The sequence below is a fragment of the Hyalella azteca genome, unplaced genomic scaffold (assembly GCF_000764305.2).
Source record: "Hyalella azteca isolate HAZT.00-mixed unplaced genomic scaffold, Hazt_2.0.2 contig9828, whole genome shotgun sequence".
NCBI lineage: Eukaryota > Metazoa > Arthropoda > Malacostraca > Amphipoda > Hyalellidae > Hyalella > Hyalella azteca.
This window is the reverse complement of record NW_025939888.1, coordinates 144,511-216,599: the sequence shown is the minus strand read 5'-3', so window position 1 is coordinate 216,599 and position 72,089 is coordinate 144,511. Positions and strand designations below refer to the sequence as shown.

The following is a 72,089-nucleotide window of genomic DNA, read 5'->3' as shown; positions in this document are numbered from 1 at the left end:
TAGCTCTTTACTTTAGAACTATTCGTGAAGCTAGCCCTTTATTTTAGAACTATTCGTAAAGCTAGCCCTTTATTTCAGAACTATTCGTGAAGCTAGCCCTTTATTTTAGAACTATTCGTGAAGCTAGCCCTTTATTTTACAAAATTTGACGCATTACGAGTTACGAAGGTTCCATGTCTGAGGGACCGGAGGAGTTCAAATCTAGACTGTTGACGAAGACAGTTGTATTTCAGTAGTAAGCTGTAGTTTACTGTGCTTCAATATTGCTGATAGTCGTCCAAATTCCAATAGTAGCAAAAAATGTATCAGTAGGTACTCACTGCAGTGAGTGAAAGAGCGCGCATTTTCTCGTTGCCGAGTATCATGGATACTTGGCAACGCGAAGTCACAGACAGACAGTCGGACGGACGGACATGACGGGCACAATAGCGCCTTTTTCATAAATGAGAAAATGCGCTAAAAACAGGTACTGTAAAATATACTTGAAATAACCATCGTAAATAATTGCGTGCAAATTTTCGAGCTGTATTACGTTTAAAATAGAAAAAAAAACATATCATTAATCAGGTACATATAACGTTTTTCATAGTATAAATATATCGTAAATAAGAGAGACATTCCCCGACGCAAATATATCGCGATCAGCTAGAACAACATAGGTCATTATAATATAACATAGGTTATAGAGCAAATAAACTTTCAAGATAGGTAGTGCCAAGTGAAAGATAGTAACAAAGCTTGAATAGCAGAGCATTGTAGAGCAACGATTGAACAGCTGTAGCGCCTTAGATCACTAAAAGATTTCCATGCTCGTCTTAAGAAGAATCCCGAAATTGTATCTCGATCGCAAACCCGATCGTTCTGATGACATCAAAACACAAACGTATAATTTTCAGCTGTAAAATTCTGTCAAAATTGCATTCGAAAATTATCGGCCTAAATCCAATGCATACAATTTAAAATACTAAAATCCAGAGTACGTACGGATTTTCATCTCAGCGAACTTACAAAAGTAAGATTTTTATAAGAGTTGAACAAATTCTTGTCGCCATATCAAGCGCGTGCTGGGTATTCAACGCGTCGAAATTGCACGTTAGCGCCACATCAAAAGCACCCACCGAAGTGCAAGAATTAGAGAGTGTAAAGTTCTTTATTACTTGTAGTAATAAATTAAGTTTTTCCCTGCTTCTAGCAATGAGTTGTTAGCATTATTCATTATCTCAGTGCTTGGCACATACGTTTTTGCCGTGGTAACCTTTTCCAGCACCGCAAAAAAATGCGGTCACCTTAACGCCTCCGAGCGTTAACCAGCCTGCAAGTAATAAACCGAAAGGCCCTATTTTTTCACTTGCAAGACAAAAACTGGCGTCAACGAATTAGGGTTCGACTAATTAGTTGGTGCGAGCAACGAATTTATAGCATCGTGTGGTGACGAACAGCATTGGTCATAATATTCATATTGAAATTCGTCGAGCTCTTTGTGTTGTAAAAATAATAAGGCACTTCAAATTATATAATTATGTAGTCAATGATGATGTACTAAATATTAAATACATGAGTATTATATTTTCTCCAATGTTGACAAATCTTTTCACGTGGCCACGGAGTTAATTAATTAGTTTGTTTAAGAAGTAGAATCGAAGAAATCCAGTGACAACTCTCATTAAATAAGCCATAAAAATAGCTCTCAATTGAACAAACAAATTAACATTTTTCATCTTGTTTTCTGGTACATTAATGTGATGGAGGATAAAAGTTAGGCAGAAACATGAAGTAACAGAAACAGTGATCATCCTGGATCAAAAAATGCAGGATAATTACCGATTGCGCATTCAAGTTCATGAAACACGTAATTTCGTTGAAATTAATTATTATCGTAAAAAGAATTTTTTTGACAATTCTCATATATTATAAAATTTTAGGATAACCCACGAGTATACTTATATAGGGTGTGCGTTACGAATTCAAAACAGCCGTAGCAATAATATTGCTTGAAGGCTGATGAAACATCTCTTCATAATACCATGAAAGAGAAATTATCCGAAATATTACCTTCTAAAGGCAACACTTTCAAGTACAAGGGAAAATTGCCTTATTTATCTGTCATCTGTGGACGTATTTCAATGTTTTGCATCATCCAAGCACTTATTCGGAAGGCTTAATAAAATATAATAACTATCGTGCAATAGCTCATTATTCTCATGGCTGCCTCCAGCTGCCCTCAGGGAGCGATAATTAAGCCAGCAATTACATGGTTTGCAATGTCCAAGCAGCAATCATACATTGCATACCTCATCATTACATAACAAAAGAGCTTAATTAGAGTTTCATCATACAAATCCGTTCGTCTTTAATTGCTGGTGATGATGGTTTTAAAGTATAGTGTTTTGCATCAAAAGTTAAATTTTATTGCTCTAACTATCACATAATCTCGTTAAACTGACCGAAATCTGATCAAGCACGAATTTTAGATGACAAAAAATTGGCGAAAATTTGAGAAATTTGTTAAAGTGCAAATGACATTTGATAACGAGCGCTAAATGCAAAAACTGCGCTAAGATAATTTGGTTGCTGCTCAATGGATTAATTTATCAGTAACACAATTCTTCGAAATAAATAGCATCGAAGAAAGAACGTCCTAAAACGACGTACAAAATGAAGTAAAAAAACATTTTCATCGATCTGCTAGTTATTTAAAATACGCATCCATAAACGAGGGGCGCATCAGCTCGCCAATGATCCAGAAGTTTACTGAACAGTTTCCAGGCAATCGAGAATAGATTTCTGAATCCTAATTTCGTATTGAAAGTAGCTGTGATTACTGGTTTGTGGGGTAATTGCAGCGATGGGAATAATAGCTTCAGCAAATCTGACACTTCGAGGCCGTTTTCATGATGGAAGTGATGAAAAAGTAGCGGCATGACATCGGGGAATGCAATGGGGCTGAGCTCGCAGCAGAGCAGGTTCTCCTGGGGCTCCACGTGGCCAACGAGCTAATAAGAGGAGAGCAATTCGACGAGTCTCGAGTTGGGGAAAAGCAGTCGTTAGCTACGTTGAACCTTCGTTAAAAGTACTGGTGAAAAAAACATGCACAAGAGCACTCTAATCAGCAGCCAAGCCAGCGCCTAAGGTTGTGTTCCTAGCTCCACAAACTGGCTCATGAAGCAGCTTTCCACTTTTTTTATAAAGCAAGGCAGTTTTTCAGGACATTGACTTGGAGAGCAGAATTTTTTACTCCACCTCACTGCCAAATGAGAGGCCTGGACCCACGAGAGAAATTCCCAAGTGTTGCTCCGCAGCGCCGCTGGCTGCAATAACCCCAAGGAAGGAGCTTTTCGACGAGCGTCCTAAGCCACTATATTGCGGGTATCTGGGATCCTATGGCGTAATGTCTTACAATTTATGAGATGTAATTGATTTTTGTGGAATTGGAAAATATTCTCCCTCATTAATCCCCACCATCATTTCAATGTAATTTCATTACTGAGTTTGTTTTGATTATCCTGGGTCAATTTTGCAGGAAGCCATAAAGTCGATATTGTATAGCAAATGAATTAATAAAATTAAGTTCAAAATGTGCTTTTAAATATAATAATGATGTTTGGTGACTAAAATTATTTCGATAAATAATTTTATTCAAGATTTGCACTTGAAAAGCAAAGAAGAAAGAATATTCAAGCTCTTAGCAGTTCTGTAAACTGCTAAATTTTCAAGTGGCAAGCCTAATGCGGTTTCAACAAAAACCCGGAGCACGAAGCTGGTCCGGTGCTTCTGAACGCAAAAAGGGTTTCAGTTATCGGCCACCTCCTGCAACGGCGGAGTCATGCTGTGCGCTTGACATGAATATGGGTGAAGTCTTCAAGGAATAATAGCTTGTTTTAGTTGAGACTTGGTCAATGTTAGCATGACCGCCTGACAGAGTGCGATGTAGAACGAGAGCAACACGCCTCTAGATGAAAGTTTTTATGAAACACGAAGAGGGACGCGCGACATACTGGGTACCTTTAATTTATTGTTGTGAATAAAGGTATATTTTTAGACTTTGTTTGGTCGCGGTTCTTATTTCTAAACCATTCGAATTGATTTCGAGGAAACCAGGTGTGGAAATTTCATTTATACAAAAAATTATTTCACAATTGCATCCATAACACACAATGAAAAACTTTTCGAGATTTTCTCTCAGAAAGTCAAACTTCAGTAAGTGGTAAGTTGAATTGTAAATGCAAAACTGAATTGGAAAATGCACATCGAAAAACTAAAAACTATACACCAGCAAAAATTTCGACTTGAAAACTCATATGAAATTTGGCTTGCACATTTTTCTAGGATTATATTACCAAATACCATCTCCCTCACAAATCGTCATAATTATAACGAAGCAGACTTACTTCAGGCCATTCGTCTAGCAAGCCAAGAGTTTTTTGATGAGGTCTGCTCAAGTTTGGGAGGATGAACCCCAAAAGTTTGTTCTTAATTCGTGGCTGAGCAAAATAATTGCAGGAATCTCGAAAAAAGTGCTACCTACTCTGGTTTTTGCGACAGGAAGAAGTAGCGGTTAATCCAAAATACAGGCACTCGCATCCAGTCCCCAAAATAAAAGATATCGAGAAAAACCAGTCTCAAGTGAGAATCGCAACTGTAAAATAATCAGGAGTTTTTGATGAACTGTTATAAAAAAATATTAGCAATTAAAACTAACCCTCACACTGTGCGAAGCATAGTAACAGAATCATGCGTGAATTGCGTTACTATGTATGGCCAGAAATACAAACTTTTCTTACCGGTAGTTATGTTCCTAACAAGTTCAGCCTTGATACTCACGTTTAAAAACTGAGACAAAATTTCACAAGGCCGCTCTCTAACAAAATAACGTTTTTCTTTTTCTGTAGACATAGGGAACAGAATAAAACTAAACAACCGAATTGAATTACTGTTGAAGTCTCTACAAATCTAACTAATTGTAATGATTAGACGACCAAATAAAACTAGGTGATCCGTGATTACCAATTCAATTAAACTGAATTCCACAAAAAAATGTACACACAACATGTATGGCACAAAGATAACTCAGCCAAATTAAAACTACCGGTTAATTTTCAACAGGTTCCGGGCCTCCGGATCCCGCAACGGAACTGCAGGTGACCTCCGCACTGCGATACCGGACCGTCCGCGCGCCAGGGAGAGATTCAGGGTACAACTTTTTACGTCCGTGGCCTACTTGATTTGGTCATTCCCGTTCGGCGGCGAGGTTCCGCTATAACCTCAAGCTTGGCTACAGTTTACTTACTCTTCATCAACCGATTTATGAGGTGCGGACAGCTATTTACGGGGAATATCTAGGTAATTAACAGTTAACATTCATATTTAGGTGTTGTTAACATGCATATGAACTGACAGTGATTTACGGGGAATATCTAGGTAATTAACCGTTAAAATGCATATTTACGTGTTGTTAACATATGAGATAATAGTAATGGCGGACTTGCCTATAATACGTTCGCGAAATTCAAGATGAGGTGCAAGCACTGAGCAAGTCGTGCAAATTACAATTCATGAAGAAATTGACTGAAGTATAAATCCCAAATTAATTTAATCATGAATCTGTCAATATTTTCACCCCGTAAATTCGTCAATANCAGGAATGGCGGTGATGATTGAAGAGCCAGCGCCCGGCCTGCGAGCTGCAGGAATGGCGGTGATGATTGAAGAGCCAGCGCCCGGCCTGCGAGCTGCAGGAATGGCGGTGATGATTGAAGAGCCAGCGCCCGGCCTGCGAGCTGCAGGAATGGCGGTGATGATTGAAGAGCCAGCGCCCGGCCTGCGAGCTGCAGGAATGGCGGTGATGATTGAAGAGCCAGCGCCCGGCCTGCGAGCTGCAGGAATGGCGGTGATGATTGAAGAGCCAGCGCCCGGCCTGCGAGCTGCAGGAATGGCGGTGATGATTGAAGAGCCAGCGCCCGGCCTGCGAGCTGCAGGAATGGCGGTGATGATTGAAGAGCCAGCGCCCGGCCTGCGAGCTGCAGGAATGGCGGTGATGATTGAAGAGCCAGCGCCCGGCCTGCGAGCTGCAGGAATGGCGGTGATGATTGAAGAGCCAGCGCCCGGCCTGCGAGCTGCAGGAGTGGCGGTGATGATTGAAGAGCCAGCGCCCGGCCTGCGCCTCCTGCAGCGGAGGCGAGACGACCACTTTTTAGGCGCATGTTTTTTAGTCGCGCCTCCCAGCGCCTAATTGAACTCCTTTCCAATCGGACGGCATGCGTGGGTCTGTTCCCGAATGCTGCCCTCGTCTCTGCTTTGACCCACCTCGTGTCCAGCTCTGACTCACCCTTGTCACTTAAACCAACACAGAGACAATCTGCTAAGCGATTATATGCGAATGAAACTCGATAAATCTGGCTTAAACCATCGACAGTACGAATTTCACCCAAGAAATGGTGGAATGTTCGCTCGTTTTCAAAAATGTGACAGGAGTAGGATGCTTGCAAGAGGTGACGGTTTGATTGCCCATTGAGCCCCAGGCCAGGCATCCAATCAAAACTCAACAGTGTATAAATGTACAGGTGGAATTACCATAAACAGGGACTGCAACCATACGCAAGGGTGTGACCTCGAACCATAAACAGGGACTGCAACCATACGCAAGGGTGTGACCTCGAACCATAAACAGGGACTGCAACCATACGCAAGGGTGTGACCTTTAACCATAAACAGGGACTGCAACCATACGCAAGGGTGTGACCTCCAGCCATAAACAGGGACTGCAACCATACGCAAGGGTGTGACCTCCAACCATAAACAGTAGCGGGCTCAGCACCTCTCACCTTACGTGTTCTTCAATGGTTTACCCAGCGGCCTCCATGCACAGCATCAAACTCCCCTCGGTAAACTCTGAAATCCAAACATTATTGATGATCCATTCACAAACTCGTTATTACCATGATACAAATACCAATGTCAAATTATATAAAACTGATTTCGTACAATCTGCAGTGTAAATTAGATCTCATTTTCAATGCCCCAGAAAAAAACTAGTTTTGTTATTCTGGAAGCCTAAGTGCGCGGCTCGCAACATTGCAAGCCTCCGGAGCATGTCAATAAAGTGAATTGCGGCGTCGCCTGGATACTAACTTATCCTTTTTATTTCTCACTTTCAATGCAAGCAAGAACCTGACTGCATGCATGCACTCTGCCCAGATAAGCTAAATTACATTCAATTAAAGTAACAAGAAAGCTATGAGGTCTGTGGTAGTCGTGGGTCTCATAAAAGCGACTGTATAAAGTAAGAAGATTTTTAAAATGAGCCTCCATTAATGAAAATGAGGTACAATTGACTCAAAATGACTCGAATTTCTTTGCGTAGACCACAGAACAGTCATGGTTTTAGTTCCAATATTAACGTTATTTTATTAAATATCGACAATAATACACTCAGAGAAATGAGTGAGACCTTTTCCAAATCGCGATGCTCTTCTAGCCTTCGTGTGGGTTATCCTGCCTGTTTGTCCCGGGCGTATCAGGGCTGGTCGCACAAGGTGGACCATTTGACCCAGCCACCAGCACATTCGTTACCAAAAAACGGGGTAACTAAAGCTAACATGAGTATAAAATATGTTAAAGCTTGTATGCAGGTGTACATTGAGAGGAGGGCCATGCCATGAACTCGGTAAATGAGTGGGTCATGTTGTCCCTATATAGTGACACGCTGTCTGCATGTATTACTGAAACGTTGTTTTGCCGCGCCAAAGAGAGCCATGATGACCCAAAGAGTGGCAAAAAGTACGTCGCTGTTTAGATACAGTCTCACTCATTTTACAGAGCGTTGTGGCCCAGATAGTCGAGAGCTAAGACCTTTCTCACTGATGTCCGCCCGATCGTGCGCGCAAAAACAGAGAAAGCGCCTCAATGTCAGCGCAACGGCAGCCGCCCTCCATGGCTTCCCCAAAACTAGAATTGAAAAGTCGCGAAGTGGAAGCGGGGAAGCGGTCAAGCCAGCCAGGGCGGGAGAGGATTTTGAAAACATTAGAGTAATCATTTATTCAATATAAATTTTGTCTGTATAAATTTCATCAGTTGCAGCGGGTTCTTATTTTTACACCCTGAAGTGCTCGACTTATTTCAATGTGAATATTTTTTCTTTCGCAGCTAGAATTATACCGCGACTGACGCGTTGTCTCGGCCGGCAACGATGAAAGACGCGCAACAAAAACTACCCCTGCAAGACTGGCCCAGATTTAGGCAAGAGGAATGCCACTGGAAAGCACATAGAGAAATTATTTGTAAAGTGTTAACTTATTTCTTACGGTACTTTGCGTGGAGATAGTAATTATAAACGATTGGTAAAGTGTTTTTTTTTTGTTTGAAAATATATTTCTGTCAAAGTAAATTTGCATGAGGCAAAATTTTCACAGAAATATTATTTCGGTCTAACTGAACTTGAATTTTGAACTGGAAGTTCATTTTAAATTTTTGAATTATTTAATCAAAGGTTTAGTCTAACTCCGAGTCAATGTAAAGAGGAAGGTGGCTCTTTACAAATAGGGCAGTTCGAGCCTTGCAACGTGGCGAGTTTTTACCACGTAAGCAATGGCTTTCCTATTAGGTCGAGCGAAAGCTTCAACAAAAAGTGGACATTGTCTAATATTGCAGTGCGATCACCCAGGGGCGTCGGCTGGCCACACCGCCTCAACCGCAGCCAGCAGCACTCAGACTGCCGCTACAACATACGAAAACGAAACCAACTTATCAACATATTAACGTAGACGGCTGCAACATATTTAAGTAGACGGCTCCAAAATATTTACGAAGACGGATCCAACATATTTAAGTAGACGGATCCAACATATTTACGAACGGATACAACATATTCACGAAGACGGCTCCAACATTTTTACAGAGACGGCTGCAACATATTTACGTAGACGATTAAAACTCATTTACGAAGAAGGCTCCAACATACTTACGTAGACTGCTCCAACATATTTACGAAGACAGCTTCAATATATTAACGAAGACGGGAACAGCATATATACGGAGACGGTTCCAGCATATTTTCTAACATGGCTCCAACATACCAAAATATGAACTAAGACAATACCAAAATAAGAACAATAAGGCATTTGTCTCATGATCTTAAGGCAATGCTCACTACTGAAAAAGGTAAATATTCCAAATATTTAGATCATGACTCTAAACACTTACTTTTGCAAAATATTTCGTCAACGTTGATCACTTGTGTGGGAGCTTATGACTTCAAACAAACCTTATCTGCACCTATCTCACATCGTGAAATTCATGGGCGATCAAACACCTGCCCAACCATTTACTTTGTGCTAACAGTGAGAGAAATAATCTCCTTTCACACAGACTTCGTCATCACAATTCAGTACACAGCCAAAGCCTGGCACCAATTAACCTACCCTAACACCCAGGGTTAGCCCGCAGCTAACGGCACAGGAATGCTCCGAAGGAACTCTTGCCAGAGGAAAGCTTTAAAAAATAATTGAAAGTGGCGACGAGTTTGGCCCGAGCTCGGCAGGTTTCCCGGTCCATTTAATATCCTCTCGTCCGTTCCGCGTCCAGTTTTTGCATTAATGCTATTCCGCCCTGCAAGCTTTCACTGATCAAGGCACTTCGTTTTGTGTGCGGAATTTGACGGACAAGCGTAGACATGCAGGAAAAGTGAGCGTATAAATTACAGCATTTGAGCTGACCATAATAATATAACTTATAAAAACCCACAACTCCGTTGACCTTTATTGACAAGTGATTATTAAAATTTAACTAATATTAAACTTTCTTACATCGTGTTGTCGGTTTCCCCATAACATTCCATTACCTACTGAAGAACGCGAAAGGGGAAAAAAGTTCCGAATTATTGCTATGGGTCGAACCATCTCACTTCTAGACGTAGAATGCAAAACATCTGTACAATTGATCTGTTCAATTCATTTATGCAATTGATTTGTGCAATCCAACGGAAGTGTGAAAGCGTCTCAGTTGAAAGGCTGTCGCTAGTGCCACCTGAGGCGGTTATCAAATTCTGAAGGGAATCATGTTACGTGCCGTGGATTCTTTTCATTTTCCATCATACAAAAATGTAAAATATCCTACTAGCAAACTTTATCCATGGCATTCAAGAATATCTGAATTTAATTATTCATAAGTCCCATGTATTCTGGAATAACATCATCGAAGCTGAGCCTCATGGCTCAGAATAAAATATTATCATCAGGATAGTAATTAATATTGCTGGTAAACGATTACCTGTGTCGTTGATGATTAAGTGCGTATGAACCTTAACCAGTAACTGCGCATACAAGTTGGCCCTGCAGTCTGGTCCAGTTTTTCAGTAAGAAAGGTCAATCAAGGCCCGAAAAGGAGGCAACTAAGCCGCGCTACCGACGTGCGAGGTGAACAACTCGGGGTGGGGCGCGCGCTACCACACTCTCTACCTCAAAGATTTAATGGTAATAGTTAGTAACAGTAGAATTATTAACAAAAATAATAATTCTATTAATAATTATAATAAAATATTATACTTAGTTTATAATATAATAATGATATATTATTAATAATATAATAAAACATAATAATAACTTATCTCTAACTTTCTCAGACTTGACTACGGTAAATTTGTGACTTGTAACAGCAGTGAAAATGAAATTCTCGTAAGCTATTAACATTAAACATTTTGGATCACGTAATCATATTGATAAGAGCTAGATTAACAGAATGAATGCTTCTAATTCGGAACACAAATCTAGAATTAAATCTAATTCACACTCTCCCATCGCCATTAAATTTGCTCTCCCCACACACACACGTCACACTCTGGGTTGCCGTCTCTTCACTTTAGTGTCTTAAATAAATTAAAGACCACACCCGTAAAAATGAAACTTTATTGAAATAGCGATGCACTTTTCGAGCTGTCTGGGTAATTATGACCCACACAATGTGAGCATGTCCGCTCTCAGCTCGTGTAGTGGGTAAGAAAGTGTGTCTCTATTCAGACAATACAACTCGTTGATTTTCATGAGTGCAGCCGGCGCGACTGGTCGTGCGGCGCGTGCTGGCGTCGCGACTGGAAAATCGACTTCAATGATCGTCTTGAATTATTAAAGGACGATTTACGGGCGATCGGCTCCTGGAGTGAGCACCTGAAACGATGCGGAATAGACTCGGTTAGTTTTATTTTAAAATAACGAGCAAGAAATACTCTGAATTGTGGTACAAAATAATGCAATTCACACCTAAATTTTGATACCAAAAATATGCGAGGATGACCTTTAATTACGATACAAAATATTGGACAAGGATCATATATAAATGTAGTGCAAAATAATGAACAAGGATAATTCTCAATAGTGATACGAAATATTACAGTGCGCACGTCCAATTGTGATACCAAATACCAAGGAAGGATCACCTTTACATGTGATACGAAATAAGTTAAGCGTGCTACTGAAATTGCGTTACACATCATCCAGAACGAGTGAGTTTAAGATAAGATAATCTGATAAATACGAGAAACGGAGAAGGATAGGCGAGGAGGGGTACATTATATTCATATACAATTGAGAGTCTATTCAATGAGTCTATTCAATGACAGTGTGTGATAGATTGTTCAATCAATCGATTTGAAATGTACAAAATGAGAATACCGCGAGAAGTTAATATATCCCACGCTGGGAGGATACGCAAAACTCTCTCTTTCGCATCATTCTCTATCTTCCTTCTCTCATCTCTTCTTCGCTCTGTATCCCTCTAATCTTTTCCCCCCATATACGATATCCCTCTTTAATTTCTGTCCCTGCATCTGCTTTTCGACTCTCCAAATCCCTCCTATTTTGCAGTCTGTCTCTCGGTCTCTCTCACCTCCGTTCTCTCCTATAGCCTCACATACCCTCACTCAATCTCGGCTTGACCTCTCCACTCAATGTCTTACTTTATAATTCATAATATGAGAGATGGATGATATAAGCCATCGGGGGCATGAATGAGAACCATAATGAACATTAGTCAGTCTAGGAATCCAGAGCTTTATTTATCGCCCGCTGACCCAGAAAAGATGGAAACAGGTAATTAACATTTGGCAAGTAACCAAACGTTACAGCAGCATTCACTGCCGTAACGATAGTGACCAAAAAAAGCCGCTACGCCAGTCAGTGAATGTTATAAAAGTGATCAAAAAAAGCCGCTACGCCAGTCAGTGAATGTTTTAAAAGTGACCAAAAAGGGCCACTACGCCAGTCAGCGAATGTTATAAAAATGACCAAAAAAGGCCGCAACGGCAGTAAATACTCAGGACAAATGCGACCGCTGACCCCTAGCGTCCGGGGTTAAGGAGCCACTCAAGCAGGCGTGACATGGGCCCCGTCATAGCAAGCTTGTACTACCACCGCCTTGTGCACCACCAACAGACCGTGCAGGGCAGGTGCTGCGCGTGGACCAAACATTGAGCGAAGCTCCAAAAATATTAGTAATAGTAAATAAATGTCAGTAATAGTAATAGTGAAACTAAAGTGAATGAAATGGTGTAATCCGCCGGCAGCGTGGATTTTTTAACTATTACGTGGAATATATATTACCTTGATTATTTACATCATCAGCTGACGTATTTTCATTAGTAAAACCGTTGAGTACTTGAATTAAACGTGTGAGGCATTAAAAGTATGATAAGAAATGTAGAGTTTAGCGTTATGATGACAAAACACGAGCACACAATGGAGCGTCATCCGAACCTAAGAGAAAATATGCAGACTAGGACCTCAAGTGGTGAATAATTGCACGTAATTGAGTACCAATATCATTACTAGTTGAGTACCATCACTAGTTGAGTACCATCACTAGTTGAGTACCGTCACTAGTCGAGTACCATCACTATATAGTTGAGAACCGTCACTAGTTGAGTACCGTCACTATTTGAGAACCATCACTAGTTGAGTACCATCACTGTTGAGTACCATCACTAGTTGAGAACTATCACCAGTTGAGAACCATTACAAGTTAAACACATTACAAACACTAGTTAAGAACATTACTAACCATAGCTAGTTGAGAAACATCACTATTTGAGAACCATCACTATTTGAGAACCATTCACAGCCATTACTAGTTAAGAGCCATTATTAACCATTACTTGTCGATGAGATTCTCAGAGAAAACTCGGTAGGTTAAGTAAGTATGAGACAATAATATTTTATAGTTTTTGAAGCATTAAAACAGGCAGCGTACCGATAACATTTTTTATGTTTTTAGAACATTTCAAGCGTTAAAAAAAGCAATCAAACTACGAAGCTTTCGTACGCTCGGAATTCTTTAGGTATTAGAACAAGCGAAAACATTATGTGCATGAATTGCATTTTACCAAGCAACATTTTTTGTACTTTTTCAGCAGATGTGAACAAATAATAGTTTCGAAAGTATTTAATTTCATGTCAGCTCATAATATACACATAGGACTGACGATTTAAAAATCTGTAAGTCATTTGTTCGAGATTACAAGGGCGCAATTCTAGGGGCCTCTTTTGGATAGTCATATAAATCATATATGTAACAAATTCCAATTAAGCCGCGTAATTTGAGTTCATTACCACGTTGAGTGCGGCCCAAACCACCGGTGGGTTGCAGGGTCTTTTTTCCGGACAAATTCCGCAATTTAGTTTTTTTCAATTACGTCTGTGGACAAAATTTATGATGCCAGGATTACCTCATGCAATTTAAAAATTAATGATAAAAGAGAAAATTTAGTTTGTGCACCGGAACCTACAAATTTACTAGTATATTTTGAATTATAGGCCTTTTTCAAATTTTAAAAATTATGGATAAAAGGAAAATTTAATATTTGCACCGGAACCTATAAACTTACTGGTATAATTTAAATTATAGGCCTTTTTATCCGCGGACTTGGCCGTTTTTAGGCCATCTTCCAGCGCTGGTTGGTAGTGACGCACTCAACGTGTTAATGAACAAGTATCAGCGGCTCATTCTTCCTTATTTGCAGGAATCCTGCGAACATCAAACAATAAATTTTGTTCTGGTACAAAATCAGTCGTCGTGAAAGAAAAATTCTCGCGTATGCTTGCACCTATTAAGACTTCAGCAATGGTGCTCTGAAATTCTGAAAGAGGCGAAATCTTAAATACAATTAGTGTTCTTAGGGCTAAATCTGAAAGATAATTTTAGCTGGTTGGTTAAAGGCATAGTGCATAAGATTATTTTTTAAAAGAATGCTTATGAAAGAGAGGACATAAGTTTTAGGAAAAATCAACAGGAACATAAATATTCGACACTTAAACTAAATTTAATGAGAGTATTGAATGCTTATGAAAGAGAGGACATAAGTTTTAGGAAAAATCGACAGGAACATAATTCGATACTTAAACTAAATTTGCTGAGAGTATCAGAGTATTTAAATGAGAGCAGAGCCTGATGACTACATAGTCACATAGTCATTGATATTACTTTTTTACCCGTACAGAAATGCGTCACTTCATTGGATCCGAATTTTTTCAGATAAAGCGTTGATGTATTTATGAATGCTAAGCAGCCTTGGAGTATGAATGTTGAGGGAGTTCGAAGATAAAGTGAAGAAATGTCGCTACCAGCCGATAAGAATCAAGGCATGCGAAGAATGCTTTTTATAAGTGAATGTGTTTGGCCTAAATCGGGCAAAGCTGTGGCATGGACGAATGGTCCACACATGTTGATGTTGATAATTAAACATGCAACATTTAAATCAAGCTTTAAATTTTTTAATTGTCTATTATTATTGTATAAAAAAAAATTTCCGCGCAGCACCGGACCCAAATAAATTTTTGAATATTGCTATATTCCGATTAAGCTCAAACTAATTTCAAAGTAGACGAAAAAAATTTCGTTGAGCAATCGTGTACTTCTTCATTTTTCATTTCTCAATATCCCGACGATTAAAAACATGCACAAACTGACCTTTGTAATGATAACTCTTGGAATTTGGACCAACATTAGAGTTCCTCAGTCCCAAACGATGCTGATTGGAGCAGCAAGTGAACATTTTCTGTAGTCACTAGGATCACTTGATAACAGAGCTTGGGTGCCGAGCTAAATGCACATGGTTGACCGCTAGTGATAGTGACTGAAAGTATAGGCCTAAAAAGCCTATTGTTACGCAAAACTGGTCTTACAGCGCCGCGATAATGCAAGTGTTTGGTTACCAGATTGTATGTGCCGGCTTTGTATAGATGGCCTAGCTGAACTAAATGCTTGCTTAATGCAGTACATAGGAATAATACTGCCCGTTGTCATTTTTGTTGAGCAATGTAAAGTTATTTTGAGCCGACATAGCTGTGCGTGTAGAGGCACCAAACTCTAACATCAATACTTAAATCTCGAATACCAATACATTATTGTTGAACACGTCATTTACTCGAATATCAATACATTATTCTATATACATTCATGTGATCTGTGTAGATTTTCCTTCACAAATCCAAATATGCACCTAATTTATTTACTTGCAAAGCACACATCAGTCGTAAATGGTCACGCTGCTAACAACCCATAAACATTAAACAGGTCACGAATCCCTCAGATCCCTCAATAATTTGTTTAGCCCTACGTAAAAGCAATCCTAAGTTAAAGTCTTTTGCTTATGGGTTAATTCACGTTGTCCCTCCTTTTCAAATCTCACGAGATGTTTCTGTCGAAAACTTAACCATCACGAGCCGAACGACGCGCATCAACTATATCAATTCATGATAATAACTAATCATGAAATAAGTTACTAAGTAATAACTAATAATTATAATAATAAGTAAGAATAAGTAATAAGTTAATAAGTAATAATTGGCAATTCTAGAACCATAAAAACGAACTTAGTTTCATTATTGGTGATATAGTAACAGCGCAGTAACAAAGCATCGTATTGTTTCAATGATGTTTATCAATCATGAATATAAACTACTTCACGCCGGAACAAGATAATCCCTGCTAAGATAACGAGCCACATAAAGGCCTGATGATTCTTTATACTGAAGATAACTTGGTGATTCTCGCGTAGTTTCCACATTGCGCTTATCGCGCCGATGATTTGGTGGTGCAGGCTGGAAGGCCTAAGAAGAAGGAACTGTCATTCATGCGTGCGATAACGGCAGCGGTGATAGCGTGTCACATGCACACGTAGCAGCTGCGGCCTCCACGTAGCAGTGCGTGCGGTCAAAGTTCATCTTCAATCTCAGTAATTAATGCAGCAAAGGTCTTTTGATGAATAAAACCAAGCTTATGTTAATTAAACTGACGCTACGAAGGCAAAGAGAATGTAAAAATATCTCTTTTACGAAAGCATCGACTGAAATGTAACAAAGGTCCTATGATGAATCAAATCATGCACGGTAATGCATTTGTTAGACTCATGCAATGAATGCGAGATGAATAACAAAGCGCCTAACGACAGTATTGACCGTAATGCAGCAAAGGTGAATAGTGTTTTGATGACATAAATCACGAGAACTACTACTATCATAAATAGTAGTAGAACTACCAAATCATGAGAACTACTACTTTTCAAATTCAAGTAATCGAGCCCAGCTGAATGATGAAGTAACTCTCATAAGAAAGCATTGATTTACGCTAAATTGGTCTTATATCAATGTACTTTACTGAAACGAAATAATTTCGGCGTACAGAAACTTCTGTACCTCTCGTACTCGTCCATTAGACTTGCACATGCCTGCGTATACATTTTGCAAACCAAAACAACATAGACGATAAAAAAATGAGTAAATACTTTAAAAAAATCACCATGTAATTAACCCAGCTGACAATCAAATCAAGTTCATATGAAACCTTCAAACGAAAACGGGAAAAAAATATTGAAGAAATCCAGTCAATTTTCATGCACTGAACTTTGTCTAAAATCAGTCCTGCTAAGTCCCAGGAATGTACAGGAATATCATTTCTTACGCAAGACGTTGTTTTGAACTCCATGGAAGGACTTAGGTAAGAGTGGCAGATAGGATCTTTGGGAGAGTGGCATCAAAACAGGCAAAAAATGACCACAAAATAGGGTATTGGCCACAGAAGCTGCATGGCAACCGGAAAATTTATTTATGGTTCTTCGACGTCGTGTACATGAGAGGCGCTCGTCTAGAAAGCATTCGGCCGCGAAGGCTGACAGAAACGGTACATGAGATAAAATGTACGACAATGAATTTCTCAGCCTACATTAATAATATAAGTGTTATTTGAAAAGTTATTTCAAAATATAATACCATGCTAGAAAATATTCTCAATTCTAAAAGGCTTCTAGCTGCATGCTCTAGCAATACTTAGTAAATTCATGTAGACAAATTATAGTCTATGGACTTCATCGTAACTACTGCAGCAAGGACTGTTGACAGTGCAAAAAAACACCGAATTTCAAAAATTAGAGCATTGCAAAGTTGTTGTTTAGAAATATCAACAATAATTTAAAGAAGAAAAGTTCAAAGAGTAGATTTTGCAGCGCAACATTTCCAAGGAGCAACGCTCATCATCAATATGGCACAATTTCTACCAACCACATCGCTTCAGCCCAGCGTCCCGTATGTGGACGTGGCGAACAATATCAAGCCACGGCGCTAAACTGTGCTTGCTGTAGGCATGCAGTTGAAGCTTCCCAGACGCAATTGTGTATAGGCCTGCAAACCGTCAGTGCTGCACGCCAATCAATAGGCCTACCAGGCCTCCCTTCTGGCTAGGCTCTTTTCAACAATGGGCTTCTTTGAAAGGCCTGCATACCCTCTATAATATTATACGCTCCTTCTGTGCACAGGCAACGTTTAGACTCTATGTCGCTATAGCAATACGTAAAGGGCGACCTTATACGCGACCTCCTATACCATTTATGGCATGGGAGACTATAGCACCCACGTTCAACCATGCTTACATGAGCATGTATCAAACTACCGCATCCAAGTTCAACCATGTCTGCGTGAACATGTTTGAAACTACCGCATCCAAGTTCAACCATATATACGTGAGCATGTTAGAAACATTCTCAGCAAGACCTATTCGGAAAAATCGTCTCGGCTTTCATTTGTTGAAAAAGAATGCAGCAATTGAATGCGTGCGCTTGAGAACGAACGGAAACAATGTAGGAAAAACAAAATTTGCTTCATTACAACATCAAAGCTAAAAACGGTAAAAAATAATTATTTACATCTAATCGATCGAACATAGAATATTTGTATAAATATTATCCGACGATTTAAAATGTCTCACAGATCTGAAATTTCATTTTTTGAAGACTACATAAACCAAAAAAATTTCATATCAAAATAAATTAATCCCCTACTCCTCATGAGCACAAAAGAAACTAATCAAAACTCCCCACAGCTAAAAAATAAACGACTTTTTTATGGAAAGGTTACTGAACTTTTCAGTTCCGGGTTGCTATTGCAATGAACAGATAAGCTCCGTGCTGTTCAGCAACAAGAATCACAATAGCTAACAAGATCGTTTATCAAGGCAGCGAAAATCCGAAGCTATATGCAATATATTTTTCTGCACTCAGCTGAGTATCGAGCATTGGGAGCTCTGATTATAACAGAACCTTACGTCAACACATTTCTCTACGAGTGATATATGAAGAGTATAATCGAGTATGTAAGTCATGTTCAATTTACCGTACCAGGGGGGCTATCAGATCTTGTATGTAATGTGACATGAATAAAACTCGGTTCGGTCCTCCATGCATCATTGTTCAACTTCACACCAAAAAGCTGTGGCTTTAAATATATCTATAAATAAAGTAGGTAAAGCATAAATTTTGGACGTGGTTAGAGTTTTAACTTTAAAGTAACATCCGGGCGTTAAAATTCAAGTATGCGAGAGACTTTAAAAAAAGTGTTCTATTTTACAAAATTCCTACCTCGAAATAAACCTCAATCAAATAATTGAACCTTTCTATGTGAGAACTGCAAGCGATTAACTAAATTTCTCAGCATTCATTTCAATTCAGTTCATTTCAATTTCACTTTCATGCGCAATGAGAATAAATTCATACTACGTGAGATGAAATTTTTTCTATACTCCAAATAGAATAAACAACATAGAAGAAAAATCTTATTTCCATGATATTTCTATAAAGCTTAACATAAACGGTATATTTAACTTGAGTTCAGAAACACTTACTTGGTAATATCCTACTTATATTTAGTATAATTTTTCAGTCACTTCACTTGTATGTACTGATGCTGTACTTCTGTCATCTGGTAATATTTCATAACTACCATTAGATAACGGAGCGTGCTAAACATTTTACATAACACAGCTGTTAATTTTTATGTCTTTGACGATTATCCGATTGACATTATATTGATTGAAGCTCTTTAAGGGATTCTTCACTTTATTCACACTTCAATTGGGTGTTCAATCTGTGTTGTCAGTGAATTTCGTTATTCGCAATTCAGATAAACGTGGAAATGGATTCAGAATCATGCAATTCGACAATATACTCATTTATCACGTAAGGTCTAACCTACGGAATTAATACAATTCGACACATTTTTATTCAGGGTTACATCTAATCTATAAAGTATTGAGCTAGTCTAGCATCTGACTAATCACTTCAGAAACTATTACTATTGACTTCAGAAAACAGAAAAAGTCACTTCATCGTACAGTCACACCGACAGAAGGGAATACAATTTTGGAATTTTAAAATTTTCAAAATCCCCCCATTCATAATTAAATTTTCTTTCTACAGTTTATAAAAAGCTTTGAAGTCGATTTTGGATATTTGGTCTCTATTCATGATACGCCATTGCTTCTATGGGCAAGATTAAAATTATTTCAGCATAAGAAAATTTTTACGAAAGGACTAACTATTAAATAAATTAGTGTTCACAGAATTTCAAGCTCAGCTGAGACCGGAAAAATTGTTTGAAATAGATGACATTCTTTTAAAATACCAACACTGCGTAAGTAGACTGTACCCACAAAACGGTTCAAGGGCTCGTCGGAAATGCAGATGTTGGGAGTGACCCGACCTGAGGGCGAACACTGCACGGCGCTTCCTGTTTGTCCCAACGAGGATAGGCATTGTCAGGCTAGCATGCCATGCCTTTGCCAGGCTAGCATGCCATGCCTTTGCCAGGCTAGCATGCCATGCCTTTGCCAGGATAGCATGCCATGCCTTTGCCAGGATAGCATGTCAACCGCCGCTGCTCTTGCCAGGCTAGCATGCCAACCGCCGCTGCTCTTGCCAGGATAGCATGCCATGCCTTAAATTGTCTGCAGCGGCTTCAACCCTAAATTGTCTGCAGCGGCTTCAACCCTAAATTGTCTGCAGCGGCTTCAACCCAAATGTATCTGAATCTCGACTCTAGCATGCAACGGAGGATTATTTGGATTGCAACATGTAATCCATGTAATCAGCTCAAAATTAATAGAAAAGTTGAAATGAAATAGATCAGAGAGCCGGAATTGTTTTCTGCTTAAGTTCATTCCGCAAAACATCCTATCGCGTACACCATTTACTATTTTATTGAAAATGTTTTTTTTGTACATACCTTTTTTGCAAAATGGTCAAACAGGGATTTCATTGAAAACGTATGTAAATGAGATCAATCCAAAGCGACAATGATAATTAAAAAATACGCATAGGCGGGGTATTTTCTTTGTACAATTGCAGAAAAGGACAAAATAAAGGATAAGTAAAACATGAGTCACCGAAATGCGCAGATTTAAATGGAAACACGTGATGGAAATGGAAACACCGAAATGGAAACACGTGGAATATTCAACCGTATTTCTTTATCAAGGAATTATCTTATTTGTTTTATTTATTCGCTCGAATTGCAAACTAATTCATTTATACCTAAATAAAATGCTAAGGTAAATGGTATATTTTCGTCGAATACTAAAAAATACGTTCACCTGTTAGAGCTTGCTGGATTAAACCATAAACCACGTGGTGTTGACGAAATGCATGCGCTTGAATGGAACCGAAAACCTAACTAAAAAATAAGGACGCGGACTTACCTGCTAGACCGGCATGAATGCAGCGTCAACCTCAAAAGCTTTGTTTTTCCCTACCCGGGGAGCTGCTGCACTCGATCAGGCCTAACCTTGGCAGACGGTCCGCTGTAGCATTTCCAGCCTGGAATTTTGGACGGGCATTTCCGAGTGATAACCATTCTAAAAAATCGAATAAATTACATTTTCTAGAGGCGTCATCTTGAGAGTTCCTCAAAATATGTTTTTAACAGAATATGAATATATACTACGTACGTTGTTCGAGATGCCATCATCACATGTTGTAAGCCTATCAATGACAAATTCTATCTCTTGAAGTTCAAACAATAATAAATGAATAATAAATTGCAGGTATGCTTCTAAATATAGTAGTTAACACAAGGCATTGTTTTATCGTTTTATGGCTTACAAATTATTCCACAAAGTAATTATCAGATGTGAGGAAGATTTTGATAAGGTATTTCATCCTATGTATGGCCATTCTTTGTTCAGTTATCTGCAGAAACAATTTAGAAGTAGAAACATTATGGCGCGCAAATGACCTGCAGTTGAAACCATGAAACAGCAAAAAAATAATACGACTCACGTTGAGCGAGGTGCCTGAAGCTGATACTGGATGGAAATGGTCAATACGGTAATGAGGTTGTTTACGACATACTCTCTTTTCAGGGCAGGATGGAGGGTCAACAGCAAAAAAGGACGCCAGGGCCCAGAAAAGACCCAGCAAAGGTCATTGTCAACCGAGATGAGCAGCGTAGACTCCTTCTCAAAGTGGTCATTGTCGATGGCATTCTACCGCTGGAGGCTTCGGAAGTCCGTCGCGCTAACGTAGACGTGAAGCTAAAAATTCCGGAAACCGAGTCTTTTATTTTTAGCTTGAATTATCAATCAACGCAGGCGAAGTTATCGAAGATATTAAAATATATTCAACACAAGTGAATCTTTCATAAAATGCAACCTTAGAACGCTGAAGGTTTGATCAATTTAGAAGTTTCACATCGTTGTCATGTCTTCTGCAGGGCTGTGTACTATTGTCGTTCTGATGGTTTGTATGACATTTCTGACAATGTATGTCATCTTACTGCTACAAAAATTATATCTTGCGAACATTTCTTTTGATTGTGAAAGTTAAGTGGCTCATGTAAAGTCCAATGAATTTTAACTACGTACTTTGCTGATGATCTGAAATGTGCTCGCTGATTGCGTTTTATATATCTAATGTGTTTGTACTGAATATAAAATTTGAAAAAAGTTACATACAAAACTGCATCCATCATTTATCTATATTCTATACCATATCTATGGTGATACCGTATAACCTCATATTTTGGATCACATCGCTTAATCCATGGAAAATTTTGTTTCTTCATTTCACTCTTATTTATATCTTCAATGACCTCACAACTCTTAAAAACGGGCAGCCAAAATTTTCCGCGTCCGTAAAGTTTATGTGCGGAACATCTTCTCACAAAGCCCGTCTTCCACGCGACATCGGCAGCTGCAGCAGAGCTACGGTCATTTGACGACCAACAACACAAGGGTCATCAATGCTGGCCAAAACAACTGGCAAAGCTGGGCTCAGCCTCGATACTCCTACACACAAAGAGAGGTCGGATTTCAGCTGAACACGCTCACGCAGTGTAATTTTTTTCAATTCAAGGTATAATGATAAAAAACCCTTTAAAAGCTAAGATAAATCTGGTCTTTCTAAAAACATTCTTAGAGTGTGAAATGTTTGGAGCCGTGCTTATAAATCAAACATTTGAACTTGAGTTCGTATTTATTAAAGAATCGCGGAAGCCCAGAGACTCCAAGAAAGACTCTGCTGCCTGGAACCAATTCAGAAGCGAGGATGAGGAAACCATCTCAGGTGAGTCAATATCTCCAATTTGCGTTGGTTATCACAGCAGACATCGTTGTGGTGTTGATGCTGCGGTAAGGCTAAAACCTTGTTTATGCATGCAGGCAATTTTTGACTTAGGCCTAAATGGTGTCCACAGGCCTATAGGTGCGCTTTCCCTGGCAATGCTTCATGCAGCTGCCGCTTTGCCTTTTGTTGACGGTCACTTCAAATTCCTTTGAGCCTCAACGTAAAACCAGAAAATATCTTGACCCCAGCTGCACGGCTGAGAAAAAATAAGAGAATGGGACAGCCGTTCAATAGCCGGGGCAGGACATCGCGACCTAAGCGGCTGGCCCATTCATTGTGAACAAAACTTTCTTCTTCGCCTTCATCGCCATTTTCAGGGCGAGTTTTCAGGCTCATCGGAGACGGGAAATGACGACGGGGTGCGGCATGAGCGGCCAAATGCGGTCACCGCAACAATGAAAATCAAAAGCCAGAATTCCAGCCACACATAACTCATTTGGAATTCATTTGTTTGTTTAACTTATATTTGATTTAAAGCACTTAAATTATCTTATAGAAATAAGAATATAGGCGGCGTAACATTGCAGGTAGCTAAAGAGCAGCCCAGTGCATTTTTTCACACTTATTTATGTACTTTTCATTTTAAAACGCGATTTCATCACGCTCTCATATTTAATTTGATATTATAAATTTAAGGGTCATGCGCAACTAAAATTAGAGAAAAACTTTGCGTGTGAAACTACTCCATGTGAATAGTTATGTTACGAATTTCAAATATAACGTTATGTAACAAAATATAAATTTAGGTATATGTTACGAACTATGAATATGGCGTTGAATGTCACGCACTCCAAATAAAGTTCATGTTGCGCAATGCAAATGTGGCAGAAAGATACGAACTTAAAATGCACCGTTATGTTATGAACTCTAAATGAAGCGTCAAGTTACGAGCTCTAATTGTAGCGCTATGTTACGAACTGCGATTGTTGCCGTGTATTATAAAGTCAAATTGTGGCAGTAATTTTACGAACTGCAAATTCAGCAGCATGGTACAATAGTCATATGTAGCTTTGTGTTACGAACTTCTAATGAAACTTTCTTTCACCAATTTTGAATTTAGCTCTATGTCTCAAACTCCAACTGTAGTACCAACATGTTACAAACTCCAATTATAGTATTATAGTAATATAATACGAACTCCATAAAAAATAATTTGTTAGGAGCTTCAAATGTGGAGCTATGCTACAAACTTCAAATGTAGAGTTAAGCTACAAATTTTAAATGTAGCTTTATGTCATTAGCTTCAATGGTAGCGTTATGTTATGAACAACAAATTTATAAGCATGTTACGATCTAAAAATTTGGTAGTATGTCACAGAGCATCTCGAGTTATTTTAATTTCAATTTGAGCACGGTAATTTAGAATTAAACATATCCTTGCATGTTGTGATTTTAATTTATCTTAGTCATTAACTGTGTTAATCGAAGATATAGCGAAATAAAAACAATTTTCCCAAGAACGCTAGTATAACAAGCTAAATATTAGCTCGTGATATTAATTACATTCACACAATAGAAAAAAAGGCACCCATGTTTCTTGACGTTTCAGAGGAACGATCGACAGTTTCACAAGACCAGCGCATTCTTTTCTGTGTACATTAGACGGGGAAAGCCGACTCACCATTAATACTGAGGAGGAAATAGATATTGAATAAAGATATGTCCATATTCATATTTGCGATGCACAAGCAATATATACGAGTCCAATAACAACAATCCAATAAAAAGTCTTTCAGTTGTCGTACGCAGAAATCTTTCTAAAGATTTGAATAGGTCGCCTGCAGTACCGCGTGCAGCGCTGTGAGGCACGCAATGGATATGAGTTAAAATTAATCCATTGATTATAATACATTTTTCCTAAATCTAGAAAGGGACGACAATAGAGTATTTAGTAATTTAACATATAGTGGAAATATAACAAGATATTAAATATAATTTTTAATAACGTGGTACTTTGTTTCTCTGCATCTAAAGGAGAACAAAATTTTACGAAGATTTAATAATAAATTCTATTAACAGACTTTAGGTTATCTTCAGCAAGATTTTCAATGCGATGACAAGTAATGATCCACATTCAGACGTTTTACAGAACATATTCTGAGGCGCGCACTCACAATTCTACCATAAATGAATGAATGAGAGAAAATGAAATTTGTTAACAATAGTAGGCCACAAATAAAGGATTAATTCTATTTTGTAACAGAAATATTTTACATCAATCAAATGATGCGTAAGGACAAAATATTGTAACGCAGTTCCGTTATTTTGTCACTTGAGAGTAAAGTAATATTTTATAAAGACAATCATGGATTAAACCAAAAGTCTGTGGCATGGACAGAGTAAAAACTCCATACCTGCTTCTAAATATCACTGACTACATCCAATTATTTCCGTAGCGCTTGTATTCACAATCAAATAATATCAAATATCCCACGCACATCCAGGAATCACCTTATATATGCGTAAGAAATTTAATAAGAACGAGGCGCTATTATTCGCTATATCTCACCACACATACCAAATCCGTACGACCCAACATCTGCACTATACGACTCATGCGACACGGTAACTAGATCGACAGAATGAAAAATAAGGTTTTTGCTGTAGCGCAAAGGCATTAGCATGCAACATTAGGTCGATAAGGCAACACAAGGGCATCGTATTATGCTCTAGTTTCAACTCTTTCACTCAACCCTGGATGCCCTTTACACAAGATGCCTTTCCTCCGCTTCTTGTTCAGCGATCAGGAGCCGATTCTTAAAGTTCACACCCAGCGATAAAAACCTCGCCACCGTTGCAGCAAAAAACGAAACTAGATCGCCAAGCCGGTCGGTCGAACACGCTGCATGCACGCGCATGGCAAGCACGCTGCATGCGCGCGCATGGCAAGCATGCAACATGCGCGCATGGCAAGCGTGTAGCATGCGCGCATAGCAAGAACGCTGCATGCGCACGCATGGCAAGCACGCTGCATGCGCGAGCATGGCAAGCACGCTGCATGTGCACGCATAGCAAGCGCGCTGCATGCACGCGCATGGCAATCATGTTTCATGCGCACGCATGGCAAGCACGCTTTTCGTACATCGCGACCTCCGCCACCAACAGTGCATTCGAACGTGCAGCATTTTCCTTTGATTTAGATTTAGATTAGCCCCATAGATTTAATTCAATCTCCCAAGAATTTGATTGTGCATTTTTTTCAAACATGAAAACAGTTTCATATCTAAGGGGTTATTGGACGTTTGGTTAAATAATATGTAGGCCATGATTTATTTTCAATCCGGCTCACAAAGCATCCTCATGAACCACAAAATCAAACCTATGGATCGACAAAGTTTGACACACCATAAAAAATGAATTTGAAACGCTAGGACCGTCAAATTAGAGTTTACCCGCAACCGAAAGCTAATCTCGGTCGACCGGCTTGAGGCGCGTCGATGGAGCGAGAAATGCTCGAAAAACTCACTTCACCAAGAGAGCTTTTTGCAATGACCGCTTAAGACCGACAACAAATGGTTGCACTATCGTCATCAGGCGACGGCGATCACGCCAATAAAAAGATTCAGAAAAAAGATCCTCCGATGAACGGATCCTCTTAAATATTTGTTAGGTTTCTAGGGATAAGCGAAAGACTTTCTACTGACTGGAGCCTTGCATAAGAAAGACGAGCAACACTCGCAAAGAAGCGAGACGAGAGCAAAATATTCGACATTTGCCCGACTGAGTATTTGCAATATATTAATCATACAAATTATAAAACGTTGCTTCTATTTCACACGTGCTTCAAGATAAAATAAATTTGTATCAGGCCAATGCAATACAAAACGGTTTCCTCCTCCCTCCAGATCGCAATGAACGTCAGGCCAGCGACCGTCGACCACGTGTCGCCGAATGAGTCTGTAATTACAGGTGTTGTTCTTCGCACCCTACGCCTCAATTGTTGAATAAAAAAGCGTCTGATCTCTTTATTAAGAGCCTAATTGTTACCCGCTTGCAGCCTGATCACAAACATGAACTCGCCTGATGACAACGTAGCATTCTCGGAAATTATTGTCATCATCACGGCACATCCGTCATCCTGCGTGATAATGAACGACAAATGTCGAGGTACAGATGTACTGTTATACCTACCAGTCTATGTAGTGTGTTATGTGATGTCCTGTTATACAAGTCTATGTAATATGTTATGAGTTGCTGCTAGCAATTGACCCGTGAGAGGTACATTCGGTTTGTTTTCAGATAAAAGTGACTGATGGAAGCTAGACGTACGGTCGTATAAATGCGATGAACGCATCCTTGACCACATAAAGTTTCAGGAGGTTTTAATGACATCGTACATTCATACCTAAACTAATATTTTTTCAATAAAGTCTGGGAAGAAACATATTGTTAAAATTGCATTTTCCACGCCACCTCTGCATATGCAACTGAACTGAAAGTTCCGCGTATCATGAGGGTCAATAGGCAATTGTCACATTTTGAAGATAAATCAGGGAGTTACATTACTGGTCACAAGCAGGGCAAAGGCGCGTAATTACCACAGGCCTCTAATTAAACAGCAACCGAGAGCCGATCGATGTGGTGGTCGCCGAGGCAGCTGAGCAGGCCTATAGCTCCCTTAGGCCTACACGTCACCCACACACGACACCTACGCTTCAAATCAACCAAAGGGTGCATGTATTGTTGACCGTTATATGCGGCGCATTATTTGTTGCCGACTCATAACACGTCATGAAAGATTTGTCAACAATATTTTATTGTCAAAATCTGATTCCAATGCGTTATATTTTTTAGTTACAAGACCTCAAATTTTTCAGAGTCTTGTTCCCTTTAGCCGAATCAAGAAATTTAACGCTTCGTCATTCATATTTTGCACCATAGTAGCCAACCTGCATCGCACGGTCTCCCATATGAATGCTATTTCAGTGAGAACTTACTTAGGAAGAATAATGACAGCACGTTTGTTGCATCATGTGCAAACTTTAAAATTAATTTTAGTAGCACGGTAATTTTGAAAATAATTCAATAAAATCAACAAAATTTTTTACTATCCATGACTCGTTTATCGCGACAGACAAGTAACAGGATGAAGAGCATTTGACGCATTGATCTCTGTTCAACTTAAGCCCTGCTACAGTAGCGATCTTTGCGACTGGAAGCGATAAAACGAAGAAAGGCGAGTAACCTTTCCACGCATACCGACAAGGTCACCAGAGAAATTCTAGAAGTCATATTTATTCTGTTTTCCGAATCCAGAGCAGCACTCATGAATAGCAAATAACACCTTAATTCTTGTACTGGTCACAGCCACGCCTCTGATCTTTTCTGGCAGGCAAAATAATAAAGATCCTGCAGCCCTCGAAGGACGATGTGCATCTACAAATAACGAGTTCAAAGGTAAGCAGGGCAAACACGAGGAAAATAAGCAACCACGCCCGTCCTGACCGGCATACGTGCTTTCGGGAGCAGGGGTACCTTCCTGTCACTGGTGGAGGTGAAATTGTTAACGAAAAAAATTCTACAATGTTCCCCATATATGCATCCATGTGAAGCCGATCCAACTTTTTAAGGAAATCCTCTATGTATACGATCTGAGGTACTTAGTATTTCTCCGAACAGTTCTCTCAACGGTTATATGAACAGTCCTGAGAACGATCGACTCTACGGTACCCTGAATGGTCTATTAATGCAATACAGTGATATTAGGCGTCACTAATTTCACAGTAAAATACGTTCAGTGCAAGAAGAATTCAACATCAACATGTGACACCAACCCCCGATGTCCTTTTAGCGAACATGCAAACTTGATTTCTTGAGATGTCGAGGGTCAATTTCTGAAGAGGTTAGGCGTCCTCGCTGGTGACAAAGGTTGGTGAGAAGAAAGTTCCTTTGGCATTTTTTGTGTTCTATAAAGTTAAATTCTATGAAGACCATTAAATTATAATGTAAACACAAAATACGAGCAGCGTTCGTTTCAATCACAATAAAACTAATTCCACTTCTCGTGCTTCAGATACCTAATCTTGCAGGCACAATATACTGTGCACCGAACATGTAACAATATCAACAAGCAAGCATATCAAGAGTTTAGACTTCGAGCTAAACTAGAGGGTCGGCAGATCAAGGATGCCCGCCGAAGCTTTTTCGCGGCGTCTGTGTGAGAAAAGGCCCCAGGAGACAGAAGGCTTCATCTCAGGCGCAACACTGTCTTATAAAGATTAATGCATAATAATATTCGTTATGATTAGTAAAGCATCAAAGAAGGTTGCTACTTCTTGTCAGTTCAAAGTAATGCGAGTCTCTGTTATGACGAATCACGCTACTTAAAGATTCTGCACATAATAAACAAAACTAGCGATTGCAAAACCAAAAGACCGAAAAACTGTCACTGCAGTGAACTACTCGGACGCTATGAGTCGATCAACTGCATGTTGTAACTAGGTACAGAGATATACGCCTTACACTCAGACAAACTAAGGGGTCATGTTGAGAGTGACTTTCTGCACGCAGCAGTGGAACATCCTTTAACCGGGCTAAACAGGGTCAAGTTGACCTACACAAGGGTTAGAAGTGCATCGCTGTTTGAACACAATCTTTCAATTTCTCCAAGTGTTTTATTCTTGTTGTGAACACAATCTGTTCCCTTCCTCACCGAGATGCGGACAACTGGACAGATAACGTAGCCACTTTCACTCTCCATCGCCTCATTAGATTGTACCATCCTTTAGTCGAGTTAGCCCAGGCATTTTACGACTGAACCAAAGATTTTCGGCAAAAAACGTTACAACTGAAGCCCAAGTGGGAGTAAAAATTTATTTATTTTGTTGAATCAAATATTTTAACGAAGGCAATAGAGGTTTTGTTTATATCAACGAGTAACGATTAAGATAAACTCCTATATAAACTCGTGATCGAATATTGGCTTAAGCATTCAAGATTTCAATCAGAATTTCCTGCGCTGGTCACGAAAGTGGGCTCCATGCGCCACATGGACATCGCCGAATCTAATTTATGATTCACTTTATCCAACCTCAGGTCTCCTCTACACTAACTACGTAGAATATTTCTTTGTTTCAGGTATAACTAAGTAGAATATCTTTCTTTCAGGTGTAGATAAATTTATCTCTAATGCTGACATCTTCCTACTAGGCATATAAATGAGACAACATTCATTGGTAAGACATTTATTAGAAATTTTGTAGAGAAAAATTATGATGTGTGGGTGTGTCGGCGTTTATATACAAAATAACAGTCTAGGTTTGGCGCCATCTTTCACAGAAAGAAATAAAAATAAATTCATTAACATAATCAGCATATATATTGTTCTAGTCAAGACACAAAACTGACGCTGAAGTCGAGTTATCTCCACGCATCGAACTTAATGAGACGCTCGCCACCCTCAAATACTCGTACGTTAATGCAAATCAAGAAATTACCACCGCGTTACCACTAAAAAATACAATGACGAACATTGTTAACGAGTTAAACAAACCCGGAAAAAAATTCGGCTACTTTTGAAAAATTAATGTAGTTGGAATCATGAAATAAAGATGCGATAAATTACAAGTGACTTATTGAATGGGTGGTCGTTATTCGACAAGTGGAGTGGAGATCTTGTTTCATTAAATTATCAAGGATAATTCATTATAGATATTTGTGGGAAAAATAATAAGCGATGGCGGAGCAGTGACAATAGTAGCACGTAGGGGGGCGAATATTCTAAAAAAAATCAACTCTTGCAGCGCGAAAATAGAAATAATATAAGTAAACGATATCTGACAACATAAGGAGAGACAGAATAAATCACACTAAGAGCATAAAAGTCGGAAATAACGGCCATAAATAAAAACAAATGTAAACAACAAAACCTGAGTCGAGCGCAAAGAATTGAAGATCACAACACCCGCATTGCATCATTATACACGAAAAATTCCGTCAATCTTATCGAGTTAAGATTAGAATAAAATAATGTTTATATAGTATGTATACATTAAAATTATTACCTGCTCAAACTGGTATAGCCCAGTCAAACGTATTGGTCTTGCGCGTTACCTGTCCTTGTATACTGCAACTCGAGACTTACTTTATTACACTCAAGCAAAGAGACTTACGATACCCACAGCTGCCCAACGAGCAGGCAAGTAATCACTAATAGGGCACACATGCCCACGAAAGTAATTATTGACAGTCATTCAAATGAAGGATAATTATCGACAGTCATACAAATGAAGGATGAATGTTCAAATCTTTCAAGGTTAGGAAAATGCAATTTTATAACCTGGTGAGGAAGGCGAATTTGTTTGCGCAAACTTTTAATTAGAGGGCAATGTAATGACCAAATTATAACCCAGAAATAAGTACCTACCGCTATTCAAATTTGCTCATCAAATTCAATATTGCTTCACTGGTGCCATATTTGAACAAGTGATAAGATTGTATTGAATTCATCCATAAATTGTGAAAATTGAAACCTAACGTAAGCTGGCACATCGAATAAATGAAAGAAAATTGTATTGAAATTGATAAAGAGCGTTAAAAATTGAATGGTTTACATTAGGTTGGCGATATCCTAGGGTGAAAAGCAACAATTTATATGAAACGAAATACCTGTATCAGTTGTTAATCAAAAAACCTGCTAAGCGAGGTCAAGTGTTGCGACATTTTGTACTTTCCAAACACTATTTGGAGAAGGTTGTGATATCAATTCTATAAAGAAATAACTACAAATAACGTATAATAATAAGTAAAGAACACGCCAGAAGAGAACACGAATAACAAATATTGCTCCACGTGCAAGCTAGGAGACAACAAAGAAGAAGAGGTTGTGACGTAGGCAGCATAAATACGCTCATCTCCACAGCAGAACGTTGTAGGTGATGTAGGGATGAATTGTGCCGATATTTTGCGAACAACTTAGAGCCTCCAGTCATTGAGTAAGATAAGACTCGATGGCCACACACGCTTGAGGTGATCATGAAGAGGGTTTTGGAAGACTAATAAGAGCATTACCTGCATTGCTTCAATGTCAATTGCTGAGGGAGTTACAGGATAGAAAGGCCTGCACAGCCATCCTATTAGCAAACTCATCGGAACGTATTCAATGATTCCGTAAACAAGTGGCTAAGTCTTACAACTGAAATTTTGATTTTATCCATACACAGAAGCTATGTGTTCAATGAACAGGAAAACAGCGGCATGCGTAGTAGCTACACACAACATAATGTCCTATTTAGAAAAATGAAGTTACAGACAGCAAATAATTCTCACTAAGTAATTAGCAAACGGCAAAAATGAGAGAACATGCCAACGAGAACGCGTTCTTCATAATGCTATATATCTATTCACTAAAAGTCTAAGTTACTGGTTAATATACAAATGCATTTATATAATAACTATTACAGTACTGCATAATACCCAATAGTTGGCTTGGCAAAAGGACCCGTTCTAAAGTTATAGTTCGAGATGCGCAAGCGAAGACCTGAGCCAATCGCTATTACATATTTACACGCTTGCTAGTTCATAGTCACGAACAGACCGGTGAGTCAGCACATATTTGGATCGCTCTAAGACAACGTCATAACTGAGTTACGCAGAAACAAGCTAAAACATAAGCATCATATGTAGTTCATTTTCAATTACTTGATTTAAATCAAAGCATTAAATGAAGTTTCGGTGTGATCGAAAAATCAAATATTCAACCCATAAGTTGCAGAGCGGCATAACATAGCAAATATTAAAGCTCATAAGAAAACTAAACAGACATGTTAGTCAAGTCAGTTGTGGCGCAAAAATTTCAACGCTTGGATCAAATGGTATTGCACCCCACGCTTTCTGAAACGTTGATGTTGAACATCACTTCGATAACTTTTGACCTGAGGGTTCCTTCAGTTACGTGATACGGTACGCATCATAAGCTCACGCATTTATCGTAGGTGCTCCAAATTTTATACAATTCAACACTTGACGAATTACATGACAACATAGAAACAAATTTATATAGGTACCCATTTTCGTCTCGTTTAATATATGGTACTTTACACACGAACTCTAAGTCTAATCGAATCAAGATACCTTTCACCAAACACCGTTCGCTGCATCCTCCAATTTCCATGACGTGAATGAGGCTTACGAGGGAAAGTCTAATCAAACTCGGACGAGTGGAATGCTGGTGAGCTAAAACTTAAGTAAATCTTGCCCAGGACTCGTCCAACGTCACGCAGGAGGAGGCTAAGCTCAAGCCTAGTAATTTGAACGTGCGTAATTATATCCCGCACCAGTCAATGGTCCAATGAAATCTAGACACCGATATATGCAGAAAACATGTACAGATAAACCGTCTAGAGAGAACACTTAGACAAAATTTCAGTCATTTATCAAAATAAACATATTCAATTCATTATACTGGCTATATATTCTGTTGTTAGAAAGAAAGAAAAAAAGCTACAATCGCACAAAGCCTGACAAGAAAAAAAGCTACAATCGCACAAAGCCTGACGGAGAAAGTTACCCGGCAAAGTTAAGTAGATAAGTAAGCATTTAAAGAATAAAGAACAAATACGAATGGTCTAGTTTCCAAAGAAATGCTAAGACCGCTCATCACTATCTATAGAGCTGCATTTATCAATCAATGAAACTCTGAGCAGTAGTCTGTACTAGCGCGGGCCAACTAATCATTGAATACAAATCCATTAGTAACAGAAACGTACGATATCTGTGGCTCTTCAATCCACGAAGGCCACATTTAAATGGATCATTTCCAGCATTTCAACTTGCATCCGAAAAAGTATCATGTAGATATTATTCATGTGGCGGAGCTTTTTGCTATATAATTTCAGAAAACAATTTTTCATTTACCGCAGGACAGATTTAAGTAGCGTTCATGAATTAAACCCAATATCCTTAATCATGCATAGCAGGAAAATGTCCAATATGATAAAGTTTCAAATAAAGCCTGAAATTTGGATCACCACTTGTGGCGGGCCAATTTTTTCATTTCCTCATCGACTTTCAATGAACCTAATTGCAACTTACGTCCATGAAACAATTATTTCAGAAACATGAATTCAAATTGTCATTAACCTTTAGATCGAAAATAAATTAGAATTTTCGTAATGAGCACCATAGCAACGAGTTGGAAAATACGCGAGTTGGCCAATGCGTGGGAATTACGTTTGAAAATGCTGAGCAACGATGAATTGCGATAAATTACAATAAGGGTTGCCGATTTATTCTCAAAATACAATTATTAACGATTGGATTCAATGATTCAGGATTCTAGAAAACCCCAGTAATCAATTAGTACAACGTATTTGCTCATAACATTGAATTAGAAGCGATTAGATCTCAGGAGCCAAATAGTACACATATGAACACGGATCAAATTGGTTCAGATTTTCTCCGGCGATTCATTATAAGCACAAGGAAGAAGCACGTACAACGTAAATAATGATAGTAATTCACGGATTAATTACGTTCAATGATGGCTAGAAGTTGATCGAAATAAATTGGGCCAATTAGATTATGCATCATTTACGATGCAGTGCACAACAAACAGTTTGATAAGTCGAGAACCGCGATTTGGGGCAACATTTTTCTTTTTTTTTACTCATGGGAAATTGGAACAAATTTAATATAAACAATAAAACAAGCCATCATGGCGAAAATTCTGATGCTAAATAAATCGAAATATATAGATAAAAATCCATGCCTAGACACTTTGAACAAAGATAGCAGTACTCATAGATTGACTAGCTCTATATTGCGTTGTAAACTATTATAAAGATTAGCAATAGAATTTACCCTCAAGGAAAAATGTGTATCTCGCCTAGAAAACTCCTGCAAAATGAAATCTGCTGCACGTGCAAAAAAATATAGGTATCAAGTTAACTGGCGCCGGACAACACCTAAACGACAATGAGTTTGATATCTCCCTGTAAGTCGGAAAGTTTCATCAATGCCCATAACATACGTTTGGTAAAATAGACTGCAAAACAGAAGTTTCTAGCATACCTCAGTGTTTGCAAGTTTGTACTTATGACGCTTCATCCAAAACGACCGCTTGAAGGCAATGATGAACTGCAGTAAAAGCTTTGATCACCGAGTTGAGTACGACCCGTCTTTCCCTTGACTACCCACGACACATAAATTACAGTTCATGTATACAGATTCCCAGCGAATAGCCATCAGATGGCAAACAATATGAACAACCACGGCCAAACGACTGCAACTCTCCTTCTCTTTGGATTGACTGCTATCAAAACTCGTAAGGAGGGCTTGAGGTCAAGTACACGTTGTTTCCTCAAACCTTCTTCCAATGTCAATAAAAAGCTAGGCTCATCCGGCGAAGACTGCACAACTATAATTAGCAACCATATAAGTAAATTACCTGCTTATTCACTATAACTATATCTACAATATCTTCGCACAGAATGATATATGCATTTTCAGTAAACATTACGAGACTAAACTGATTACTTGCAGATTTTGAGGTACAGCGATGGCTATTTTTCAACGTCGCAAGCCCATGCATTGTTTGCAACAGACTGCAAGCCTATAATTACTAAATCTATATTGTTTTCTCTGAAATCTAAGAGCTATGATTAACAAAGGGTTAGAGGCGCGCCACGGGAACACTGGCGGCCACAGCGTCAGAAATGATACGGAGGATATGGAGAAGAGTACTGAGATCGACTATCATCTGGCAGCGGCCGCGAGTACGCTTGGTAAGCCCGGTAATCGGGACGAAGTGTGGAATACTCCAACGGGTAATACGTTGGGTAAACCTGAGGTAGATGAGGCTGCATACCAGAGGAGTGAGGTAATGTTACCTGCGACAGAGCGGCAGCAGTTGCCGGGTACAAGGCATCGTGAGTGAGGGATGCGGACGACAAAGCTGTTGCAAGAGTAACTGGAGGTAGAGATGATGAGGCAGCTAGAGTTGGAGGGGAGTAGAGTTGGGCACTGTTGCTGTGCCCGTCCATGGGGGAGTAAAGAGTTTCAGTTCCACTATAAACAGAAGCAGGCGCTTCACTGCTGGGATCACTATATTCCGAGGTAGTTGAATGAATAACAGGCATCACAGTCAGAGAAGAGGCTGTAGGAGGGACCGAGATGGTGGGTAGAGGTTGGGGAGTTTGGGCTAGCGGAATGGACAGAGGTTGCGGAGTTGGAACAAGCGTTGGTTGAGGAGTTAGAGGCTGCGGTGTGTGAGAATGAGGTGTCATTTGAGGCTGAGGCGTGACAGTAGCGGCGACTGGAGTAGGCGGAGGCTGTGATGACATTTCATTTTCAGACGTCGGTTCTTGTTTATTGACGTCTTCGCTGTGGCGACCAGTGTTCCCTGAATCTAGTCAGTATTGTTCCGGAGGAGCAGACGTGGGCAAAGCTTGGCTCGAATTCTGATGAGGAGGCGTAGTTTGCTGGGATAAAGAAGTAGGCTGCGATTGCATTCCCTGAAGGTTGCCCGATTGCACGGCCATATGATCGTTGGAGAACTGCTCTATTGTCATCTCCTGATGCAAGAAGTCTTGGTGAGACAGTCCGTCCTCGTATTTGCCTCGTTTAAAACGCCCATATAACGACGAATATGGAAGGTTGTAATGAATCGCAGCCTGATTTATGGACATTTCACCCACCCTGACAACTTCAAGAGCGTCTTTCATGTCCTCTTCAGACCACGGCACACCCTAAACCGATTGCAAAGAAAAAGTCATCAGAATTAACATTTTCCAGCCGACTATGACCAAATTAACGCTTAAAGTAACTATCGCATCGTAGTAAGTCATTCTTCTCAATTAATTTAAAGTATATTAATAGTAAGACAAAAATACTCGCCTGATATTTGCTGAGCTCTATGCCCTCTCTCCGACACCGGCCGTACAGGGTGCCCGTGGGTATGCCAAACTCTTGAGCAGATTTCTGCACACTCATGCCACCGCGTATAGCGTCAAGAGCTTTATTAAGATCTTCGGGGTTCCAAGACGGTTGAATTGCAGAAAAAGGCGAAGATAATTTAATCCCTTCTTTACGAGCTATTTTGTACAAAGTTGAATTTGGAATGCCGAACTCCTTAGATGCCCTGGGAAGAGGAAAATAAATCGTGAAGAAATCAGCACATCAATATCTTGTACAGAGGCAAATTAGAAACATTAAATACCAAACAATCAACGTACAGATGGAAATTTTTCAACTTGTGGCACAGGTAAATTATTCAACATTTAAAAAGTTGTCAACATTGCAGTACCTGTTAGCCGAAAGCCTGCCACTTCTAAGCTCCTCCAGGGCACCCGCTAAGTCGTGTTCACTCCAAGTTTTATTGGCGCCTTCCTTCTTAGGAGTCTCAATGCCCATGCGATGCGCTCTCTGCCATAACGTCGTCGCAGGAATCCCGAACACCTGAGCAGCTCTGCTTAACGACATCTGCGAATTTCGCAGAGCATCCAGTGCTTTGTCCATATCTTCGTCGGTCCAAAGTTTGCGCCCAGCTGGTGTTCCGCTCAAACTGTCAGAGTCTGGAAATTCCACGACGTACTATCTGAGTGACGTTATATCTACACTATTTGCCCAAAAGCTTAGCGTGAACAGATTCCTATGACCCAAGTACGTAACACAAATATTTTAACAATTTCATCACTTGCCTAAAAACTGACGATAAAGATGTTAAGATAATAGGCATAACTTCGAAGAGATAATTTTTCACGCGTAGTCCACATAGCACAACATATCGCTCTCGAGGTCTTGCAAAGATGCTAATGAATTCAAGTCACCCGTTGCAAACTGGTAACAAATTCCACTAAATTCGGTTTAATTATAACACCGCATTTATGAATATTAAACTCGCTTCACTCCTGGTCCACTCACCCGATGCATACTGAGAAATGAATTCACTTGAAATCTGATCAAGGACTCTGTATATTTGGTTTGATTTGATTTAATTTGAAACGAGTGTATTGCTGAATATAAACTGAGACACGCTCCATTGCTAGCCCACTCACCCGACGCATACTGAGGATTGGCGGAGGGCATGAGGCCAAGCAGCTCTGGAGTGACAGTCATCCTCTGGCCAGAGGGGTCATTGGGGTCAGGCTGCAGGTGCTGCCCTACGCTCATATGGCCGCTCTGCTGGTGACCTTGACCTTGCTGCTGTTGTTGTTGTTGTTGCTGCTGTTGGTGCTGGTGGTGTTGCTGGTCTTCGGTTTTGACGTAATACGCATCGTAATCTGGTGCACTGGATCCTTGGTTCACTCCGCTGGGGTTGTCGTCTTAGACAATACACGACGGAAAGTCAACCAACCAAACGATCAACTTGTGAGTCATATCAACATCATGAAGACATGAACACTTCAAATGAAATAGGTACCAATATGCACAGCAACGTATTATTTCATAACTAATACCTATATATTATTAAACATACACAAAGTTAATGCTAAAACGATCTACATAAATTGCGTTCAGCCCAGCAACATAAGCTTCTTTTCGATTGGTAGTAATGAAGAAACCAAGCAAGAAAGCCCACATGAAGAGTAGGCAAAAAACTGAACAAACAAGGCCCGATTCTCGGTGGTGTAACACGGACATGCAAAATAGTGTAAGATTCATAAGATTATAAAGAGAGGAATGTTCATGCGAAGCTCATACAGTGAGGCGATCATCATGCAATGCGCAGCATGCGACAACAATCAGCAGTAACACAGGCTACAAGAAAAGACTAGCATGAAACCGTAACTCACCAATAAAAAGGACGCGAACAAATACGTGAGGATCAAATACACAAAGGATATACGATTCAAAGAATTAGCATCAAGTGGGTGATAAACCAAGGAGATTCAAAGAGAAAAGCAATATGAGGAAAAAAATAAATGAATAAGCGATGCGATTCCACTGCCTAACGTTCTGCAAGAACCCTTGAATACATGAAAGAGCTCCAACCCTAAATAAATTAAGGGAAGCATTTAGACCTTGTCGCTAGTGACATACAATTAACGTCTGCGGATGTGAACGTGCACTGCGTCGACACAAAATCAACTTAACTAGAACATGGATGAGAACTACATGCTACTCGGAACTACCTCGCAACCATGGAGAGCAGTAACCAAGCATTGCTATCAACTATATCAGTAGAGGACCGAATGATGTTCGGCGCCGAAATTCCAACGAATTACAGGCTCGAACTACAGCCGATTTACCGCTAGCAGAAATGTCGGCAAAGGAAAGGTTTCACACAGAAAAGTGTTCCAAAACCACTAGGTTTCTCCGAAAATAAAAATTGTGTATCAAATGGATTCTAATACAAGCAGTCAGAGAGGGGCAAACTCTGGGCTTCAAAATTGAAAGTTTATCCAAATGGAGTAGGAGCAAAATAAGTGAGTTTATAACACCACGAACTCTCTACGTTGCAAACTTCTTGATCACTGGATCTCTCTAAGCATGAAAAACATCAAAATTATTCCCAAAGTTAACTCGTGTAAAATCCAAGTTAAAACAAAGTTAACTCGTGGAAAATCCAAGTTGTTTTGGAACGATTTTAAGCGAGTGTAGAGCGACACACAAGACTACAGGGCAGCTACCAGACTCGCCTGGATCTGGCAGCTTACCTGTGAGGAGGGCAACTGAGGGCCCCAGTTCGGGCAGCGGGGGAGGCCCGTGAGCTGCAGGAGGATGACTGGATATTGCGGTGCCAGCGTGCCCTTGTGAGTGTCCGTGGTGAGTGTGAGCGGCAGGAGGGGCATGGTTTGGTGGGGGAAGAGTGCCCCCTAGCACCGCAGCTTGGGGGAGACCTATCGTACGGTCACAATAAGCTTCATCATATTGCCACTGTGTCACGCCCTATCATACGGCCATAATGTTACGGCGAATGATGGGGCCACACACGCAATGCTCGTCTACTCCATTAACCGTCAGTCATCGTTAACAAGAACCAATATTCTGGACAATTCCTCAGCTCAACAAATAAGCGTCTGTTATTTCGAGTGCAAGAAGTGCGGCCAATACGAATTTGAACTATAAAATTCGGCGCCCTTAGCGTCTGCATAAACCAAGAACAGCTAGCTCTTCGCGCCGGCACCGTGTAACTGGGTCTCTTAGAATCTGACAAATATTCGAAATATCTAGAAGTTTAAACATTAAATGCATTAGCATTTAATTTATAAACTGGTCTGCTTTCAATGAAAACTTAGAAACAAGTGTGTAAAAAAATCGATTGAAGCATTAGCTATTTTCTTGCCAAGAAAACTTGAGCAATTACGAAGTCCGACCCATGCGGCTAAAAAAGCATTTTTCGAACAGCCTAAAGAAAAAACGATGGATCAATTTAATGTGTAATTCGTTGAGTTATTAAGTGTTAAATGCCGTAGAGAACAAATACGTGACATAGCAAACTGAACAACATAATTGACCGAATATTCAAATAAAGTGTTCCAAAATCCAGTAGGAATTGGATAGACAAGGCAAAAATTTTCCCTTCAACAAGTCCCTCGTCAGAGGCGATACCGGACATTTGAAGGTAATTTAAAATGAATACCTCTGAGCACTTCTGGAAACAGCCAAAAACCTTCACGTGCCTCTCAGTATAAAATGCGAGGTCTCTTCACGTTGTGATTCCAAAGTTCGCAGACGTTTTGTTCTCAGTATTCCGGCGTCGCAACAAATATAGAGTACCGGTATACACATCTCCCTAATCGCAATACCCCTGCAGCTTCACAGGCAAACACTGAGCGCATGAACATTAATTGTTTTCAATCTGGAATTGAGTCAGATCAAGAAAAATGAAGTAGAATGTAGGTTACGTTTAGTAAGCGATAACTTCCGAGTCCTTTTGCAAGCGAAGGCAAAAACTCATCGATAGGTGCATGAAAGGAGTTATCCAGTGAAAATTTAGCAAATGAGGATGAAAATGGGGACTACTCGACCAACCCGTTTATTTTAAAATAAGATGAGCAACTGATAAGCAGAAAAATCATTTCAGATAAACTAAATCAAGATACTTTGTTCAAATCGGATCAGGCCTTACATTGGGGAAAATGGTTTCTTAAAAAGTCAAGATAAAAATGCTAAGTTTCTCTTACCTCGACTGGTTTTAAAGGACAATAAAATGTAATGGTAGATGGAATAACTCATATATACAATTTACGCTCAAGAAGGCGTTAACCAAACCATGTAGCCGTAAAGACGCACAACAATTCAGTGCCGTACATAATATAGACGTGACAAAACCAGGTGGCGTTCGAGAATAAATAATAAATGTGTCTATAGCTCATAAGCTCTAGAACATGCGTGAAATATTTTAAATTGTAAGATAAATGACATGAGCAAAGGTTTCAATGCGAGAGATCATGTTATATAAAACAAGGTTAAGGAAACATACCGAACGGGAAAGTCAATTTCAGGTAGTAATAGGCAATAAGGATCAGCATACCCGCCCATAAATGTACAGTGGCGGGATGAACTTGGTCCTATCATGCTTCATGATTAGAAGGAGGTAATTAAAATGCCGGAGCATGAATTTACTTGGGTGAGTTAACGAGAAAAATTATTTAACAGGAGCTGGGTTTGAGATACGCTTACGCATGAATTGTGCGCGAGGAATTTGGTTTGAGGGACAAAACCGCCCAATATTTTGAGAATTAACTGTAAAGTCAGTCGGCTATTGTAAACGAATGTACAGGAAAAAAGTATCTACAAAATAGTTATAGAGACGCCGGTTATTGAGTTGTGCTCTATTTTGAATTTGGGAAAGTGTGACTAACACGATCTCACACTAGTATATTAAAGCCGTGACACGAATCGAGAAATTCATTGCAAGTGAGGGGAGAATTAATTTAAAGTGAACAATGACTACATTTCTGCTGTGGATTTTGTGGAGGCAGGCGTAAACACTTCATCGTAAAAGTGACCTGCAACTCAGAGCGGTAAATTGTGGACTCATGCAGAGAAAAAAACGACTAAAGCGGCATGATCATGAGAGTCCGTGATCGCGTCAAGTCAGCTCACTTATAACTAATAATAATAATACTTATTATAACTAAAAAGAATAACGTATCCACAGGCTTCAGGAAGTCAATGTCCACCAACACATAAGTTACAGTGGACGTGAAACTCCGATGTTTTCAAAAATATAATTGCATGTATATTGTACAAGAAAAATCCCAGATACGTTAGGAGAATTTGGGAATTAATATGTACGTCCCATGTTAAAAAATTCCTTAAAGCTAAAAATAATGTATTCAGCGACCATTCCTTCAGCCCGACAAATAAATAATCAAATAGAAAAGAGTTTATAAAGAAGTCATCAAACTACGCGGTACTCACCATTATGCTGTGACTGTTGTTGCTGCTGCAACTGTTGCGTCGGGTCCTGAAGGTAATGGGCGCTATGGCTTCTCTGCATGTCGTTCACTGATGGCAGCGAAGGGGTGGTCGACACCACGGAAGACATACCGGGGCAAACATTGCTTGTAACGCCCGCAGAACTCGACACTAACCCCCCTGAGATACTGAAACTGTTCGAGCCGTTGCTGTGCTCGTCTTCTGATAGCTCCGTTTTGATTCTCTTGCTTGTCTGCGGCAGAGAGAAACACATGGGAGATTAGTTCACGCCCCAAATAAAACTAGGAAATTAAAATTACATTTGGCTTTCTGTTCATAGTAGCTCGATTAGCATCACATATAAAAATATGTACTAGATGGTAATGGTATACACTTTACAATGAATTCTGCAAACAAGAAACTAGATTATCACCTAAATATTATGGGAATTTTTTCCTTTTGCATCAAGTTCTAGTAATAAAAAGAAGAATATAACGCATGAATAATTTCAATGCTACTTACAGTTAAGGAACAATAAATGTTTCTACTCGCTATAAAGGTCCTTAACAATAACAATGGCATAACACGATCACGATATACTAAGCAGGACTGTCAGCAGGACAGTATAAGCAGGACTGTCACTTGTAAGGGGACGCCTATGGGCGAACCTGTCCTCGCCTGTTGCGATCTTGAGCCCAATATATGACGTGCCAGAAGTACTCACCTGATCCCTGGTACTGGGAGTTCTGGAAGGCAGATGCGGTCGATCGTATCTCTGGCGGCCATACAGAGGAGGCCGTCCGCGGGGCCGGTAGCTGTAGCGCCCTCTGTTCAGAGGTGGCCGCCCTCGGGATTGATGTGCGGGAGAGACGTTGTTTGTGACAGGGAAATTACTTTGTCCGTTCACCTGCATGGCTTTGGAGGTAGGTGTTGCTGTGAAGCCAGGCGGCATATTACTGGGATCATCACTAACTTCACAGAGGCCTTTGATCTTCAAGGTTTCGGCGGCTTGCAGGAGGCTGTGGATTTGTTCTTGGGCAACATCAATTTCGCCGCGGTAAACGAACTCTATTATAGCACGGAGGTCGGTGAAGACGACCTCCCTAGGCATGATGATGATGGGATGCTTGCATGGGTTGTGCTGCAGTACGGCTTGGAAGTATGGGGAACATGCTGCCAGCACCACCTTGTGCGCACGTAACTGAGTGCCTCCTTCACACGACAGGGTCACATCTACGAACACCTGTGGATACAAACAAAATACTCCCATATCATATCTTGAACATTAGGCACCCTCAGCGGACGTGAATCAAGCAAGGCCATAATAAAGTTTACTTGGCCAAGCATTGGTTTGTCTTTGAGGAGCATTGAGGCATCTTTGGCTAGCGTTGAACGAAATGGGCTAAAGGGATGACCTAAAGCAGTATGGCATCTTTGTTCAATAGTGTTATAAAAAACATTACTGGGATACCTTCAGATATTTCAAGTGGCAAGAAAATTGAATAGCTCAATTTTCCCACCCATAAAAACTTACCAATATTTTTGGAAAATAGGCATAAAAAAACATGTATATCAAATGCTTCTATATTCATTACTTACACCTGGGAAATAATCACCTGCCATGTCAACCTACATAAGAGCATATTGTAGGTATTGAATAGTTTAAAGTTCAATATTTATTGCATGAGGCCTGTCTGGTTAATTTTAATACAAAGTTTGATCTTTTGAACATCCAACTGCACGAGGAATCACGTCATTCATGTTACTGTGAACTGCACAGTGGGAGGCAGAGAAACAAATTGCAAAGCCATGCACATTCTAATAAATCCATGAATTTGAATAATCTCATTAGTATCTAATGTAGTTATCAATCAATAATTTGAGTCACCATGATCTGAAGCTACATTGTTATTTAAAAAAAAAAATCTATGTGACTCACTTCTTCCTGAAGGAGTTGGTCAAAGACAGTGGTCATGTTGGTCTGGTAGTTATTCCACCTGAGGCAGAAATGTTCTGAGGAGGGTACAGCGGAAGGAGTGGCAGCTCCCCCACCTCCCTGTGGCGGTACTCCCAAGGGCATGGCCGACATGGGCGCCCCTAGGGGACCACTGCCTCCTATACCTCCACCGCCAGCACCACCAGCGGCAGCCATGTTGCTGCCAGAGCCGCTGCCGACCACCACCCCACCACACCCTGGAGTGGGTGGCGTGCCCGACATTGTGTGCTCACACCAACAAGCCCTACACACAGCCAAACATTCTTCACTTTAAAATTAATTCTTGATTCCATTCATTTGATCATTGAAGTTCCTGTTGATTGATGAGCTCTATTTTAGCATCAATAACTGTGCTACAATAAGAATTGAATTGAATGTGATGTCTGATGCTGACAAATTTTGAAGAAAGAACAAGAAACCTTCATTATGTGACATGACTTGTACGTACAATATTTCAAATAATATACCTATGTAATAATCATAAGTATTTTAGTACCAATAGATAGTAGATAGGTACCACTGTCAGCTGAGCTTCTTTACACTTCTCTTTGATAAAATTTTGGATTCAAGATTTTATCACACAGTTTTCTTAAATTAATTTACAGAAAGATTGCAGTAAAACTGGAGACAAATTGATACAGCAAACAAAATCCATTTGCAATTAAGCATAAATGAATATACATAAGTGTGATGCTCTCTACTTTTTTCACAATTAATTTAGGTTTAAAAGATTAAAAGATTTTTCTCATAATGAATTTGAGCAGAAGCCTCCCAATTCTGCCCCAAATCCATCTGTGCCTGCTGACAAGATTGAACGAGACAAACTTTTAACAAAAATATCATTGCTCCAAAGTCAGATATGTTGGGTGAATCCAAAATCTCCCAGCTCAATCATGCACTTTTATTACTTATTCATGCAAGGTCAATGCCACTCAAGTAAACACAACACTTATATTGGTGGCCTTCAATAAAAATTATTATTTTATCAACATAACTAAAGCACAACTTTCAAGCAAGAATGAAAAGTTTTGTTGTAAGTATCTGTTAATGAGAATCTACAAACCTTAGTTATAACCAGTATCAAAATGTTTTTAATGATGACATAAAGTTGAGTGCAGTGAGTGCAGTTGTGCAACTAGAGCTTTTCTGCTATTTTAGGATCCACATGATTCATCCTAAATGAATTGCGGGAATTATCTTACTGTTAACATAGGGTAAACGCGGTATATTCCGACATCGTGGGTAATTCCGACACCTCTCTAGTTTTTCCTTTATATTAAGCTTTGTCTTAGTTCCATGCATTTGTTGATGGTTGAAATAGTGACGTTATACCTTTGCATGCCAAACTATTGCCAAAACACTAGGTTTGGGCCATCTGGTGAGAAAATGTTGAGATCCAAAGAGAGACAGTGCATGCCACCCAGTGAGATCATCAAAAAATGTATCAAAGTTGATAGTTGACCTTGCTCTACCAAATAGTGATAAACTGTTTGTGTAGAAAGAATATTATGGTTTGAGACTTTTAAATACGTCTGTGAATATATTAGGAATCCTTTTAAGTATAATTGTATTTGCTTATTTCAAGTGGTAAATAAATTTATAGATGATTAAGTTAAGAAACGGATTTAGACACATAAAAACTAATTCTGACACAACTTGAATTGGACACACACAGCTCGTTCCAAGCTGTGTGCAAAAATTAAAATTTTCTTAATTAAAAGCTTAACAGCTGTTCATTAAAAGCCTAATAAGGTAGTGTTCAATATTCAATAGTGTTCTAATTCAAAGCCGTGTCATATTTCAATACAGCTCACACAGCGATCGGAATTCGAACACAAGGATGTCGGAATTACGTATTAGTAGAGTTTGAAGCACAGCTGGAATTTGTCTCACAACGTGCCGAATTTCGTCACACACAGCATCGGCATATAGGGATTTGGTAGGTTTGCATACTAAAGGCTTTTAAATAAATATGGCAACACTTTGTGACGTTTCATTGTTGCTGCCGCGTAGTGCAGTGTTTCGAGAGTTACATATAGCAAACAGAACTCGAGTAACACTAACACATACGGTTATTTTTTTATAGTTTTTCATTTCACGATGCGTCCTTAATGTGTCGGAATATACTGCGTTTACCCCAAGTGTATAATAGGGCAACATGCTAAATGCTTCCAAATGCATTGAAAATTTGTCACTGAAAAGCTGCACGATTTCAGTAATAAGTAGGAAAATTCCAATCCTAGCAAGTGAAGATCAGTCTAGCTTAGAAAATTAATTACTTTGAGTACATCAGCAAAATAAAAAATCGTGTAGTTTCAGACTTCAGGATTCATTTAAATAGGTGCACTGGTACTGGTTCATTAGAATTCTGGCAGTTTGCTAGCTAACCCAATATGCACAATTTTAAGAATACATTCTAGCCTAGCTAGTAAAGATACTCAATATTTTATTCTAATTGATAGGTATTATGTACTGCTTTGATAAATTTCAATTTCTTCGTCATTTATTTGCTGACCCAATTAATGGTTCAGAACTTCAGATTTCCACCTGTTCAAAATCTATTCCCAAACATGTGGGCTTCAAACCTCCATCACTATCAGTATCAGTGTTCAGTCCATACTCCATAGCTAGGCTATTCATGTTTAGACTCAAGTCATGCAGTCATGCTCAATTTCATAACTTCTATTCATCAAAAAATTTGTTTTGATTATAATAAATTAAATAAGTTCAACAAACTCAAAATTTGTCTAAAATAAATGTTTTCCTGATTAGAATCTCAAACAAGATTTAGCTAGGTAGTAATGGGCAGTCCATACTCCATACCTATTAGAAATACCTAGCTAGGCCTTCTGGCCTAGGCCTGTAGCCTATTCCAAGTTTTCAGTCCGATTGAAAAAAAAATACGGAATAAAAAATCATGCATATTGCACAGCAATGCGGTTGGATAATAAAGAATTATTCATGAAGAATTACTCCATGTAATGGAATTATCAAGTTTTTCTCTTAGACTTTAGAGTTGAGATACCTACTTTCCCGCACGGGCCAATTCGATACATCTTCGTCTTAGAATATAATCACGATATTGCCTCATTACTCACAACAAACACAACCACCAACTCCTTTTCAGAAACTATCTCAAATATTACAATTACATCCATTAAAACAGGTTAATGGGGAAAATATTCTCGGAATTGAAGTCGCAATCTGCCATTTTTCTTTGCAGTCCTCCCTTCTTCGCAATTTATTGTCGTTGCCACTTCTCGATTATGCATGCATTTCATAGCGGTAATAAACAATATAACAGCACAGTGACCTTATTATGGTCGCATAATATGTGACCTACCTTATAATTAAGTAACTTTCCTCAACACCAAAAGAAACAAAGATAGACTAGAGAAGAAAAGCGACCCGGTTCTTCTTCTCCTCCATTTCCTTATTTCGTCTCGTTCCCATACTTGATTTTGTAACAATTTAATAATTTTTTTCGAAGTTTTAATTTATTTTGACTGTTTACCTTTGATTGAATTTTTTTTACAATTTCATTAAGCCATATTGAAAAACCATTAAAAGTACTTTCGTAAGTTTATTCAATTGTTTTGGTTTCTGTTAAGCACATGCTAGCCATCGGTAAATTCAAGAAGCAAATAATGCCAGATACCACTTTTCGAACGTTTACCTATTCTAATTTTTGTATCAATTACCAAGAAACATTTCGACTATAGGTAGTTTTAATTTATGGTCACGATACTTTAATAAAAGTTGAAAACAGTTTTCTTCAATAAATCGGATTTTAAGTGACCATAATAACTAACACTCTACCCGATTCAAGAGATGTTCAGAAACAGAAATAAACAATCATTAATTGCAGTTTATATCGATAAGAAGACTTAGAAATTCTATTAAGCGCAGTTTTTATATCACCAGCTTTGTCAGTATATAACAGATTTCTATTTTATAGAGCATTTTTTATTACCAATGTCGTTCTGAATTTTTTTGATGTTCGACCTGTAAACTCACGCTGGTCACGAATAAAAAAAAATATACGTGAGAATAACCTGCTGTCTACACGTGATAGTAACATAATGATTTCTCCCGAGTTTAGGCATTTTGCATGCTTTTTTAAATTGTAAAAATTAGACAAGTGAATGAGAAATTTCTAAACCGTGGCAACGCATAATAATAAATTGATTTGTTTGGGTGTCAGGCCTATTTGTTTGGGTGTCAGGCCGATTTGAATGCATATGAATATAATTAAGTGACTGATTCATGATAAAAAAAACTTGCTTCTTATTGTTACTCAATTTATCGGCGTAAATTTTGTTCAAGTTATGTATACCAAAAGCTATGGGTATAAGCTAATTTACCAATGCTAATATTCGACGTATGATGAAACTTTATGTTATCTATACGACCATACCTCATTCACGAAACTTAGGCATTATCTATTCACTATTCTATAAATAATTGAAGCGGCAATGAAAACAAAGCAACTTAAAAAAAAAACAAGAAAAAGCCTTCTGGTATGTTTGATTATACCTAAAATTCCAGCCGATTATTTCTTTTTTTGTATCGGGAAGCCCAGCACCGCTTGAAAGCAAGAGTTTCTCGTTTGTTTTAATTTTCTTACTCACTGATGCATTGCTGGCTATGTAAAGCATGGTACTACTCGATATAATTTTTTGAAGAACAAAAAAAAGCATAAGTGACGTAGAAATTTACCTTCACAATGTATCGGAACAGGCCTCTGAAATGGTTGCTATAGATTCGTCTGAAACATGAATGTGTGACCGCAAATTGTACCTGAGATCGGTCAGGTCTTCTTAGGAAACGCTTTTTACAAAACTGGTGCCCATTGTTTCAAGCATCATTTATCTTTTTAGCGTAATATAAAGCGAAAAAAATATCCAATAAACTTATTTCTAGAACAGGAGAGAAAAAGCATGCAAATGTTCTTCAGAGAACATCTGACGATTCATGGTGAACGATTCGTGACAAAGTGAACAAATGAGGTATGTATTAACATTTGATTTATTGAGGTACGCTTCCTTAAATAAACGTTATTTCATCATGATACATTATCGTATCAAATCCAGATTTGTGTGATGAAAATAGCGGTGATGATTACAGTTTAAATGGTTTACTGAAAAATCAAGATTAGAATTCCACACGATAAACTTGCCTGGGACTGCATGGAAGATGCCCTTTTATTATTAAAATAAAATTATAATTCCATGAAATATTTCCCAGCAAACTGAACGCAAACTTTTACTTTGAAATTCGCGATATACAGTACAGAAAAACCAAGCAATGTTATCTGTTACTATAAAATTCGACGTTATGTAATTAGATGATAAAATGTAAACTTTATTCCATCACTTGTCCTTTAAATTTCATTCATCACGTGATTAACTTCAGAATGGTGTCCAGATGAAGCCGGAATTATTAAATTTGATCACGGCTGGTCGAAAAATACTTGACTGAAAAAAAAATTTTTCATGACCTCAAGACTTTCTGCCTGAACCCCGCGCTGCACTAGGTAGAGAGGGTGTGCACTAGGTAGAGAGGGTGTGCACTAGGTAGAGAGGGTGTGCACTAGGTAGAGAGGGTGCGCACTAGGCAGAGAGGGTGTGCACTAGGTAGAGAGGGTGTGCACTAGGTAGAGAGGATGTGCACTAGGTAGGGAGGTGTGCACTAGGTAGAGAGGGTGTGCACTAGGTAGAGAGGGTGTGCACTAGGTGGAGAGGATGTGCACTAGGCAGAGAGGGTGTGCACTAGGCAGAGAGGGTGTGCACTAGGTAGAGAAGGTGTGCACTAGGTAGGGAGGGTATGCACTAGGCAGAGAGGGTGTGCACTAGGTAGAGAGGGTGCGCACTAGGTAGGGAGGGTGTGCACTAGGTAGAAAGGGTGCGCACTAGGCAGAGAGGGTGTGCACTAGGTAGAGAGGGTGTGCACTAGGCAGAGAGGGTGTGCACTAGGTAGGGAGGGTGTGCACTAGGTATAGAGGGTGCGCACTAGGTAGAGAGGGTGTGCACTAGGTAGAGAGGATGTGCACTAGGCAGAGAGGGTGTGCACTAGGTAGAGAGGATGTGCACTAGGCAGAGAGGGTGTGCACTAGGTAGAGAGGGTGTGCACTAGGTAGGGAGGGTGTGCACTAGGCAGAGAGGGTGTGCACTAGGCAGAGAGGGTGTGCACTAGGTAGAGAGGGTGTGCACTAAGTAGAGAGGGTGTGCAATAGGTAGAGAGGGTGTGCACTAAGTAGAGAGGGTGTGCACTAGGTAGAGAGGATGCGCACTAGGTAGAGAAGGTGTGCACTAGGTAGAGAAGGTGTGCACTAGGCAGAGAGGGTGTGCACTAAGTAGAGAGGGTGTGCACTAGGTAGAGAGGGTGTGCACTAAATAGAGAGGGTGTGCACTAGGTAGAGAAGGTGTGCACTAGGCAGAGAGGGTGTGCACTAAGTAGAGAGGGTGTGCACTAGGTAGAGAGGGTGTGCACTAGGTAGAGAGGGTGTGCACTAAATAGAGAAGGTGTGCACTAGGTAGAGAAGGTGTACACTAGGTAGGGAGGGTGTGCACTGTAATTCAAATTGCTACATAACCCAGAGCAAATATTATGAAGTTCAAACCAGTGAGCGATCTTTTTAAACCTATTGAGATCTATTTTTAATTATGCAAGCATTTTGCTGGACAGATGGCGCGCGATATCGAATGAGATTACACAGGCGCTAAAATACAATTCAATCTTATTGCTTAATTTCATGCGAATCGTGGTTTGACGACCGAGAAATGGGTAGGAGATTACCTTAAATTTAAATTTAGTTGCAGAAACCCATAAATTCTAAACGTTTTGGTAAAAATATACCGATCTTAATTTATTGGCAGTCTGCCACACGTGGAAAAGATACTACAATATTTAATTTCAAATCCGCTTCAGCTCGCAATGTCCATGCCATTTTAAATCAGCCTATAATCTTTCTAATTTATCAAAGTAATTAAAATTAAAGAAAAATTAGCCGCGTCGGCACTTGTCCGTATTGATTGCAGTCGTCCACATTCTCGATGGAAGGATCACGCAAAGAAGCAGTTATGGCACCGCAGAAGTTCAAGTCAAAAGATGTGTTTGTCTCGTTGTTGTGTCTTCCTTATGATTCACTTTTCGTTGCGGGAAAACTGCACGCGGATAAGAATCTTGACCAGGGTATAGGCGATAAGGGTAGAGGCGTGACAAATTTTGATGAGATTTAGAAAGGAATGTTTTGCCGATAAGTTGCCAGCTCATGTATTTATATGACTCGCTATGTAAGGAAGGACCATCAGAAGTTGAAGAGAAGCAAGATGGAGTGGAGTGATCCGTCAGTGGCTGAGGTTTATGAAAATTTGCGGAGAATTGCTAATCTGAATAACGTGAGTATTATATGTAACATACTATTTACGTGGAATAGTCCAACGTTTTCAATGGTTTGTTCGATAAATAATGGCACCAATTATTGTCTGGGTAGCGGAGACGGCATTAAGAAATTGCCCTATAGTAATGTAAAGCCATAAAGTAATAGTGTAGCTCACGTAATGGTCTCTAGGATAGGATTGTCTAGTTTTACATTAAAATTATGCCTTGTCCATTATTCCTAAATTACCTGGCAATATAATTTATGCCTATTGTCATCTAACAATATAATTTATATTGCCATGTAGCTAACGAAATGCGGCCACTTAAATTAATTTGTACAGTCTCCTTTGAAATCATCGTTTTAACTTGTTGTTTTCATAAGGCTTATTGTAAATCGTTTACTTTTATGCTAATGCTTATTTATGCTAATGCTTATTGATCGTTTACTTTTATTCATAGGCTATATCCTTTCTTTTTGAGGTTGAGGTGCATGGTGTATTATCATGTGCTAAACTTTCAGTCCAGATTACAACAAAAAATTAATATATGGTGTATTAGAGAAAAACGTGCGTTATACATGCCATTGAATAGCACAATTTTCCACTTCCATGCGTGCACTCTCTTACTAACGACGTGCTCGTAATTGCATATACGAAAAACGATAACGAACATCGTTTTTATGTAATAAAAACTAACATCAATAACGTTTTATCTAATGCAATAACTCATAGTTCTCGAACTGATTTCGTCGTAGCTTTGTTGGTACAACTAGAAAAATTGAGAAATTACTTTAATTTGTATGACAAACGGACGCTACATTACAAGCAATATGACCTTCGATGAATTTGTTTCGTCGGGTGCGTAACATTTGGGTCGTGGTTCTAACTGTTTACGTCACTTGAAATTTAGTTGCATCGCCACATAAAAGTTTGCTGTATGGTATGCGTCGCGTCTCAGGAGTATGCTTTACGCGCACCAACTACAAGTATGCTATACGGCGGCGGTCTACGTGCACCATGTAGCAGTATATGCATGGCGTACAAATAAATTAATTAAGTGGAATTAAGTCTTCCAGGTTTTAACAACAGGTTGGTTGCTCATTTCATTGATGTCGGCGGTAAAACGTCGCATCCTCCTTTTCAAATTCACCAGATTAGTTGAAAAAAGTTAGGATAAATATTATATCGAGACTTCGATTTGTCCTCGTCTTGATCGACCTTAACAATTTTTAGTCCCTATAGATACCAACGCGAAAGGCAGTAACTTATAAAAAATTTCGCGATAGAATAATAATTGAATACGTGGACATTAGAATTAATAACGAGAAATCGCATGCATTTAGATGAAATTTATTTCCATGTGTACTTTTATTCACACTAAAGTTGAAATAAGATATTCCGTTTTTTAATGGTCGCAATCGTGCTGGCGGCAATTATAAGGGCAACACAAATGTCCTGTAATGGACGAGCCAAAAAAAGCGATCTAATCTTTCCAAAGCAAAGTTTTTTTTCTAGCGCGTGAAGCCGTGTAAAGACGCGTTCTGAAAAGTTCGGGACCTACGAGATTCGTGGTCACTTTGGCATACGTACATTCTGACACGCAAGCGTAGATTGCGATTTAGTTACGCGTGTACCACGTGGCCATGGTGTGCGTGGAACAAACACAGGCTTCGTGTACAGTATGGTGCATTATTAGCTGGAATATGATGCTCACAATTGCTCTGAATATGAATCGGGACGGAATTTCAATTCACTAAATTTCGAATTTAAACTTCTAACTTATGCATAATTCCAACCATCGTCTTTAATTTCAAGTTGTTTAATGCTTATATATAATGAAGCATTTCATTAGTGAAGCGCAATAATCATTTGTAATTTTCAGGTTGGAATTAACTACAGTTCTTAAATCAATACATCGATTTAGGAAAACTTCCAATTCGATTAAAAATAAAATGTGTACCTTATCATGTTTAATGCAGGTTTCATTGAAGACCAGAGAGTATTTCTTATTGACAATTTTCTTATTATTTTTCTCGATTCGGCGAATTAGGCTCTTGATATGAAGTGAAAATCCAAATATCAGGTTTCCAAGGGACATTTTATTATAATTTTACATCGTTTCGAATGCAACTTCATTCATTATCAAGTATAGGAAGAGTTTCGCAACAACTGAATTTGAAATTTTGAAATGACATTAGTACAATTATCATGTTTACATACTTAATTTGTAGCGCAGCCTCAGCATTTGCTACAACGAAAACATAAGAACTTTGTTGACTAAAAACTGAAATTTGGCCAGCTGATAAAGACGTGTTTGTCCAGGCATGCGTTATGCGATCTTCTGCGTCTTCACAAAGTGAACGAATGATGACGGACTCAAACTCTGTTATCGTCATGCCAATCAGTTTCATTATATCCTTACAAGCGAATTTGTTTGCCGAGTTGAATATTCTTTCTTGTATTAAGTGTCCAAATAATTATTTCTTGATAGCGTCAGTCTTGAACAGATCCGGTCAAAGGACACGATTTTAGATCTTCTGTGAACAAGTCACGAAAATTACAAAAATCGGCGACAGGCCACATCAGGCCTATACTCTTCATGCACCGACATCGCTATGTTATGTTATGTTATATGTAGATAGATAGCGTAGGTAATTAGGTTAGGATGTGTATCAACGATTACATGGAAATTAAATGGAATTTTTTATGGTGGAAGCTTAAAACATTGCAAATAGTTGGAACAGGAGTTTGATGTGAAAATTGAGATATGATTTTACTTTTTAAATCTGTAGTCTAGTCAAAACTAATGAATTCAAATATGATTTTGAATACAGGAAGCGAGTGGATCTTCCTTGCTACATGTGGGTTTACTGTAAACGGGTCATTGTTTAATTAACTTGCTTGAGTTCAAAATTTATTCGTACTCACAGCCCTCGGATCTATACAGCCCTCATAATACACAACTTGTGAAACGACAAGCATGAATTTAGAATGTAAATTTGTAAATCATGACGCATCATTGCATGTTGAAGACATCATCGCAGTCACTCTTACTCGCAATGCGATGTTGAACTTCATGAATTCACTCTATATCTGCAACTATTATGAGGATAGTACAACTTTGAGCAAGCATACCGCCGCTGTAGTGAGTAGCCGCCGCTGTAGTGAGGATATAGTACAACGTGGAGCAAGCATACCGCCGCTGTAGTGAGTAGCCGCCGCTGTAGTGAGGATAGTACAACGTGGAGCAAGCATGCCGCCGCTGTAGTGAGGATAGTACAACTTGGAGCAAGCATGCCGCCGCTGTAGTGAGGATAGTACAACTTGGAGCAAGCATGCCGCCGCTGTAGTGAGGATAGTACAACTTGGAGCAAGCATGCCGCCGCTGTAGTGAGGATAGTACAACTTGGAGCAAGCATGCCGCCGCTGTAGCGAGGTTAGTACAACATGGAGCAAGAATGCCGCCGCTGTAGTGATGATAGCACAACTTGGAGCAAGCATGCCGCCGCTGTAGTGAGGATAGTACGGCATGGAGCAAGCATGCCGCTGCTGTAGTGAGGATAGTACAACATGGAGCGTGTATTAGTGCAATGATAAGAAAGATTTAGCGGGGCACAAATGTCACAGGTGGGCATGGGAAGGCATGATGCATGCAGGCTGGCAAGCATACCACGGCTGGGCAGGGCTGGGGCGACCAGCTGCTGGGTGCGCAAGTGTCATGCAGACCGCCACTCTCCACCGCCCGCCCCCTCCACCCTCCACCACGAGCCACCACCCGCCAGTGGGCGGAGCTACGGTGTGTGGGGATGCAGGGGTGATAGGCCGTGCGCTTGACGCCCGGGAACAAGTAGGGTGTGGACGTAGGGGTAGGGGGAGATGGAGGAGGTGGAGGTGGAGGCTACTGCAGGAGAAGTCATGAGGGCACCACGCCTTCATTCTCCATGCATCTCGCATCGGAAGCGGTTGCTAGGATCTTTAGGCAGCGATCAGTCTTGACTTGTGTAACGTAGTGTGCAGTGTGTGACTTGCTTGTAGTGGTGTACTACCTCAGCACTTGTGCAGTGTAAACAACAGTCAAGTGATTCAGTTGACGCTCAGTGGATGTGTTATTACAACAAAGTATGTAGTTGAAACTGGAAAATCTATAATTAGATACCTGATATTTCGGAAACTCTCAAGTGATATTGCCCGCAGTTTATATCGAATTATGTGTGAACATTTTTCAGTTTGAGTTTAGACTTCCATGAAGTGGAGTTGGTTTTGTTCAAATGATATTGGAATCTAACTTTTATCGTTCAAACTCCACTCCAGTCGAGGATAACACAATTACCGAGGATATTAATATTGGCTACTGAACTGGTGAGTGGTGAAGTGGCACCGGACACTCCTTGTAAATTATATAACCTTGAACTGATTAAAATGTACAAGAAGGGCTCAATATTTTCTGAATACGAATTGCAGATTTTAAATTAGCCTAATGACTGTGATTACGTTTCAGAGAACTAGTTGAATTTTACTCAACTTATGCGACTGTGTATTATTTCATGGGAAATTCCAATGTATTAATTTTTTAACTTTATTATCATATTTTATAGCTCATGTGATTCATTCACATTCTACTTATGCTTGAAAAATATTGATTATTTAGAAGGCCATCATTCATTGTAGCTCGTGTACGAGTTTATATGTCTGCACCACAATTAATCGATACCTAGTTTTGTTTGAACTTTGTCGGAAAGGTTGTACTTGAACTTGGGCCCCAGGAAAGTTGTTATAGAAAAAACATATCATTTTTAAAGATATATTGTACTTTTCTAACAATTATCTTGGATTTTCGGATCAATACTTTTTCTTAAAGTTAAAATTGGTTGTGATTTGAAGTCTCCGGACTTGGAGCGCCTAGTTCTACCAGGAAAGTTAAAGTTTTGGGTTTGTACAAGAAAAAAAATTCTCACATTATAAGCACTGTTGTCTCTGTCGTGAGATAATTAATACGTTTATGGATGAATTTTAAGCAATCTCAGTTAACGAGAGTTCAATTGTACTGCTAATTAATCGAACTGTGATAGTAAATTGTTTACTCCGCAATCTTCTGTTTAGTTTCAAAGTTCTCTGGTTTCCTAACTCATGAAAAAATTTTAAGTAAGCTATTTAAAAAGTTCATTTATCAACGCTGACGAGACTGAAAACAATTATTTTCGCTTCAGCTTGAAGTTGCTTATAGCAGGAACCTGTGGAAACACTTATTTAGCACTAATCATGGAACTCTATTTCTGAACATAATTCTCTGAACCATTGAAACCAGAAATTGTCTTGCTGGAAGGAAAGAAACCATTGAATGTTCGAAATTGCGAAGGAAGTTAAAACAGGCGATGCAAACCTACCCTAATTTTTCTGAACTCGCATGAACTATTCCTTCTAACTCGGGGATATATGAAGTTACTTCTAACTACTTTAGTTTGGTTTGGTTGGGTTGGGTTAGGTTAGGTTGATTTGGTTGAGTAGTTAATTCTAATTTCTCTTCGTTCATGTTGTACTCGAGATACTGGATAAGTTCTGTATAGCCATTTTTTGGCTTGATGTAAATTTCGAGCGTGGATAAACCGCTCGCATTTAGGCTGTTTTTTCAGCATCGCTTATGTGCCCAATTCGTACGTGTATCACTTCTCACTCACATTCACATTTCTTAATCGCGAGTCATATATGCATTCCTAAGAGTGATTTCAAAAAGCTTTTACGTCACAAAAATATTATATATTATTTTTTAATGTACTCAACAGAGTAATAACAAACCTTCACGTTCACCAGTAATCTTCCTCATTTTAGTTCGGAGTCTCTCTTCACAACCGCCCGCTTCATGCTCATAACGCGTTTTTTCGTCCAACGTGAACCGAATGAATAGCAACAAGGACGAATGTTCCAATTTTTTTGCTGTACGCAGACGCTGAAGTTTTGCCCCGCCCTTGTTTGAATCGTCACGTTGTGCCATGCAATCCATTGATGCTGCCGCATGCCACACAAGGTCGTGCAAGGCTGCAAGCAATCGCAAAAAAATCTACGGATTTCACAAGCACGTTTTCGCACGAAGGCCAAAATTTTTTGATACTTTCCACCAATTTTCAAACTCAAATGACTCATTTTTATGGTCTCAAATTTAACTATAATTTTATTGTTCAATTAAAAGTATTTTTCAATTATTGTGCATGCAAACTATGATATAATTATCCTTGCAAACTGTAAAAGTACCATTTTAATCTTTTCTGCATTTGTTGTAGATGTTGTAGTTGTTCTTGAAGTATGACAGTGTTTTACGAAAGGCGAAACATTTTGACCAAAACTGAGATTGCCGGTGGATTTCGTCTTAGGCTTGTGTTGCTTCGTTATAATGACTTGACAATACAATTCGAGACGTCAGACTCCTCATAAAACTCTAATTACTCCATATGCATATGCATATATAGCGCTGCACAGTCCGTCAACACAGTGGTCACGTTCAAATCATTATAATTATTCAAAAGAATCTTACACAAGATCTGATTACGAATCCCTTTTAGATCTCAAATGCAACGTTGTCGAAATTCAACATGCATACTAATTAGCATGGGAAATTGTCTTCTACTAATATACGATTCGTCAGAGTTTAATTTTTGTCTCCACTGATACTTCCTTGAGAAGTTGCGTGCTTCGAATTTCCGAGACTATTTCAAGTTTGACGAAACAGCCGTCGAAAATTACGACGATACAGGTCATGGGCTGCATGTATCCAAAATATCGGAGTTTCATCGAAATAAATTTTTACGAGTATCGTCCGTCGTGCAAGATCACAACTTGAACGTTGTAAGAGTTTCTACACGATGTTCGCGCATTCTATTATATCACTTTGTTTTAATCAGAATTATTTAAGTATTTCTCCCACTAGTTTTAACATTCGGTTAAGCAATGTAGATTTCATTATCACGTTAAATTTTCGTACGCGATGAACAATTCTTTCTGACGCACGATCATTCTGCTCTATGTATATACCTCCTTACTGCACACAATAAAATCAATACTAAAAATTCAGTTTCTTGTGTTCCAGACAATGGCGGAGAAGGATGAAGAGCTGTGCGTCAACTGGAGTATGCACCAGGATGTCTTAGCTTCAAAAGTTGGCGAGTTCCTGGAATGCAAGCAGTTCCACGACGTGTCGCTCTACTGCACTGAAGACAACGAAATGATCCCTGCTCATAAGCTGGTGCTCTCAAGCTGCAGCGACTTCTTCAAGGTAAGAACTCATTTCTTCATTTATTTTTTAGATAGGAGAACTCGGGCGTATGATTCAGTTAAATCACTATTTGTTGTGTTAATTATACCTTATTGCCTTGTTCTATGTTTAATTATGTCGTGCGTTCCGGTATAGACTTTTCTTTGATAGGAAAAAAATCATTCAATTTAGCCTTATAATTTATTCAATCCTCAATAATTGTGTTGTAATAAAAATAATTTAATTAAATCGTGTATCGTAAAATTACAAGCCGCTTAAAATTCTCCATTACCTTTGCAGAATTTGTTCGATAGAGTCCAGGAGACGAACGCGGTAGTCGTAGTCAAAGACGTGCGGCATAAGACGCTGCAGCAGATCTTAAGATTCATGTATGTAGGCACGGTTGTTGTAACCGCAACTGATGTGCCAGAGTTCATGAAAGCAGCTAAACAATTCAAAGTTACTGGACTGGACGTGGATAAAAACGGCGTGGCAGCATTGACATCCAAGATCGAAGACGTTCAGGGGAAAGAACTAGATTTGTCAAGGAATCGAACCACCGGTGCATTTCCTAGTACGACTTCGTCCGATTCCATCATTACTGAAGATACCAACACCATCACGCCAAACTTTATGGTACCTGGACAACCGGCTCTGAACCCTTCCATGATCAACCATGCACACTTGTCACCTTTCGACAGCCATATTCTGAACACTGCCTTGGCGTTCCGTACAGGCTCGCAATTCTTGTCGAATCGCCTTGCCACTCCCTCACATCTCGCCCACAATGCAAACCTCTCTCGCCAATCTCACCTAAAGTCCATACCCGTAGACGCGTCAAAGCAGCTGCAGTCAGAGAAGGTTTTAAGAGATCCTGCCGTTATCAATCGGCGATATTCGAATTCTCCTGAAGACTCTCTCCACAGTAACGCTAGTCTCGATCTGACGAAAGCAACTTCTTCGATCAGTCCTTTGAACCGCATCGGTGCGGTGACCAACCCTCTAAACTCTTTAGCCTCAGTTGGACAAGCTACTGGCAGCCCAAATATCAACCCGGTATCAGCCGCCGTTTTAGCATCTCAAATTCAACATTACTCGCAATTTTCGCCTCAAATTAGAGTATCTCAGTCTCTACTGAACAAACGGTCGCGAAGTAAGTCACCCGAAACAAATGATTCAAAGTTACTTCACAACGACGGCACAGACGACGATCGTTCGCCGCACCGATTCAACGATCACCAAGAGAACAGCAGCCCTCGCAACTCTGAACAGTCGGGAAAGCAGAACAGCAGTGCGGGTGCCAGCGAACACTACAGCGACGATGAGAGTGGAACAGAAACAAAGTACAACGAGAATTTGGGATACCGAGCACCCGGCAACGGCAGGGCGAGATCGGTGTCGCCTGGGCCTTCTACTTCGACACCCAAAGTCACCGAGTCATTTATGCAGAGTGAGTTCTTTCGATTCTAAACTTTTTCGCTGTGAACGCTTTGGCTTTTTAATTAAATCTCGCATGATATATTAGTGTTATAGTTCTTGGTTTCGGCCATTTCACTGCTAAGCGGATTTTTTTGAATTCCCATTTCAACGCTCTAATCGAATAGTCTTGCCTTAAGAAGTTAATATTCGTTGAATATTTTGTTCCTTGCTTGCTTCATAAAATTTATGGCATCAGCATGAACTCTTTGCTGAAATTACAAATTTTTCCCCTGTCTTATTTCTTCGAAGGAGTTCTGTCGAATATTTTTCATTTACTGACACCTGCTTGCATGCTCATCAGCTTGCTTGCTTGTCTGCTTCCTTATTTATAATGTTTGCTACAACTGCGATCGACTACTACCTTATGTTATGAATTTACTAAGTTTTACTGATCTGATATTCGTCGCTGACACAGGCTTCATTGCAGGCTACCCGCGAATGCCCTGGAACTACAGCACCGCAGGCGACGACATCAAGACCGCGTCTGACAACACCGGCACCTCAGGTAAGACTTTAACAATTGCAATGGTTCAGTTGATACCGCCACTGCTTCGGAAACACAAAACTCAAGGTTTGGGCAATAACATAGTCAATTGCTAGTTTAAGCACTACCACTATTTACACTAAAACGGCGTAAGACTGGCGTTGGTTTCGCTTAACAGAAGGTTTGGGCATTTATACATCAACCCTGTGAGTGGTCTAGAAATACAAACACATGGTTTTGATATTCACACTTGGTTTGTGGCGGCACAATTTTCAAGGCTTGCGATGTTACGAGAACAATTCCATTCTGTACTACATTGTGCATTAGTTTAAAAATTTTGTTTGCAGAATTGTTTTTTGGAGTCTTGCATGGATTCTTTAGTATTGCAGAAACACTACTTTGCTCTCAATGAGACATATTACAGTAAAATTACGTTTGATGTAATCATCTTCAAAAGTAATGAGGTTCCGAAGTTTTTCTGATTAGCTTATAGATTTTTTTCACGATTCACCTGAAATTTCACTTTCACTCGGAAACTTCGGATGTCGAATAAATAGGAATTGCTCGTGGAATTTCAATCCAAGCTAGAATAATTGACATCGAATGAAACCGATGCTTTTGGCTATCTTGTAATAATTTTATTTACGAATCTCTATTTTCTGAAAAGATCGTAAATGATTTCGTATCTTGCTGTGATAAACTATTTCATTCACAGTCGTCGGGGTCGGAACAGCAGTTGTACTAATTAAAAGCTTAGTTTTTCGGGGCTACATGGTATTTTCTAAGAATTTCCCCTAATTTTTACACTTCTAGTGGAATTAGAATCGCCACGTATGTGCTACATTTCTTTGAAGTCAATTTAAAAAGAGTTTGAATAGTTTTGCTTTCTTGAATGACGGTTATTTGTTTGTTATTAAATTAACATTTGTACGGAATACTTGAACTGATTTTCCCTCAGTTTGGGTGGTGGCGAAGAGGTGGTTGGAAGTTGGTAATTAATTTATGGATCTTGAGCATGCTTTGCAAACTTCGTACTAACTGTTGCTGATCTAATGTAACTCAATGAGAAAGTATAAATAATCTGGATGTGAGGCATGTTATGACATTATTTCTTGTTTCTGCTTTACTGGTTCTGCTGGTTTTCGTCGGAGTTTCCGCATGCTTAGTTGATTCCACTATAATTTAATTAGATGGTATATTTTTTAATCAGCATGTTGAGCTCTTTCACAGGTAGAGGCTAGTGTAGGTGGGTTCTATTCCTAAATATTTTTATCTCTGGACTTTGTGTAAATTTTCTTCTTTTCGGACTTGGTGCACGTTCTATAGATGCGTTGTGCCGGCATGAGGTCTATTAAATCGGTTGGCTTGATGTTTCCAAAATTTCCTCTTGATTGCAAATCCTACTAACTTGAACGAAAAAGGAACGTATATATAATATTAGACAAGTAAAATTAACCAGTTATTTTAACAGTGCATACTAACTAACCTCGTATACGCGATGTAGTATGCTTTCAAAACTACCGAATTTTGTAGAAGTAGTAATTGTGCAATACTGTAATATTTAATTGAGTAATTTAACATTGATTCCAGTACGCAGTATTGAATGCTTTGCATTAGTTTGAGTACTTGTTCACTGTACCAAAAGTAGCAGTACAAATGCTTATTTCGTTATCGCTTGTTCTCATTCCAGGATTTTGGAAAAGTAGCTTCAAAAACAGCTTTCTTGCACCGTATCTTAGTCCTTCACTTCCTCCTCTCTCCCCCGGCTCTCACTCCTCCACTCTTTCCCCCACTTTTCCTGGACTATATCCCCCAAGTTCTCTGTCCTCCTCGTGGGCGTGCAATTCTGGTTCGCCTCCACCCATGCACTCGATGCCCTTCCTCCGCTCCAACGAGTGCGCCCGATGCGGCCGATTGTACAAAACTCGCAAAGGACTCAAGCATCACATTAAGAACGAGTGTGGAGTTGAGCCCAGGTTTCAGTGCACTCGATGTGACTGGAAGTTCAAACAAAAGGCTCACTTGCTCCGTCACATGGCAAGGAAGCACACGCCTCCTACTTGACCAAAGATGCTTCGCCTTTGACAAGTCAACAGCCTACGCAGGAGGGCATTGATATAGCGCTCGTTGAACTGATCAGTCGGGGACCTCGTAGGCCAATTGGGTCGAATAATTAGCTAGGACTCTGCATGTTAAAGCACTTGAGTTGATTACGTCATAGCTTGATTGTTCGGCACGGAAGCAAATGTCATTTAAGCGATTACCTAACTATCATTTGCTACAAAAATTAAGACCCTTACGCAATATTATTGCTAGTGACAAGAGAATAAGTTTAATGGAAGATTGATCGTCTAAGTGGATTATTTACATGAGCCCCCGACTCTTCCCTCTTTCATTCTGCTCAATTGTAGTTTAGTTTTATGTTGTTGAGATTATATTAGCATTTAAAATGTCCTATGTCAACTTGTAGTTTGTGAGTTTATTTGGGTTTATGCATGTCTGTGTAGCCATGTCTCCGAAATACTTTTTTTTCAACTTTTAGAAGCTTTCCTTTTCAGTAGGGTTGTGATGATGCACAATTTTCTAGTAGCTTCAACTGCCAATGCCCTTGTTCATTTAAGTCAAGTTCATATATAGCATGATTTTATTCTTATCTGTTACTAAATATGGAATCAATCAATCATTTATACTTTTGAAAATTTTACTAAATTGTTTCAACAATGACTTGAAAACAAATTATTTTCTATCTAAAACTGAAATCTGAAAGTTGTGTCTAAGTTAATCAGCCAAAAATGATATTGGATTTTGATGGTTTGAGTCTTGATATAATTAATGATACGTATATTATTTGCGTTAGGCTAATATATATATAAGCCTTTCGTTCAACAAAAGACAAGGTATATCACAGATCTCTGGCTTTCAACGAAGGCTAAAGTAGCATCAAGTAGTCATTATAATCATGATTTTTATAACATTTAGTTAGTTAGAGTTTCTGATATTAAAATCATCTATTAAAAAGACAATTGAAGGCATTCATTTTTTTCAGAGTGGAGCCTGAATGAAGTAATAACAGAACTTAGTTCTCACTTATTAGTTCATGCTTTAATATATTGTTTTATCTGCTCATAGGAAATCCATTGCCATATTAAAGTCATTAACTATTTTATAGAGATTTCCAGTTTTTCTTATTTAAAAAAAATTCCAGATAAAAACTGTTATTGTTGAATCTATTGATTTTTTATGGGAATAATTTTTTATTAAAAATGCCTGCATGGTAGAAAAGTGCGAGTAACACGCGCCATTGCCGAGCTTCATAACAATTTCTAGTCACTCTCTATTAGATTTGCTTTTATTCTAATTTTCGTTTCACTTGGATATTTAAAGTACTACATAAAATGACAAATGTAGAATTTACGTACAAATGATTATTTAATCGTAACAAATACCGAAAGATTATAGTTGTTAACACTATCTTCCTGCAGTACATAGGCATATCTCACGTAAAATGCAGTGATGCGAGGAATGTTGGTTTGCTTTTTAAATTCTTAAGATGAAAAGACGAATCTGTTGATTGGATGAGTCCTCGTAATTACAACGGTCACAATATACGCTCCGAGCTTCCACATTTACACGTCATCAATCTAGTTTTAAATGGCACTTTGTAAAAGTATTTTAAATAACTTCTCCTGTAGCTCTTACCAGTTCTTCGTGGCTGGAATAATCTCGATAATTTTGCTCAAGCTATTTCATTTGCTTATTTATTTCGTTAACTACCCAGTAATTACCTAGACTTAAACTTGAGTTTTTTCTAATTTTTGGAAGAAAAGTTGGCCTGTAAATTAAGTATTCAATATCATACCTCAATGAAAATTTCAATGATAACAGAGATACTGGAATTTGAAACGGTTCATAAACTCGACTAAGTTTGATAAGCGACCGTGCACGCGATTATTTCGCTGCCAATCAAATTGCAATTTTGCTGCTAAAGAGTTTACAGATTGGGTTAGATTTTCTGTACATTTTATATCATTGCCGTGGGTGTATCTCAGTCTCGCTGGTTGCCGCGTTGTCTTGTTTCAGTTCGGTGGCTGTAGTGTTGTTTGTCGATGCTGTTTTTATTTGTGCGAGTTGGTGCTACAGCGCGTAAGTCAGGCCAAATCGAAAAGTTGTTTTGTAAATAAAGTCTTGCCCCATGAAAAATGGTTTACTTTAACTATAAGCTTGGGCTCCTATCATCATAGAAAATCTCTGATCACACAACAAAACCAGGTAATTTTTTGTATCCTACTTACTTATGTTGTTCACAAGGAAATTTTATTTGGATAATGAAAAATTCGTTTTGTTCATTTATTTTAGAAGCTAGGCCGCTCTTTGTTCATGACTTTCTCGGGAAAGTAATGATTATTCAACGAATTTCCTGAGCATTCTCTTGATTATTTTAAGCGCATACCCCTGCAATGAGTACATTTGATTTATATTTTTCTGTCAACAATATATTTTACATAGTGCTCTTATGAGTACTTTCTGCGAATTAGCCTTTCCTGAGAAAGGGTTTCCCTTCTTGCATATCGCGGAATGATGACGCTAATACATTTTTCTCTTGCAGAAATCCTGGCCGCTCTCATCAATGCCAAAAATGTGGCTGAATTCAACCCTGCCCTCTTAGTGCGACAGGCTAACGCATTCCCCAATATTGCCACGACATTCCCCCAGTTGGTCAATCTTCCGCAGACGTTGGCCAGCTTCCAGTCGTCGTTGACTAACAGTGTCCTGACGAGCCACCCTAAGTCAGGCATTGCTCTCAATAGCCAGATCCCTACTCAGATGATGGCGTTGATGGCTGAACAGGAACGCTTGCGCCTAGAGGAAAAGCGAATGACCGAAGAAAGGATCGGAAACAAGAAGCGGAGGCTCCAATCTTCCACAAGTGCCAGGTTTGAGTGTGACGTGTGTCAACGATCTTACGCTTCTCATGGAAACTTGAAGCGACACAAGAAGTACGAGTGTGGACAGCCCCCAACTTTTGCCTGTCCAGTTTGCGATTGCATGTTCCAGCACCGACACAGTATGAAAATTCACTACAAGGGTTCTCACAAAGAAGAGTACGCCAAATATGGATTTTCAATGGTGGACAATGTCAGCGCAAACAACACCAACATACAGCTAACAAAACTGCAATGCCATTCTCCTAGCTCAAGCCCTCCACTGCGAATAGTTGATGATGTGCCACCGTATCAGCCCAATCCCAATGTGCCACCGTATCAGGAGCCTTCGAGTCTTCTTGACATCAAACGAGAGAGCTTGAGGACCATCGCTGATGATGTGCCACCTTATCAGCCCATGCCGCCTCAGGAGCCTTCGAGTCTTCTTGACATCAAACGAGAGAGCTTGAGGACCATCGCAACTGCTGAAGTCTCAGTGTCATCTTTGCCGCAAAAAGATTTGGACAATCAGTTTTTGGCGGTCCAGCGTGCTCCGCCATCACAGAGTAGCAATACCGATAATGTTTAGATTAGATCAGTATACCGAAAGTGAATGATTCATTTTTTTCACATTCACAGTTGATGATATGTGGGAACGCGTTTTCTTGCTTTCATATTAGGAGTGAATCTTCTTGTAATTAATGTATTTAATTCTTATCCAATGCATACACGCTAAACGTTACAACAAGGAATTTGTAGCGAGGGCAAGTGATTGTTGTTAATGGTCTCAGTTGCTGACAACTGCCCTCAATTACGGAAAATTTTAAGTTAGATACATTTTTTACAGCTTCAGTTTTAGAGCTCTGTTGATCCAAATGAAGCAAACTTGAGCAATGTCCAGGACCTCATCCTAACGTGTGAAAGTTGCATTCTTTTAAGTTATTTACCAGGCTGTGTGATAAGCTAAGGTGCTCACGTACATAGTCATTGACGGTTCCTTTATCCTTCGTTGCCTCACTAACGCTTAATTTTCAACAGTCGTCTCTACATTGTAAGGTTTATACTATTAAGTTATGTATCTTGGATGATCTCGTGGAATGTTGAATCAATGAACATATATTTAGATCCTATCACGACAAATAACAAAGGTTGAGCACCAGCTTGAAGTGGTGAATTCACTGCAACGTTTTTTCGTCCCAATGGTAGTTAGGTCGCGCGTCTAACTACCATCAATTCAGTTCATCGCGCCATTTGATGTGTAGGTCGCTCATTTTGGTATCGCTCCTTATCTTCACAAATTCACTTGTTCTTTAAATTTTGAAGAAGCATTTTAGAATTAGGAATAAGTTTCTTCTTTCTTTCTTGTTCAAGTTTTTCCGTTGGTCGTTGAAAGCCAATTGTTATCTTACCTCCACCCTCGCCTGCCATTTCTATCTCCGAGTATTTACGTTCTTGTCTACTAAAAACCTTAAATTAACTTGAGACAAATATATTTAAAGGACCAAAATGAGTAAAGTATAAGGGCCAAAATTATTTGGTCTGCCCAATACCAGATGCCTGTACTTGTGTACAAATCTCTAAGACATTGTATCATTTGTTTGAGGAATGCTTCGAGTGGGAGCGTTTCATTTACTCATTGGGCATAACCGTGTGCAAACCAACTAGCCTCGAGTTCTTGATTTGAGGTGTAAAATAGGAATTAGTCATGCGGCTGCTTAATTAACAAACGATGAGCATTATGCTAAGTCTAACTTGATTCTCGAGCAACTGTCTCAGGGAGTGATGTACTTTCTTCAAGTAGTGCGCGACGAAGGGTGTTTGGTGAATTATTATTAACCTCTTTACCTACGTGTAAAAATTGTATGAACGTGTAACTAACGTGTACCTTTCTATAAGTACAATGACATGCTCATATTCAGAGTTCCTATAAATTAAAGTCTATATCGTGTTAAGGTTGTAGACTCGTGTGTAATGTTAGTGAATAAGGATTTACATTATTGACAAGGTGGTGTAAGTAACAAGTTAATCATTGCAGCCGTGACATCACTGAATTTATTCTGAAGTCTCTTGTTCGTCGATGGTTAATTAAAACCGTGCTTATCTGTTAATGCTGAGATTTTGGATGAGTAATTTGCTGGACTCGCTATTATCGTAGTCGAATCCGTTGCTCAATTTTTTAACGTAACTTTTTTGAAGAGTTTAAAATTTTATAATTTTATATACTCTGACAATTATTGAAATTGGGCGTCATGCTTCGTAATTTTTGCCACGAATCCGGCTTGATTTGAAGGATACCATCAAATATTGCGATACTGTACATGTTTTTAATCAAAATCATCTTGCGTTGTCCAGTGAAGAGATCTCAGTTCTGCACAGAGCGTCATGTTATTCTGTTGATACGTGTTCGTAGGTTGTGTTTTATGGTAATATATAAAGTTTTGTGCTCAGTCTTTGGTTGTACAATATTGAAGTTAATGCGATAATGAATACCGGTACAGAAACCCAGATGCATGTTGATATTTTGCGGGCATTCAAGGCATTATTAGCTCGTTGGTGTATGGTTTCTTTCTTATCAGATTTGTTCATTATGCTGTGTTTGATTGGTTCCCCTCAGGCTAAACTTAGCAAATCTTTAAATATTCCTCGAACAAGATTTTTCATAACTATCATTTTGAGAAGAACATTTATAACAATTTTGGTACTATATAAACGGGAGGATGTATAATTTTATCGACATTCAAATGATTGCATCATTCTTTAGTTGATCGACTTGTGGCAGTTTGCCTTTTAATGCATTAGACCTTCATGTGGCATGACTGAATTATCAATTCTAACAACTAATCATCACGTGAATATCATCATTGATATGCAAGCTGTTCCTCTTCTTTAATTTTTTACTAACGTTTCGGTAAACTTTTTTTTTTGAAATTTGAATAAATTGAGTCACATTGCTAGCGGCTGATGTATTTTTAAAATTAAATCAGTTACGTCGAGAAATTACGTTCAATAATGTGTGTTTTGTCATTGATTTCGTAACAGGGGGCCTAGCAGTCTATCATGACAATTTCTTTGTAGGAGCTTCTTGCGGTAGGACAGAACTTAAGTTTTTACGGAGTTGTTGTGATGATAAGAACAGATCTCGATTCTCATTAGCCTTTTAATGTTTAAAAACCCCTGCTTTGACCTTCAGTGATATGATGGATGTAAGAGTTAAAAATAAGGTTTCACGTATTTTCGGATATTTTTTCACTATAAAATTTCGCCTTCTTTTTTTTTGACGTAGAGATATTTTTCGCAAGCTCATACAGGGAACAATTCAGTACAAGTAACTTTGATCCTCGTCCGGATTTATGTGCCTAGCTTTACTGTAAAAATGAATATTTTTAGCGGCCAACGGTGCGGTGAAATCGAAATATTTTGCTGTCTGCACTGCTCGCCGCTCGTGTCTATTATTGTAACTTGTGTGAAGTGTATTGAAATATATTTGATTCTTAAATATTTCTACCTTAACTACCCGAACCTCTTTCCATTTCTCGTTTAAAGCTGTTTTACATGATTTTCTCATCTGGACCTGCTAACTGTGATTACGCAGAAGTGAATAATTGAAATTATGTAATTTGACTAATTTTATTTATTAAGTTAAGATTTCCAAAAATAATCTGCAGGAGCATTTACAATTCAATTCATTCTGTTAAGAGCGTCTCAATGGTGGAAAGCAGGTTTGAGCGTAACTCAAAGCGCGGGCCCTCGATGTGAACGCAACTACGCATGTGCTCAGATGTGAGCGCAACTACGCATGTGCTCAGATGTGAGCGCAACTGCGCATGTGCTCAGATGTGAACGCAACTACGCATGTGCTCAGATGTGAGCGCAACTACGCATGTGCTCAGATGTGAGCGCAACTGCGCTTGTGCTCAGATGTGAGCGCAACTACGCATGTGTTCAAATGTGAGCGCAACTACGCGGAGGCTCGGATGTGAGCGCAACTACGCATGTGCTCAGAAGAGAGCGCAACTACGCGGAGGATCAGATGTGAGCGCTACTGTAATCGATGATGCTCATCTATAATCTATATATGAAGATTCGTATATCTGGAATGAGTTAGTGTTAGTGAAATATCTGCTGGATTAATGCACATGGCAATTGATCTTCCATTTCAAGGCTTCCTCAGTTCCATAACGTCATAATAATAATATAATATAATAGCGGTTTCAGCGTTTATTAGGCCGTAGGCCTGTCGCCGATTCTTTAACATCGCAGAACATTCACAGCACTTTGCGGTCTCGAACTCGCATCTCACTGCTACAATTCTGCTGTGCTTAACCGCCCGGCCTCCTCGCCGATTCTGACCAGAAACTGGCGCACAGAGCTGGGATCAAACCCGCGCCTCTCTGCGCCAATGTTGGTACTCTGAACTTAAACCAATGGGCCACCCTGCCCTACCAATGGATGTAATGAAACAATCATGAAACAATCAACACTTCCGGTTTAAAGAATGTAACCGTACATGAAAATAAAGTGATTTCGCGCAAGTTAAACAAAAAATTCCGTGCCCATTCATAAATTGTTTTCAATTTAAAGCCGATTCAATTATTGTCCGATCTGCCACAGGGCACAGGCGCACAGAGTGCACGCACATGCGTTATTTCAGAGGGAACTTGACACGAATAAAACATGTTACAGACAGTCTGAGGAAGGACTGGTGCAATATGTGCGAATAATATATTTTATGGCTAAAAATGAAGGATAGATAACAGGAATCTTTTAAAAACAATAATTGCATATGCGAATAGACAGTAATTTTTTTATAGCACAGTTTACCAGAGAATAAATTCGTTTTCTAACATACCTGAAATAAAAAATTGCACTCTTCATGGATAACAATGGCATTTTCATGAATTTTGATAACCAGATCAATCGTCAGGAAAACCACCTGTATATAGATAGATATATAACAAGATAGATATATAAAAAGACGTAAAAATAACAAAATAGATATATGACAAGATTGATATATCAGAAATAAATTAATAACATGATAGATATATAACACGAACATAAAATAGACGTAGGGGTAAACCAGGGATTAATTTCGCAAAAAATTTGCTCAAGATATATTTACGACTTGACAGTTTTTAAATGTCATTGAAATGATTTGGATGCAATAGTTTACCAATAATTTCAAAAAAGACGTAGCAAATTTTGATGTTGAACTCGTACGATCAAGTTTGTTTAGTTCTGACTTATATAAACTTTATTTTATTATGAACAGTTTTGATACGTACCATAAAATTTATCACTAAAATCAATAATTTATTTATTTATTATAAATTGATCTTTAGTGGCAGAATTAATTTTTGATGTAGGAATCGAATGATCATTTACTTTTAGCTCTTAATTATAAAAGTTTGTCACATAGTGAATTATACAACACAAATAAGAATAGAAAAGAAGCGTCGGCACTGAAGAAATAGGCCCATTACCTGTTGCCGGTTCTTGTACTTTTCGTGACTTGATTCACAAGGGATCCGGCCTTTGGAACCCGATCTTTCCATAACTGACGATTGATTGAGATAGCTGCTGGACTTATTGCCTGGTCCGTAAGGTGCTAGGCATTTCAATACTGAACATATGCTCCTGCATAGCTTCGTCTAGTCGGTTCTTGAAGGCGTTACACGGAGCGTCAACTCGCCTAAAAAGGTTGATTTAAGAGTCATTGATCGACTTATAGGCTTGCAAGTATCTCACGGAAGCAATAACTAGACGGTTAAAAAAATTCATTCATACACAGAGTGAATTTTTGCGTGAAAGACTTTTCTATAAAATGTACAACAATGTTGGTGAGAGGTAAGCCTTTAACGAGGAAGCTCTCAAAACAATGCCAAGCTTTAGGGAAGCAGAGTGCGATCACAACCTCAACTAACATCAGGGATAATAACATTGCCACAGTAATGAAGTCGCAGGCCTTCTATAGAAACTTTCAATTTCATAAACAAAACTGAACAACATTTTTATAACGCGATAGAAAAGCTTTGCAGTCATAATGCCGTTATAGAACCCTACAAATGTTTGTACCCTACAGACCGTGACAAACTAACTACCTACGCTCTAAAGTCAATTAAATGAATATTTCTTTGGAACTATCATGTAAAATGGATAAAAATTTCTCAGAAAATATATCAGAATAATTTCACAAATAGATTTTAAAAGAAGTTTTGATATATAGCAGAATTTTAGAGAAAAAGGTTGTTTATAAGCTCAGTCCTGAATTAAGATAAATGAAATTAAAACAAAGCAAATAATCTGTCTTATAGACGCTCAAAAACTTGTGGAGAATTTTTTCCGTAAAAT

At 39.1% G+C, this 72,089-nt stretch overlaps 3 protein-coding genes across 10 annotated transcripts; 1 reads left to right on the top strand and 2 right to left on the bottom strand.

Moving 5' to 3' along the window:
• Positions 1 to 30,504: 30,504 nt before the first annotated feature.
• On the bottom strand, positions 30,505 to 47,656 carry LOC108672862 (protein bric-a-brac 2). 4 transcript variants are annotated; one of them, XM_018160612.2, is made up of 9 exons: positions 47,572 to 47,656; positions 44,172 to 44,617; positions 42,957 to 43,475; positions 42,236 to 42,485; positions 39,523 to 39,705; positions 37,921 to 38,187; positions 37,170 to 37,437; positions 36,761 to 37,004; positions 30,505 to 36,612 (listed from the first exon to the last, which is right to left on the bottom strand). In XM_018160612.2, the coding sequence occupies exons 2-9, from the start codon at positions 44,448 to 44,450 to the stop codon at positions 36,277 to 36,279; spliced, it is 2,346 nt and encodes a 781-aa protein (XP_018016101.1). In that variant the 5' UTR covers positions 44,451 to 44,617; positions 47,572 to 47,656; the 3' UTR covers positions 30,505 to 36,276. The 4 variants fall into 4 exon arrangements, with proteins under 4 accessions (XP_018016101.1, XP_018016100.1, XP_047738131.1 ...); XM_018160611.2 differs by having other exon boundaries at positions 44,172 to 44,472; XM_047882175.1 differs by having other exon boundaries at positions 44,172 to 44,425.
• On the bottom strand, positions 35,575 to 36,207 carry LOC108672860 (flocculation protein FLO11-like). The gene has a single exon (XM_018160608.1). It carries the CDS (start codon positions 36,205 to 36,207, stop codon positions 35,575 to 35,577), a length of 633 nt encoding a protein of 210 aa, XP_018016097.1.
• A 3,672-nt stretch (positions 47,657 to 51,328) lies between the features above and the next one.
• LOC108672863 (longitudinals lacking protein, isoforms A/B/D/L) lies at positions 51,329 to 68,181 on the top strand. 5 transcript variants are annotated; one of them, XM_047882170.1, is made up of 6 exons: positions 51,329 to 51,628; positions 58,689 to 58,874; positions 59,154 to 60,303; positions 60,748 to 60,837; positions 65,423 to 66,122; positions 66,210 to 68,181. In XM_047882170.1, the coding sequence occupies exons 1-6, from the start codon at positions 51,512 to 51,514 to the stop codon at positions 66,325 to 66,327; spliced, it is 2,361 nt and encodes a 786-aa protein (XP_047738126.1). In that variant the 5' UTR covers positions 51,329 to 51,511; the 3' UTR covers positions 66,328 to 68,181. The 5 variants fall into 5 exon arrangements, with proteins under 5 accessions (XP_047738126.1, XP_018016103.1, XP_047738125.1 ...); XM_018160614.2 differs by having other exon boundaries at positions 60,760 to 60,837; positions 65,423 to 68,181; XM_047882169.1 differs by having other exon boundaries at positions 65,423 to 68,181.
• The last annotated feature ends 3,908 nt before the right edge of the window (positions 68,182 to 72,089 follow it).

Excerpts from the sequence above, each read along its gene's own strand:
- LOC108672860 (XM_018160608.1), bottom strand. The coding sequence starts at position 36,207 with ATGTCATCACAGCCTCCGCCTACTCCAGTCGCCGCTACTGTCACGCCT.
- LOC108672862 (XM_018160612.2), bottom strand. The coding sequence starts at position 44,450 with ATGTCGGGCACGCCACCCACTCCAGGGTGTGGTGGGGTGGTGGTCGGC. Across the intron at positions 39,706-42,235 it reads ACAACAGTCACAGCATAATG|GTCTCCCCCAAGCTGCGGTG; the intron begins GTGAGTACCGCG and ends ACCGTACGATAG. Across the intron at positions 36,613-36,760 it reads TAGAGCTCAGCAAATATCAG|GGTGTGCCGTGGTCTGAAGA; the intron begins GCGAGTATTTTT and ends CAATCGGTTTAG.
- LOC108672863 (XM_047882169.1), top strand. The coding sequence starts at position 51,512 with ATGACTCGCTATGTAAGGAAGGACCATCAGAAGTTGAAGAGAAGCAAG. Across the intron at positions 51,629-58,688 it reads GAATTGCTAATCTGAATAAC|ACAATGGCGGAGAAGGATGA; the intron begins GTGAGTATTATA and ends CTTGTGTTCCAG. Across the intron at positions 60,304-60,747 it reads CACCGAGTCATTTATGCAGA|GCTTCATTGCAGGCTACCCG; the intron begins GTGAGTTCTTTC and ends TCGCTGACACAG.